The following is a 72,089-nucleotide window of genomic DNA, read 5'->3' as shown; positions in this document are numbered from 1 at the left end:
AAATAAATGGAAAAAAATCAAATAGGAGAATTGTGTCTCGAGTAATGAGGTTTGGAAATTCAGTCACAACGTAGGCATCAAACACCTGCTTATTAAGACTCAGCAGTGTTTGTCAGTTACCAGGAGACAGGAGCCACCTGGTCAGAAAGTGTCCAGAAGATGCTATAAGATGGGACCACTTCAAGTAATTGTAACAATAAGAGCAAACACTTATTGATGCTTACTGGATGCCAGGACTCTGCTGAGAGTTTTACTTGCCTATTTCTTTTAATTCTCATAACAATTCTAAGGTCTAGGTGTTTTTTTATCATCATCCCCATTTTACAGATGAGAAAACTAAGGCAGAGAAGTAAAGAAACACGCCCTGGTGCCCAGGGTAGTAAGTGGTGATAGAATTTGAATAGCCTGTTAGCAAGGGTACAACCTTAACCACTGTGCTCTGTTGCCTGTAAGCTAGTGCCCCAAATACTGTCTGAAAAAATACTGGGCCATTACAATACTGGCAGACGAGCCCTACATTCTATCATTACAGTTAAATTCACATAATGGGCACTGACTTTTTTTTGCCTCATTGCTTTCGCATGGCTGTTATAAGAAATGTATGTTAAAAGGCCTTGGAGACTGTAAACCATTCATTGCAAAATGAAAGATGTTAAAATGCTATTTTCTTTAGCTCACTGTCAGGGTTGGGACTCTTCGTTGGAGCCCTTGTAAGTCCCACATAAAGCCCCAGCCCACCGAGCACACAGGTGCTCCCCAATCACGCTGTTGTATCTCCCACTCAGTCTCCTTCTCGTCCCCAGAACTCCTCTTCATTCCTCCCTCCTCCCCACCCAACGTAAGCTCTCAACCCTCAGCATTTTCTGCCATGTTCCTCGTATGTATCACTTAAACCATCACCTCAATTTTATCATTGAACTCGAGAGGCCCCAACCAAGAGAGGCAAATGTCTGGGAACCTGCGCTTCCCCCAAATGGGAGAGACTTGTAGCCGATTATGTTTCCCAAAGAATGCAAACCCGGGCTAGAGCAACAGGCCCCAGTGAGACCATCCAGCATCAGGCCAGTTTCACCCACTCGCCTGAGGAACTCTCTTCCATTACCAGAGAGCAATGCTCAGCACAAGTCATGGCCCTTCCTGGACTCTTGGCAACGGTCAAAACCCTGATGCATCCCCACTCCCCAAAGGTAGCTATTAAGTGGTTTAGTGTGTCTCTTTCAAGATCTTCTTGTACAAATACACATATATGTACGTGTATATATATTATACTACACATAGAGATTTCCCCTAATAGCACTGAATGTATGGATTAATTTTAAGAAAATTTACATCTTGTAGTATTTTAAATCTTCCCATTTACATACAAACTCATACAAACTCTCAACTTGCACGATCAAGTCAAACATGAAACTCCCAAGAAAGAAAGACAGAATTAGAATAAGGCATTATATCTGCAACAACCGTGTCTTCGATGGTTTTGATAAGGAATTCTCGCCTGCCGTTTAAAATATTGTTATGAAATATTTCAAACACAAAAATCAGTTACGATAATAACAAGCTACAGAACAGGAGAAAATATTTGCCAATCATATATCTGATAAAGGGTTAACGTCCAGAATTTATAAGGAACTCGTACAACTCAACCACAACAACAACAAAAGTAACACATTTAAAAAGGGGGCAAAGGACTTGAAGAGACAGTTCTCCCAAGAAGATATACAAATGGCCAAAACGCATCTGAAAAGATGCTCAACATCATTAATTATCAGAGAAATGCAAATAAAAATCACAGTGAGGTATCACCTCACACTCGTTAGGATGGTCACTATCAAAAGAACAAAAGATAACAAGCGTTTGCCGAGATGTAAAGAAATTGGAACCCCTGCGCATTGTTGGTGGGAATGGAAAATGGCCATTATGGAAAGCAGTAAGGAGCTTCCACAAAAAATTAAAAATAAAATTACTGTACACCCAGCAATCCCACTCCTGGGTATATATCCAAAAGAATTCAAAGCAGGATCTCAAAGAGATATGTACACACGCATTGCAAATTATTCATTGCAGCGTTATTCACAACGACCAAGAGGTGGAAGTAACCCAAATATCCATTGACAGATGAATGGATGGAGAAAATGTGGTCTAGACAGATATATAGTCACATGTACATACATATATACATATTATATACATATAATGCAGCCTTAAAAAAGAAGGAAATTCTGACATATGCTACAACATGGATGAATCTTGAGGACATTATGCTAAGTGAAAGAAGACAGTCACAGAAGGACAAATACTGTTATGATTCCACTCATATGAAGAGTCGGAAGCAAATTCATATAAACAGAAAGCAGAGTGGTGGTTGCCAGGGGCTGGGAGGACGGGGAATAAAGAGTTGTTGTTTGATGTCTATAGAGTTTCTGTTTTGCAAGATGAAAAAGTTCTGGAGCTCTTCACACAACAATGAGAATATACTTAACACTACTGAACTGTATACTTAGAAATGGTTCAGATGGTAAATTCTTTATGTGGTTTTTTCCCACAGTAAAAAAAAAAAAAAATAACAAAAATCTGTGTACCCACCCTGGAACACTATCAAATCCTAAGATTTCACTATACCTCCTTCAGTTTTTTTCCAGGAACAAAAGGTGGCAGACGATGGGAGAGCCTTCTGTCTCCATGACCCTACTCTCCTGTTTCCCTCTTCAGAGGTATCTGCTTCCCTGAATTTGGTTTTTATCATTCCTATGCATGTTTCACATTATGACCGCATGTACATGTATCCATAAATAATACATAGCATTGCTTTGTCTATTGACTACTTTTATAGAAATGGTAACGCACTGTACCTATCCTTTGTGCAACATCACATTAGAAAATTTATACACACTGGTAAGTAAAGACCCAATTCATTATTAGAACTGCTATATTGCAATGTTTAAATATACCATGTTTATTTATCCACCATCCTTTTGATGAAGTTGAGTCATTTCAAATGCTTCACTATTATGACAACTCAACAACAACAAAAAACAAACAACCCAGTTGAAAAATGGACACAGGGTCTTCTGAATAGACATTTTTCCAAAGCAGGCATATAGATGGCCAACAGGCACGTGAAAAGATGTCCAACAACGCTAATTGTCAGGGAAATGTAAATCAAAACCACAGTGAGATATCACCTCACACCTGTTAGAATGACTGTTATCAAAAAGACAAGGAATAACAAATGCTGGAGAGGGTGTGGAGAAAAGGGAATCCTCGTGCACTGTTGGTGGGAATGTAAATTGGTGCAGCCACTGTGGAAAACACTATGGAGATTTCTCAAAAAATTAAAAACAGGGCTTCCCTGGTGGCGCAGTGGTTGAGAGTCCGCCTGCCGATGCAGGGGACATGGGTTCGTGCCCCGGTCCGGGAAGATCCCACATGCCATGGAGCGGCTGGGCCCGTGAGCCATGGCCGCTGAGCCTGTGCACCCGGAGCCTGTGCTCCGCAACGAGAGAGGCCACAACAGTGAGAGGCCTGCGTACCGCAAAAAAACAAAAACAAAACAAAAAATTAAAAACAGAACTACCATGTGATCCAGATATTCCACTTCTGAGTATTTATTCAACGAACACGAAAACACTGATTTGAAAAGATACATGCACCCCTATGTTCATTACTGCATTATTCACAATAGCCAAGTTATAGAAACAACCTAAGTGTCCACTGATGGACGAATGGATAAAGAAGATTTGATATATATATATATATATGTGTGTGTACACACACACACATATACAATACAGTGGAATACTACTCGGCCAAAAAAAAGAAATACTGCCATTTGTGATAATACAGATGGACCTTGACGGCATAATACTAAGTGAAATAAGTCAGATGGAGAAGATAAATACCTTATAATCTCTCATATGTGGATTCCACTCATATGTAGAATCTAAAAGAAAATGAACAAATGAAATAAAATAAAAATAAACCCCATAGATTTGGGGTTACCGGGGGGAAAGGAGTTATGGGGTGGGAAAATGGTTGAAGGGGACCGAGTGTATGGTGATGGATGGTAACTAGACTTGTCCTGTTATTACTCTGAAGTGTATATAGATGTTGAACTGTAATGCTGTACACCTAGGACTTATAAAAATATTTAAATAAAAAATAAAGAAAATATTTCACTACTGTGAACAATACTGGATCGAACCATCTCGTACATATCCTTGTCTATGTATATCTCAAGGCGAAACCCGTGCATTGGAGGGAATGAGTCTCTCCAATGTCACCACGATACTGGCAAATCGTTCTCCAGGGCATGTGTCCTGATTTCCATCCACAGCAGATGAAAGTGAGGGCCAAATGCTCCAAACAGCACCAACTGAGTTTGTCAGGCTTCCTCAATTCTGCCAATCTGCTGGGTGTGAAATAACATCTCATTATGATTCTATGTTTCCCAGATTATTAGACGAGTGTAGTGTCTTCTCATGAGTGTATTGACAATATGGATTTCCTCTCCATTAATGTTTTGCCTGTTTTTCTGTTTTGTTGTTTGTCTTCCGCTAATTGGTAGGCATTCTTTATAAATTCTGCATGCTAAGGCTTTGCTGGTTACATGCATTACAAATTCCTCACTCAGTCTATGGTTTTGTCTTTTAAATTTATTTTTTGCTTATTCGTTTAACAAAAGTTTTACTACATTTTAAATATAATCAAATACATCAACCCTTTATTTCACGTTTACACTTATTATGGTGTGTTTATGAAATCATTTCTTACCCCGGGGACATTGTTCTGTCTTCTTTGGGGAACAGAGTAATGATTCAGTAAATATGTGCTGAATAAATGAATTATTTCTAGTTTGTTGGTCTCCAGAAAATTGCACAAATTCAATTTTTATTTTGTATAAGCCCCATGCTCATATAAGCAATTTTTTATTGCAAAATTGGACTTAAATATAAAAGGGGGTGCTATCATTTATCCTAATTAGGCCAAGGTGAAGCATGCCTTTGGTAACACACCAGCGAGAATAACTATTATTCTTCACAAAAGATTCAGTTGAGAAACAGGATTTTTAAATATAGCAATATTTAGATTAGAAAGCAGAAAGTAAGCCTTGTTAGTGAGGGCTACAGCAGTAGAACAGAGCACCTAGAACAGCCTACAGCATCAAAAATTCTATTGAGCATCTGTTATGTAAGGAGAGTTGTAGAACTTCTTTCTTCAAAAACTCAATCATGGGGCTTCCCTGGTGGCACAGTGGTTAAGAATCCGCCTGCCAATGCAGGGGACACGGGTTCAAGCCCTGGCCCAGGAAGATCCCACGTGCCGCGGAGCAACTAAGCCTGTGCACCACAACTACTGAGCCTGTGCTCTAGAGCCCGCGAGCCACAGCTACTGAGCCCGCATGCTGCAACTCCTGAAGCCCGTGCGCCTAGAGCCCTTGCTCCGCAACGAGAAAAGCCACCGCAATGAGAAGCCCGCGCATCGCAACGAAGAGTAGCCCCCGCTCGCCGCAACTACAGAGAGCCCGTGCGCAGCAACGAAGACCCAACGCAGCCAAAAATAAAAAATATAAATAAATAAATTTAAAACAAATTTTAAAAAGTCACCTAAAATGTCAGATACCAGTTCTTTTTTTAAAAAAATTATTTATTTAATTAATTTATTTTTGGCTGTGTTGGGTCCCCGCTGCTGTGCGCGGGCTCTCTCAAGTTGAGGTGAGCGGGGGCTACTCTTCATTGTGGCGTGCGGGCCTCTCATTGCAGTGGCCTCTCGTTGCGGAGCACAGGATCCAGGCACGTGGGCTTCAGCAGTTGTGGCTCATGGGCCCAGCAGCTGTGGCTCGCGGACTCTAGAGCGCAGGCTCAGTAGTTGTGGCACATGGGCTTAGTTTCTCCGCAGCATATGGGATCTTCCCGGACCAGGGCTTGAACCCGTGTCCCCTGCACTGGCAGGCGGACTCTTAACCACTGTGCCACCAGGGAAGCCCAGATACCAGTTCTTAAATGAAAGCACATTTATTACTGAAGAGTAGCACATCATAAAATTCCCCTTAGGAGTGGTCTCCATGTCCCTCAGACACCTTTTCTCAGGCGGGTAAAAGAGTTGGAGAAGGGGAAGCAGCGTGACGGGTACACCATGCTTGACAGGGACCCACGTGTGCAAGCACGGGACTGCCCTGAGTTACACCTCACCAACTGGCGCTCCTCTGCCCCCAGACAGAGAAGACCGGCGGAGCCTAACCACCTACCACCCTCTACCTGCAATTTAGGGAAACTGCTTCTGCTGCCTTTCATTGCTGGCCCCTTACAAGGACGGCATGCTGCAGATGCTTGAGAAACTAGTGGAAAGGGGGAAGGAAGAAAATTATAATCACCACTCAGAGGTAACCATACGCATTACTCATGTGTAGACACACACACAATTTGTGCTCATATGCAATGTGAGAGGCTGTGTGGGTCAAGGTTACAAGCGTAGCTGCTGGAGCCTGACTCTAGGTGTGGAGCCCGGCCGCACACTCACAGGCTCTGCAACCTGAACAGATGCTCCGTCTCTGCTCCCATTCCCCCACCCGCCAAATTAGAATAAGAGTAATATGGATGGTATCTGCCCCACAGGCTTGTTATGGGCTTAAATGAGACGTTATGTATAAAGTGTGTAATAACATGGGATACACGGAAAGAAGATGCAGCTATGAGCTATCACGATGGCACAGTTCTCCATCTGACCTTTTAACTTAACATTTCATCATAACCCTGTTGCCAAATATTCTTTGAAAATACTATTTTTAGAATTATAGTGTTCTGTAGCCTACCTTTTTTTACTTAACACTTTATCCTGACTATATGTTTTAAACTATTATTCTTGATGTCTATATTTTAATACTCTATTTTCTAAATATACCACAATTTATCATTTTCCCCTGTTGCTGGATATTTAAGTTGTTTCCTATTTATCACTATTATAAATAACACTGTGATGATATACTTAAAACTTGGGCCACATCCCTGGTCCCTCTCTTAGGAGAGATTTCTAACATCGAATTTCTAGAATGAACATCATTTAATGCTCATGTTACCAAACTGCTATCCAGAAATAATAGGCCAGGTTTACCCTCATCAGTCCTGTGTGACAATGACCTGTAACTATGCCACTGATAGAATGTTAGTAGTATCTCTTTTTCTTCTTTGCTGTTTGAGAAGAGGAAGCTTTTTACTTCATTTCATTTTGATTTCGATAACTCGTGAGGTTAAACTTTTATGATTATATTGGTCGTGGGTATTTCTTCTTTTGGGAATCTTCTGTTCATGTCCCCATTTTTGTTTGTCTGATTTTTTTTAGTTGAGTTGTAAAGAGGTACTTTTCCATATTAATTGATAGATGCACTTTATATATTAGGAATTTAATTTTTCCATCACACTTTATTTTTTCCCAGTTTCCTTTACGGTTTATGTTTTACTCTACTCAACTATTCAGCATGGAGTTACTGAGTGCCTTCTATGTGCTGAGCACTGTGGTAGTTGCTGGGGATTCAGCAGGGAACAAAGCTGACTAAAATCTCTGTCCCTGTAGCGCCTACATTTTAGTGGGAGCTTCTAGTTGAGGGTGTCATTTCAGTGGACACAATCATCTGGTTCCTGGAATGACCTATAATTGAGAAGGACCTACAATTACTTAAACATAATTGGTCCATTAATGCCATGTTCCTTTCAGAAAAGCACTGTACCCACATGAATACGGAGGAAGAGAGACCCCAGAGCTCAGCCTAACAGAGAAAATTTGATAATATTTTCAAACAAGTATGACTAAAAAGACACCCTTAGACTTTCAGCTGGGACTCAAGCACACTCAGTGTTTATTTCTTTTTCTCCCTTCCACACAGGTGCCTCTTAAAATTTTACAGCCTGACTTTCCCAGTGGCGAAATGATTAAGAATCCGCCTGCCAATGCAGGGGACAGAGGTTCAAGCCCTGGTCCGGGAAGATCCCACATGCCACGGAGCAACTGAGCCCGCGAGCCACAACTACTGAAGCCCGCCTGCTTAGAGCCCGTGCTCCGCAACCAGAGAAACCACCACAATGAGAAGCCCACGCACCGCAAAGAAGAGTAGCCCCCACTCCCTGTAACTAGAGAAAGCCCGTGAGCAGTAACGAAGACCCAATGCAGCCAAAAATAAATAAATAAGTTTATAAAAAAAAATTTTTTTGCAACCACTTGTATACCTCACCATCTGGGGCTCGAGAAATGGGGGTGTCCAGGTGGGGTTGATGAGAAGAGGAAAGTTTGGGGTCTTAGCTCAGGCTACTATGCCAAAGTACCATAAACTGGGTGACTCATAGATAACAGAAATTTATTTCTCACAGTTCCGGAGGCTGGAAGTCCTACATCAGGGTACCAGCAGGGTCAGGCTTCGGCGAGAGCCTCTTCCGTGTTGCAGACTGCTGACCTCGTGTTCTGTCCTAATGTGGAGGAAAAAGATGGAGCTAGCTCTCCAGCCTCTTCTTAAAAGGGCACTAATCCCATGCCCAAATACCTCCCAAAGGCCCCACCTCCAAACACCATCACACTGGCGAACAGATTTCAACATGTGAATTTTGAGGGGATACGAACATTCAGTCCATAACAGGTCCCATAAGTAGAGAAGACTGCGCCGGGAATGACTTTATGGAATGACGGATGCAACAGCCAATTTCACAAGAGATTCCTTTCCCTCAGCGGGGAAAGGAATGGGACCTGCAATAGGAGCAAAACTACCTCTTCAGCAAACTGTGTGCACATGTGACTCAAGGACCAGATGCGTGGCCACCCTCCAAAGCTTCAGCACTTGGAAACAACGCCAGGGAAGGGGACAGAGGGAATCCTGAATTGACAGAGATTGCATTTGGGGCAGCAGCAGAACAGGAAATCAAAAGAGAAGTTGAACGGAGTGATCGAAAGATAAGGTTCTATTTCTTATACATCTGAAAGATATCACTGTGTTTTTAAAAGGAATCATAAGAAGAAAGAGAAAGAGGGAGAGAGAGAGGTCATCATTTAAACACTTAAATTAGAATTTCCCACAATCCTGGGAATTCCCTGGCAGTCTAGCGGTTAGGACTCTGCCCTTCCACTGCAGGGGGGATGGGTTCGATCCCTGATAGGGGAACTAAGATCCTGCAGTCCACATGGCCAAAAAAAAAAAAAAAGAATTTCCCACAGTCCTTAAGAAGAAACTGAAAATGCAATTGAAAAATTCCATTAAATTAGTATAAGTTTAAGCTAACTTTTTTTTTTTTTTTTTGCGGTACGCGGGCCTCTCACTGCTGTGGCCTCTCCCGTTGCGGAGCACAGGCTCCGGACGCGCAGGCTCAGCGGCCAAGGCTCACGGGCCCAGCCGCTCCGCGGCATGTGGGATCCTCCCAGACCGGGGCACGAACCAGTGTCCCCTGCCTCGGCAGGCGGACTCTCAACCACTGCGCCACCAGGGAAGCCCTAAGCTAACTTTTAAAGGTGCAGTTTGGAAAACCTTATCTGTTCCAGGAATTCCAAGGTGGAGGTCATCAATTCCTTCTTCACCTGTTCGCCACTCATAAGCACCACATGCATAAATAACTCCACAGAACCAGATTAAACATAACTGACTCCAAAAGTTGCCCAGCACAGACCGGCAAGAACCTCCTGACAACAGGATCTCTAGATAGTCCTACTCAGAAGATTCCTCCTTCATCCCCTCTCCTTGAACGGCACAGGCTCAACTCTGCAGCTCCACTTAGCTCTTTCCCTTCCCCCCTTTATCAGAAGCTGGCCTCCATCACTCAGCTTTCTCCTCAGTGAAGCAGAGCTGGCTCTTGCTAGGAGGAAGCAAGTAGAAGGGTCGGAGAACCCAGATCCAAAAGAAATTTTAAAAAATATGTTCAACGTCAGTAATCACTAGGGAAATGCAAATCAAAACCATAATGAGGTTAACACTTCACACGCATCAGGATGGCTATTACAGACAAGAAGGAAGGAAGGAAGGAAGGAAGGAAGGAAGGAAGGAAGGAAGGAAGGGAGGGAGGGAGGGAGGGAGGGAGGGGGGGGGAGGGAGGGAGGGAGGGAGGGAGGGGGAGGGAGGGAGGGAGGGAGGGGGAGGGAGGGAGGGAGGGAGGGGGAGGGAGGGAGGGAGGGAGGGGGAGGGAGGGAGGGAGGGAGGGGGAAGGAAGGAAAGAAGAGAGAAAGAGAAGGGAGGGAGGGAGGGCAGAAGTAAAGAAGGAAGAAGGGAAGAGGGAAAGAAAATAGCAAGTGTTGGCAGGATGTGGAGAAATAGAAACCTTTGCGCACTGTTGGTGGGAATGTGAAACGGTGCAGCTGCTGTGGAAAGTGGTATGAAAAATTAAAAACAGAATTACCATATGATTCATCAGTTGTATTTCTGGAAATGTACCCAAAAGAACTGAGAGTAAGGTCTCAAAGAGATATTTACACATCCATATTCACTGCAGCATTATTCACAATAACCAAAATGTGGAAGCCACCCAAGTGTCCATCAACTGATAAAGGGGTAAAGAAAATGTGGTGCATACACACAATGGAATATGATTCAGCCTTAAAAAGGGATGCAATTCTGACACATGCAACAATGTGGACGAACTTTGAAGACATGCTAAGTGAAACAAGATAGGACAACTACTGTACAATTTCACTACATGAGGTCCCGAGAGTCATCAAGCTCATAGAGAAAGAAAGTAGAACGGTGGTTGCCAGGTCGGGGGGATGGGGTGGATGTGGAAAGGAGGAAGTAATGTTTAACGGACGCAGAGTTTCAGGTTGGGATGATGAAAACGTTTTGGAGATGGATGGTGGCGATGGCTGCAGAGCAGTGTGAATGTACTTAATGCCACTGAACTGTGCGCTTAAAAAAAAAAAAAGGTTAAAATGATGAGAAAAGAACCAGGAGGAAGGGGACAGGAAGGGGTGCGGGAAGGAGAAGAAGGTGGAGGAGGGTCCCTCACAGGTAAATTGAACGGAAACAGGGAACACACAGGACTGGATTTAGCACGTGGAGAGCTGGGGTGAATTTCCCATTCTGTGGGCGGAGAAGACAAGGGGAGCGATCCCAAAGGAGCTCAAGAGATCTGGCTTCGCAAAAGTAAACTGAAAGCCAGGAAGTTCTAAGGGTGTGGCACTAATGCTAAGGCCCCCACTCCCCACCTTTGGGGAGACGGGTCATTCCAGATCTCAAAGGCCTCAGTGCAGAAGTCAGGGAACGCGGAGGGGGTGACCCTGCAGAGGCCATTTCAAACTTAAAGGCATATCTTAACTGCCATAGGGCTCTTCTGATGTCCCAAACCAGGCATTCTCAACGCTGGCCCTATCCTCGCCAAGGGGGCAAAAATTGTCTCTCTGAGGTGAAAAAATCTTATTTTTTCTATGCACCTAGCACAGAAGTGCACAGGGCAAATTCACACATACGCGGTGTATCTACGGTACCAAAATTTTATGGGGGTTGGTGATTAGGGGGGGAAATATCCAAAGGAGAGGGAGAGGGGCAATAACACAACCACGCAAAGGCTGAGACCACTGCCCTAAAGCTGGGGGGCTCCGGGATGTGGCTCCATCCTCCAGGCCCGCACAGCCCTCTGGGCTTCTCGCACAGCTCGAGCGCGTGTGGTCCGGCAGGAGAGCACGCGCGACCTCACCCCTTCCAGCCTCCGCGGCCGGGCACCCAGTCGGCCGGGTCGTCGTCACGCTCACTGTCACTGCGCGCCGCCGCCCGGGACAACCGTTCCAGCGCGCACAAGGAAGGGGAGGGTCCCCTACGGGCCCCCGGAGCCGGGGGCGGGGCCGGCTCTCACGTCGGGGGCGGGGCCCGCGCGACGCGCGCCGGCCCCGAGGAGCTCCGCGGCTCCGCCCGAGCTTCCGCCCGAGCTTCCGCCCGCAGCCCGGCTCCTCCCGCCGCCTCCTCGGCGCGCTCCTCCGAGGTGCCAGCGCGGCTACGCCCAGGGCGGCAAGAAAGCCGCCGCGGCCGCGGAAATCTGTACACACCGCAGCGCGGTCTCAGCAGCCGGGTCTCTGTGGCGCAATCGGTTAGCGCGTTCGGCTGTTAACCGAAAGGTTGGTGGTTCGAGCCCACCCAGGGACGAGGAAGCTTGTTTTCCTGTACGGGGATTCATTTTAAAACTACAACTCCGAGATTTTTAATCAAATAGGAGTACGACACTGATACGTTTCTAAGATAGAGGAAGACAACGTCCTCCTAATAGTATTCGGTACCCAACGCAGTGAATCCAGGAGCGACACTGCTGCAGAACTGGGAGCCGGTGGATTGCTAATTCTAGTCCTACCGAATATCCGGGGGAAGTGTGCATATATGCTTCAGGAGACCTGCCCAACATTGTTCATCAACAGCAGACATTGTAATGGCAAAAACAAACAAACAAACAACACTCAATTGCCCATTGACAGGTGAATGAATAAATACCATTGGTTTCTCTCAGAAAGTCTGATACCACCAAAAAGCAAATGTAGTTATTCAATGCAGATGCAAACATGCAAGAGGAGACATCTCAGAGTCAAAAGTATGTGGAGGCACCGTTATACCAAGAAACTATTTGCTGAATTAAGCTGTGTTACAGCTTTGGGATCAAGGACTTGAATCTACACAAAGCCTTAACGTTTTCTTTAGATTGCTGGCAGATTTTTTTTCTGAAATTAAACTCAAGCAGAAATTGTTTGTATGGGTTCCTGTTAAAACGTCTCAAATGACGTATTTTCAACTCGTCTCACAGAAGACACAAATATTTTTCAAGCAGATGATTTGCATATGACTTTCTTTTTTTCTGATTTTATTGAGAAATAATTGACATGTATATCACTGTATACATACGAGTTTCTATAAAGATAGAGAACTACATGATAATATGATAGCATGAAGATGTAATTCATTTCTGGCAAGATTGAGGTCATGTGGTAGGTGCTTTTTCTCTGGGTTGTTCTTATCAGGGATAGAATTTTGAGACCTAGAAGAAGGAATAGTTGACTGTCTCACTAGGGTGTCTCCTAGGGAATGCCTTGGCAAATGCTGGCTGACAATTATTTATCAAATTATGGTTGATAATAAAATATCCTCTACTGTCTCGTTAGGACCCCTCAGGAAGGAGACACAATATTGCACTTATGGTGGAATTCCAGGCAGAATGACAGGTAGCCACCCCCAAAAAATGTTCTTAGGTAGGGGCCTTTCTGATGCTTCTCAAAATTCCAAACTTGCCACCTACACTTAAGGGTAGCTTACAGTGACACAGAGAACTATATTCAATATCCTATGATAAACCATGATGGAAAAGAATATTTTAAAAAAGTATAAAAAGAAGAATGTATATATGTATAACTGAATCACTTTGCTGTACAGCAGTAATCAAGACAACATTGTAAATCAACTATACTTCAATTTAAAAAAAGGATAGCTTACAGTGGAAGTAAGAAACGGGGAGGGGGTGGCAGTGGAATTATGTCATAAGATCATTTATACACTGTTGAAATTGAGTCTCACATTTCAAGATGAAGAAGGCGTAATATTTGCTATTACTGAAGTGATGGGGACTTAGCATGTCCTTCCACCTTGAAGCTGAGTATATTTACACTAGGTTATAAGCTCCTTGAGGGAAGAGACCATTTTCTGTTATTAATGATCAATTTAGGGTCCAAAGGATTTCCTTCAGGACACAGTTCAAATTCTTGAACTTAGCGCACAAGGGCTTTCATGATCCGCAGCTGTGTCTCCTGCCGTTTCCGCATGAGACCTTTTAGAGGTTATAAGCACTTACCAGGAGTTCCTTGAATGGCCCAGGCTGACTTACACCCCCTTCCTGGCCAAACACCTGTCCCTACACCCCGATGTGCCCCTCCCCCCCATTCTGCTTACCTGGGTAACATCTGCTGAGGAGTTACCCCTTCAGGAAGCCTCCCCTGACACTGCCTCCATCTGATTTAGAGGTCCATCCTCCACGCATGCATCACAGTACCCTGAAACCAGGGAGTTACTTGTCTCCTGCACAGGAATGTGACCTCTTCAGAGTAGAAACCATGTCTCCGTTCATCTAGCACAGGCCTGTCCCATGGCACACGCTCAGGACCAGAGCAATCCCTGCCTTCTCGGGGTATGTGGTTAACAGAGACGGACAGTCAGATAAAAATGCATATGATGAAGGGTCAGCATGAGAAACACAGAAGAATGTTCCCAGGCCTTGAAAGAGGAAGTCAACTTAGACGGGCTGGATGGTGTCTTCATGAGGATCTGAAATGACCCTGAAAGATCTGGACAGGCCAGAGGCAGAGGAGGGGTATCTAAGGCTGGGGAAATTTCAGGACAAGATGAGGGCATGATGGGGGTGATGGACAAAGTGTACTTAAATAGGGAGCAGTGAAAACGAACTTAGCTTGTGGAAGGGCCCTGAAGACCAAGAGAAGAGGCTGTCTGAGAACAGTATGGAGGTTCCTTAGAAAACTAAACACAGGGCTTCCCCGGTGGTGCAGTGGTTGAGAATCTGCCTGCCAATGCAGGGGACACGGGTTCGAGCCCTGGCCTGGGAGGATCCCACATGCCGCGTAGCAGCTGGGGCCGTGAGCCACAACTACTGAGCCTGCACGTCTGGAACCTGTGCTCTGCAACAAGAGAGGCCGCAATAGTGAGAGGCCCGCGCACCGCGCTGAAGAGTGGCCCCTGCTTGCCGCAACTAGAGAAAGCCCTCGCACAGAAACAAAGACCCAACACAGCCATAAATAAATTAATTAGTTAATTAAAAAAAAAAAAGAGTTATCGTTTCAAAAAAAACTAAAAACAGAACTACCATATGACCCTGCAATCCCACTCCTGGGTGTGTACCCAGAAAAAAACATAGTCCAAAAAAAAAAAAAAAACATAGTCCAAAAGGATACATGCACCCCAATGTTCATTGCAGCATGGTTTGCAATAGCCAAGACATGGAAGCAACCTAAGTGTCCATCGACAGAGGAATGAGTAAAGAAGATGTGGCCCATATATACAGTGGAATATTAGTCATAAAGAAGAATGAAATAATGCCATTTGCAGTAACATGGATGGACCTAGAGATTGTCATACTGAGTGAAGTAAGAGGAAGAGAAATATCGTATAATATAGCTTATTTGCAGAATCTAAAAGAAATGATACAAATGAATGTATTTACAAAACAGAAATGAACTCACAGACTTCGAGAATGAACTTACGGTTACCGGGGGGGAAGGTGGAGGGAAGGGATAGTTACGGAGTTTGGGATTGACATGTACACACTGCTGTATTTAAAAAGGATAACCAACAAGGACCTACGGTATAGCACAGGGGGCTCTGCTCAATGTTATGTGGCAGCCTGGATGGGAGGGGAGTCTGGGGGAGAATGGATACATGTATGTGTATAGCTGAGTCGCTTTGCTGTGCACCTGAAACTATCACAACATTGTTAATCGGCTATACCCCAGTATAAAATAAAAAGTTAAAAAAAAAGAGAGAGAGAGAAGAGGCTGCACTTTACCCTGTAGAGTAAGAGAGTCACTATTAAAGGTTTCTGTTTCAGGACAGAATGAAATCTATTTTAGGTTGTTGGGTTGGCAACAATGTCAACAAGAAATAAGAGATCAGAGGACAGTTTAGACGCAATTATATTTCAAAGGAGAGGCAGTGACACTCTGGGCTAAGGTAGGTAAAGGAAAGAAGGCATGGATTGATTCAAGGGAAGCCTGGTCAAGATTTAGGGACTGAAACAGGAGGAAGTTTGAGGGTGAAGCCCACATTTAGAGCCTGGGAGACCCAGAAAATGGTGATACCATTGCTTGATGTGGGACTTCGGAGGGGTCTTAAAGAAACCTTGAAATTAGAAAACTTATACATTGTCCATACTCTTAGCTTTCCTAACTTGTGGCCTGTTCTCCACCGTGGAGTTTATCTAGAACCTAGTCTCGGAAACAATCTTCATTTTAAGTTAAACTTCATTTATTTAAGATAAACTTCCCAAGAGACTACTTACGGGTCCACAGAGCCCTATGAAAATCTGAATGGGAAGCTAAGGACCCTCTCCCCAGAATGTACACATTCACAGAGAAAATCTTATTGACAATGTCCAAGAGTCACAGAGGCTCTGGAGCAGAGTTCTTGGCCCCCAGATTTTGAAGGCCAGGCTTTGTATTTTATTTATTGGATTTGTATTCTAATTACTGATAAAGGTCATAAAGCATGTCAAATCCAAAGTGTTTAGGTATGGAAAAATTACTAAACTCAAGATTTTAAGGTAACACAAAGAACCAGAAGAGTCTAATAGTATTGACAAGTCACAAAGAGAAGCCAGTAGCCAGTTTTTCTTTTTTTTTCTGATCAATTAATTACATATGTAAAATTAGTAATAAAGGACTTGAGACAAAAGAAAACTGCCTTGAGGTTTTAACATTTAATGCTTTATTATTACAGTCTGGACCGACTGGAGGTACTGGCTATGAAGGGCTTTAATATAGTGATCCTTCCAGGGTCCCTTCTATAGGGATTTACACCATCACCAGATACCAATTTGTATTTCTTTCCTTGGGAGTTACTTTAATGACATACAGCAAACTATCATATTTTAGTCACCCCCTCATAGGAATTGAGCCTTTTTTTTTTTTTTTAGTAAAAACAAACCAAAAATTATTGTCTGTCAAAGATGACTCATACTAGTTATTCCTAAACAAGAAAATCAAATACACACTTTAAAATAAGGAGATCTTCAACCACCTTAGTAATAAACTGCAAAGTTGATCATAGATTATTATATGCATGTGTGGGCATAATGATAGTTTATTTATACGTAATTATCCAATATATTCACTGGTACAAGAACATAGGCTGGCTTGATAATTGGAATTCTAGTGAGGTGGATGGACCTAGAGTCTGTCATACAGTGTGAAGTAAGTCGGAAAGAGAAAAACAAATACCGTATGCTAACACATATATATGGCATCTAAGAAAACAAAAAAAAAGGTCATGAAGAACCTAGGGGTTAGATGGGAATAAAGACACAGACCTACTAGAGAATGGACTTGAGGATATGGGGAGGGGGAAGGGTAAGCTGGGACAAAGTGAGAAGGTGGCATGGACATATATACACTACCAAGTGTAAGATAGGTAGCTAGTGGGAAGCAGCCGCGTAGCACAGGGAGATCAGTTCGGTGCTTTGTGACCACCTAGAGGGGTGGGATAGGGAGGGTGGGTGGGAGGGAGACGCAAGAGGGAAGAGATATGGGAACATATGTATATGTATAACTGATTCACTTTGTTATAAAGCAGAAACTAACACACCATTGTAAAGCAATTATACTCCAATAAAGATGTTAAAAAAAAAGGAATTCACTATAATACTACTACAGAGGTGAAAATCTGCAATGGATAAGAACTAAATATAGAACTGAAGTTTTAAATATAGAATTTCCCTATTAGTTATCAAGCACAGGGATGCTTTACAGTAACCACAAGGTCCATATCACTGGGACTCCAGTTTACAACTCAAACATCTCGACATCCTGCTGAACAGGCCCCGTTTACGTTGCCTTGGGGCTGGGGGAGTTTTAAGTATCAGGTGAGTTGTAGACACACTTGAACTTCTCAGCATATTTAGATCATCTCTGCCTCCAAAGGCGGTGGGAAGGTTATAATAATGAGAAAGCTGGCAAGAAGGGTGCTTGATCAAGCTATTAAGTGCCTGCAATAACTAAACAGAAAATGCATTTTCATTTTGAGATTTGAAGTATTTCATAGGAGCTCCTTTTCTCCTGATGACCTCTTGCTTCTGTGGTTACATTTAATCTCCTGATTAAACTTCTCCGGTACCAGATTTATTGTCGCTTTGGCACTTTGCTGTCTTGCAGAAGTTAATAAGCGCCTTTTGTGGGTCTGCTTCACTCAGAAGCATCCTGTAGTGCCTGTCAGCCGCCTTTGCCTCTTCTGTGGCTTCCTGAGGGAGCACGGGTGGGGAGAAAGGGGTGAGGGTCTGGAGGTGAAAAGCAAAGGAGGGCCAGAAAGACAGTCACAGAGAAGCTCACTGAACAGGCCTGTTTCAGAGCCACCAACTGTATGGGGCTCTTTACCTGCGGCAGGAGCGCCCACAGGAGGAGATGCCTCTGGAAACGGCTCAGAAGAAGTCATTAGTTTAAGGTCACTCCTTTGGGATGCTCCCTCTAACCTGCCAGCTCGATTCCACCCTTCCTCCCCTGCCATAACACATATGGACACGGATCACCGTCTTTGGCCCCAGATTCTGAGTTTGGAAGAACTAGTCCATTTTGTGTTGTTTGCATTTGCGGTACCCAGGAAAACACTAAGATAACCAAACTTACTGCAGTAATCATTTCACAATATATGTAACTCAAACCATTATGCTGTACACCTTAAATTTCTACAGTGCTGTATGTCAATTATATCTCAGTAAAACTGGAAGAAACAAAACTCTAATAAACTGTATCTTCTGCTTTTCATACACTTTTTCTGACTTGCAGAGTGGATTAGTGTAATAATGTTAACTGGAAGAAAAATTGGCTAAAATTTGATAGACTTTCCTCCTAGCCTTTTTTCCCCCCTAGGAAATTGATATTTACACTGTTTAATTGCCTTCTATAATTGATCACTAAGTTTCTTCCCACATAACTTCAATACACTATAGGAACTCAATATTTGTTAACATAATATGAAAGATATAATATGAATGGTGTATTTTGAATGGTTAAAGAACAGTGAGGTGATTCAATAAATGGTATTCGAACAAATATACTGTTGGGGGAAAAGAAACCTCATGGTACCACATCAAGATACACTGCAAAAGAATGAAAGATTCATGGAAGGAAGGAAGGGAGGGAGGGAGGAAGGAAAGGAAGGAAGGAAGAAAGGAAGGAAGGAAGGGAGGGAGGAAAGAAAAGGGGGAGAGAGAGAGAGGGATGTAGGGAGGGAGGGAGGGAGGAAAGAAAAGAAGGAAAGGAAAGAAAAGAAAGAAAAAGGAAGGAAGGAAGAAAGGAAGGAAGGGAGGGAGGAAAGAAAAGAAAGGGGGAGAGAGAGAGGGATGGAGGGAGGGAGGAAAGAAAAGAAGGAAAGGAAAGAAAAGAAAGAAAAAGGAAGGAAGGAAGGAAGGAAGAAAGAAAGAAAGGAGACAGAGAGAGAGAGGGAGTGAGGGAGGGAAAGGAAGGAAGGAAGAAAAGGAAGAAAAGAAACCTAGTTCCATTAGAAGAAATATGTCAATATTTATATATTTGGGGGGTAGACGTAATCTTGACAAAACTTAATACCAAAGGGAAAAGACTATAAAATAATGTAAAACTTTTGTCAAACCATTAAAAATGATAATCAACTAGAAATCAAAACTGCCACGTGCCGGGGAAAAGTTTAATACCTTAAACGTAAAGCGCAGGTATAAAGCATTAGGACCCCAATTCAGTCACCGCAGGACCGAAGCTCCCACAGAGCTCCTTGTTCAGGCATCTTGCTCCCTGTGGCCCCCTTCAAAAAACTCCCTTCTTTCCTTACCTTTCAAACTGCCCAAGAGGCAATCCCAAGAGGAAGGCTGTAATTGGAACTCAGGATCCTCCCAAACTCCTCTCCCCAAGAGATCCCATCACAACCTGCACTCTTGTTTAGCTCTGTCAGCCTATGAACTCCGATCCTCCCAGGACTTTAAATTCTAGATCTAATCTCTCCCAATCTCTCACTCCAACCAACACCTTAGCCATCCCCCCCAGCGCCTTCTGGAGTGCATGGTCTGTCACTGACAGGACTCTCCTGTCCCCAACTTCTGTAAACAGTCTCTCCCTTCCTTTGTGCTGGGTGAAACCTGAATAGCCCTGTCAAGTGGTGGCTGTTTTATCTTCCTGGTTCCCTGCTGTTATTTCAGCCACGGTTCCCCCATCTTCCTTATAACCCTCCAGTGCCTTTAAAGCACAAACCATTAGACTGAACCCCCTGTACTGTTCCTTTTGCTGTCATCCGCCCTTTTCATGGTCTCCTGCCTTTCCCTGAGGGTTTTAGCTCCTGGCTTACTGTATATTTCTTTCTGCCAGGACTCCTGCTGCCACTTAGATGTCTTTGCCGCCCACAGAGACTATCCACACACCGTCCTGGCTTCTTGGCTCCTGTATCTCCTCACTTTTCATGGACTTCTCACCCAACCTTGGCCTTGCACTTCCCTTGTCATTCTTCAGACCCTGTCATCACCAACAACTGTACTGTGTCTGAAAGCTCAGTTTCAAGCACACCACTGTCTAGCCAGCTTACTTCCTCCATGAGTCCCATTCTGGCATTCTTTGAACCCACCTCCAATCCACTGAGATCTGCTACCACTTTTTAGTTTTTATTTTTTAAATTTAATTTTGATTTTATATTGCAGTATAGTTGATTTACAATGTTGTGTTTCAGGTATAGAGCAAAGTGGTTCAGTTATACGTATACATATATCCATTCTTTTCCAGATTCTTTTCCCATATAGTGCCACCACTTTGTTTTTGTTTTTGTTTTGCGGTACGCGGGCCTCTCACTGTTGTGGTCTCTCCCGTTGCGGAGCACAGGCTCCGGACGCGCAGGCTCAGCGACCATGGCTCACGGGCCCAGCCGCTCCACGGCATGTGGGATCTTCCCGGACCGGGGCACGAAACCGTGTCCCCTGCATTGGCCGGCGGACTCCCAACCACTGCCACCAGGGAAGCCCGAGTGCCACCACTTTTTAAATGACCATCACCTGTCCCGTGTCCCTACCTCCCTCCTTATCCACCACTATCATCATGTTCCTTTCCTAAAACCTGAACTTTTCTCTTCTCTGTCCACTTTGTCTGACAATACCTCCAACTTTAGCTGAGTCCAACTGCCCACCTACTCTCTGTCCTGCACCTGAGCAGCACACGTGATTGCAGAGAAATAAACAACCATCTTAGCTGGTCTCAGTAGAGTTCATGACCATAAACCTCTGGAGGGCTCTCAGCACTGCCTAGCAAGCCCACCGCATGTCCCTATTCAATTAGCTCTGGAGACTCAAGCCTCTCTTCCTTGATCTTCAATCCCTCCTCCCCTCACGCCCTCAGCTGACTTTACTATATCCCCCGAGAAAAGAATCACAGGACCTTTCTTATCCTCTAATCATCAAATCTCCTAACGACTGTACCTATATACTTTGTTTTTCCTAGTATTAAAATGGATAAACTCTTAGCTCTTAAGGTCACACCCTCCTCCTATTTTGGATCTCATCCCAGAGAAATGTGCTCCTGCAACTGTCCCTTTTCTCATGTACAACATCCGTTGTCTCTCTCCCTGGAACACTCAGCCTCATATAGAAACATATTATGACATCTCCCATCTTAAAAACATTAACAAAAACCTTGACCTCACATTCCACCACCAGGTGTCAAGTGAATGTTTCAAAAGAATGTAGACACACTTGAACCTCTCAGCATAGTTTAGATCATCTCAAAAGAATGTACCTGTATCTGCCCTTTCTCACCATCCTTTTCGCTTGAACCCATTCACACTTATTCTCACAGCTCCATTGAACTGTCCTGGCTAAGTTACCAAGGATGTACGTCCCTGTTACCAAAGCCAATGTCAAGTCTCAGTCCTATGTCTCTACTTCCCAGCAGCACCTGACAAACCAGCAGCAGATCTGATAGATCTTCCCCTGATTTTCAGGACACCACTCATCTGGTTTTCCTCCTAACTGCCCCTTTTGTTCCCCGGAGCTGTTTTAACTCCTACATCATGGCATTAAACAGGATCCACGCATTTATAATTCTTAGAAGAGTATCTCCAGCGGCGCCTCTCCTGAGGCCCAACACTGCAGATGCACTTTCCTATTAAATTATCTCTACTTGGAAGTCCAATAGAGATCTTATGCCTAACGCATCCCAAACTGGATAAGTTCTTTCCTTAAGTTCTCCCTCCCAAGTCTGTCCCATCTCAGTAAATAGCGCAACCCATTTGTTCAGGCAACAAAATCTGAGGTTTATCTTTGCCTCCTCTTTCTAGCCCACCTTCAACCATCAACACGACCTGCTGGCTCTGCCTTGGAAAGGCAAGTGACCCAGCTGTTTACCACCTCCACAGCGGGTCACCCTGTCTTAACTGAGACTGTTATAGACTAGCACTTCTATTTCTGACCAACTGCATTCTCCACACTTCAGTGATCCTTTAAAAACTAGACCATGGGCTTCCCTGATGGCGCAGTGGTTGAGAGTCCGCCTGCCGATGCAGGGGACACGGGTTCGTGCCCCGGTCCGGGAGGATCCCACATGCCGCGGAGCGGCTAGGCTCGTGAGCCATGGCCGCTGAGCCTGCGCGTCCGGAGCCTGTGCTCCGCAACGGGAGAGGCCACAACGGTGAGAGGCCCGCGTACCGCAAAAAACAAAATAAAAACTAGACCGTGTTATTCCCTTGCCTGAAACCTTCCAGTGGCTTCCCGTTTTTCTCAAGCACAGACAAGGTCTTTACTATGCTCCACAAAGCCATACGTGATCTGGCTTCTGCCAACCTCTCTGACCTCGTTATAATTCTCCTTCCCTTGCCTCACTCTACTCAAGTGCACTGGCCTCTTCCCTGTTCTCGATCCTGCCAAGCACCCTCGCTCCTCAGGACTTCTGCTCTTCCTGGAATGCCCTTCGTCCAGTCACGTGGCTAAGTCCCTAACTTCACTGAAGTACCTGCTCAAATGTCATGTCACTCCAAGCAACCTTCCAAGTCCACTCAGTCTAAATTAGTCCTCCCATCACTCACCCACTTTTCTCCATAGCATTTAGTGCCACCTGACATTAGTCAATTGTCATTATTTGAGGAGTCTATATTTGTGAATTTGCCTACTTGCCAAAATTTATTTGTAACCCTAAAAATCAATACTTGCAGTGCTCTTGTGGTCATTTATGGACATGTACACAGCAATGACAAATCTGAAGCCCTTGCAGTACATTTGGTCCATGCCAAGTGTCAAGGCTCTTGACATTGGTACAGATCATTTGGCGTGGACCAAATATGCTCATGGACATTTTGGATTGGACCAAAATTTCCAGGACCACTGGCGTGGACCAAACGTCTTATGGACGTTTTCTGTCCTTTTCGTTGGTTACTTCACTTGTTTAAAATGGCCCCCAAGTGCTGTCTAGTATTTCAAAGTGCAAGGAAGGTGTGACATGCCTCATGGAAAAAAACATGTGTGGGATGAGCTCCATTCAGGCAGGAGTTACAGCGCTGGTGACCTTTGTGTTCAATATTAATAAATCAACAATATATACTACATAAGGTATCTTTAAACAGAAACACACAAAAAACAACATTTGTTGATCAGGTGACAAAAATGTTGTGACCAGAGGCTCACAGGAACCTAACTGTATTCCCCCAGGAGCAGTGGCCCAGTATTTGCTAATTCAGTGTTTGTGGTGACTTGATACAACAGAAGTACCGCAAATAACAGGAGTCAACCGTATGTATCCCCTATTACCACCCAGCATTATATATTTACCTCCTTGCTTAGGAGGCAAATTACTAAAAGGCAAGAATTTCCTTTTATTTATTTTTATTGCCTTATATCTGAGGTTTACAACAGTGCTTGGCACTCAGCAGAAATCTAGAAATAGTTGAATGAATAATAACAAGTAAAGGATGGATAAGCAATTCCTCAAAGAAACTCAACTGGCCAATAAAGTTACAGAAAATATTCAACCTCACTAATAATCATGGAAATGTAACCAAAACCAGTCAAGGTTTTTTCCTCCTTCAACGCTACTACCTGGTGTTGGTGAGGGTTCGGCAAAGCCATGCAAACAAAAAAGTGCATGTTCTTTGACCCAGAAATTCCACTCCCAGAAAATAAAACTTGGATCTGTGAAAATTTTTATCAATAAGGATACTTAACAATAACAAAACAATACAAATCACCTCAAAATATAAACTGGTGAAACAACGGTAATACACACAATGTAACATTATATAGCTATCCAAAAGTTGTCAAAAACTAAGATGGAAAGATGCTCATTAAACATTAACACACATCATTAACAAACAGGTACAGAATCTCATATTTATTTCTTAAAGTCTAAATGCATAAAAATATGAAAATGTTTGCAGTAGTTATTACCACTAAGTGTTAAGATGAATGCTCTGAAATTTTCTTGGTGTTTTCCTGTATTTTCCCAGTTTTTCCTTACAATAAACATGACTTTTTACTTCTGCAATCAGAAAAAAAGGGAGGGGGAGGTTTGGGAGTCATTTTGACAAATCATTTTTGCAGTACTGAGTCCCTAACAAAGTATTCTCCCCCAAGACTGCCACCTTCAAACCTTAGTTAACTCTGCTACTAACTCAAATCACTACAGCAGTGGTACTGTTTGGGCACCCAAACTTTAAATGAAGCTAGAGGTAAAACAGATATTAAGTTCAAGCACTGTAGTAACCACTCTATACTCGATCCCAGCTCTACAACTTACTAGTTCCGTGCTGTTTCCTTATCTGTTAAAAGTGATAAGAGTACCTTGCTCATAGGAATGTTGAGGTTTAAATGAATTAATGTTTCATTCATAGTAGAATCCAACATAGGCAAGCCTTACATGCACTGGCTATTTCTCCCAAAATATAACTGCTAGATGGTGTCCCACTTTGGTTACAGAAATAAATGTCTTGGGGGAGAAAGATGATACTGATAATGTAAACTCTTAGCACATCAACACAAAAATAGGTTACTTTTTCCTGTTACAGATCAGTTTTTTGATCACCTAACATTATATGAAGTTCTAGTAACAAGTTTCCTGCCATCTTTTGTAAAGAGAGAAAGAGGAAACAAGTTGTATGAGGGGAGCTTACATTCTACACCACTCTACTGGTAGAAGAGACAGGCTGAGACTCTTACGTAAGACCACAAAACCACTAGCAAAACAGTCATGTGTTCATGTACCATATACAATGACTTAAGTTTGTATCAACTGGTGTTTTGCCTGAACCAACATAACTAAAATTTAAAATGTAGAAATTTAATGTACCCAACTGTACAGACTGCCAGAAACTACAAACTACTACTTTTCATTTTTAACATTTTGAAATCCTCATTCTCCTACAAACACAAAATGAAGCCAACAAGGAGAACAAATTCTTCATCATTTAAACTTGTGGAACAGATCGTATGCTTTGTGGGCATAACCAAAGGTAAAACCTTCAGTAGCTTACATTTTGTTCATGACAAGGCCAGTGTGTAAACACTATCTAGAAACATAGTAAATTTTCCCAAGAGTAATAATAAATATTAAACTAAAAACAGTTACCAAGCATTCAACAATTCTCAAACAGATAGTCATCAAAATGAGGGAAGTCTAACGTGTCACTTGCTAAAGAATTTAACGCTGAAGTAGAAAAAAATTCATCAAAAATATCAGTCTTCATGGAATTTTCCGAGTTCAATGTTGTAACATAGGCATTATTTGTGAGTGAGTCTGGCTGAACTTTGCATTGATTTTTCTTAGTGGGGCTGCAGTAATTATGGTCCTGTCTCAGATGAATGTTTTGGGGAATACTGTTTAATTCATTAGGTACTGGTGCTGGGATATGATTATCTCCCATTTCTAAGTACCTAAAGTCAGCCTCCTCATTTTCTGAGAGCTCTGTTGAAACAACCGTTGTAGGGGACAGTAATTCTGCTAAAATTTCTTCATGAGTTTGACTACTGTATGAGGAAACGCCAGGAACTGCAGGGCATCCAGATTTACCATCGGCAATATCAATTTGATGTTGTAGTTCTTTTAGCAAGTCTTCAATTGATTCACAGTCATTTGGAGATCCACAATGGGACATAGGTTCTAAATTTTCACTTGGAAGTGTTCCATTTTGGGGGGAAGACATAAGAGCAGCTAATTTCTTCTTTTTTGCCTTAAGTTTTTTAAGAAGTTTTAGACGAAGTTTATGAATCTGACCCTCAACTGAGTCTCCACGGTTTGCTAAAGAAACACCATTTTCATTTCCATGAGAATTGTGGTTGAGGTGAGCTCCACATGAGGCATTTTCACATTTCTTCAAAACTTCCAAATCACCATTACCATCAGCAGGGAGAGTAGAAGCTGTGCTAACTGGTGATGGATGGCTTGGTGCAGGGTTGCTAACTGGAGGAGGCTTACCTGCACAGCTGTGAGCTTCCCTGGATGCCCAGTTACCCTTTTGTTTTGTACCTTTAGTTTTAAAGCCACCAAAATTACTTGCCCCCTTAACTGAAGGCTGCAAATCAGTCACAGTGTTTCTACTATGAGCTGAAACATAAAACGGCATAAAAGAAACACCCTTGCTTAATAAGCCTTTAACCCAACTTCCCACAAATGGTTTTTTCTGATTTTCCTTCAGAAATGGATTCTGTGACAGCTTAGCTGTTACGGTTTGAGAAGACGCTGCAGTTTCTTTTTCCTTCAAATCAGACACCTGAGATGTAACATGTTGTTCTGGTTGTAATTTCTCAGGTTTTGGTAAAAGAGATTGTTTCGATGGAGCATCCTTCTCTAGGGCAACTGGACCCTCAGTTTCTACTGAGTTTACTCTCTGTGTAAGGTCAGTAGCACGAATATCATTCACAGGCTGAGTAACGACAGTATCTTCTGTATTCAGCTGTACTGATGGCACATTTGTATTTACAAGCTGAGATGAAAAGCTTAAATCCACAAACTGGTCTTGGGTAAGCTTGTCCTTGCATGGAGCCGATACTAAAGAAGCCATTAGTGACGCCTGCGATTGCAAAGTATGTGTTTTGACAACCCCTGCGTTCTCTGCCACAGGTTTATTTTCTAATAAAAAACCTTCAGAGTTAACCTGTATTTCTTCACATGTCAAAGGTGAAATATTCTTGTCGACCAAACCTTTCAGACCTGAAAATAAATGATGTTCAAAAGTTACGGCTTCATCCTGTGAAAGAGTATTAGGAGCAACTGACACTTTTGTGGGGTGAGTTCCTGAGGACATTTCAGCTGAGGCAGCATCACCTACAGAACACAGTGCTGGCGAGACTTGATTCTCATCTCCGAAAGCGTGCTGATCATAAGTCTTTTTAAGTGGGCAGCAGGCAGGTGCTTTATCTGTCATTTGGGATGTTTTTCTTTCCCAGATAACAATATGTACCTCTGAAGCAGGAACTTGAAATTTCTCATGCCTTTCAGAACATGGGCCTTTTAAGTCATCACATTCCAGCCAACTTCCTGGGGGATGGGGAAGGAAAGTGAAAGATGTTAGACATTCAAAAAAACCACCATCCTGGGTTAACTTTCTTCTGGCCTTTTTAACCACTGTATCACTGGATATCCACCAAAGGAGAATGCTTGAAAACATGGCCTTATCCTTATGTCACCATTTTTCTCTGCCATGTTAAAAGTCCTTACTCGGATAACAAAAGTTATACACTAACATCCAGAAATGTGAAAAACTCAGGTAGTGTTTACTCTTTTCTAAAATGCCCACAAAAATCAAGACAGAAGTATCTTTAACTTCTGGAACTTAGAATACAGTACAGTATCACCTAATATATCTAACAATATTAGAAAATAGATTAAGTTTTTCATAATATAATGAATTTTCAAGATAAATGAAGCTTGTTAACTCAAATGCCAACACTTAATTCAATTCTTATTTCATTTCTTTTTGGGGTTAGAAAAAGAAGCTTTAGGTCTTTAGGTGTCTGCTCTTATTTTATTTCTGAGCTCCTGTTTTCTCATTTGTCAAGTAGGAATGAGATGATGGTGAAGGGAAAGAGGTTAATGTCCCTTTACACACCAAAAAAACCCCAAACAAAGCCATCTGTTAAGTTTATGTGCATACACCCTTATAAACTATCTGAACCCACCACTTTTTATCCTATATCCATTAAACTTTGAGAATATTTTCTTTGCCTAGGTCAGTGGTTCTCCACCACACATACACATTAGAATCATCTGACTAATATTTGGGCTGAATTCTCAGAGACTGATTCACTGGTCTAGGAGAGAGCCAGGATGTTTTTTATAAGCTAACCATACAATTTTTATATGCTGTCAAAGTTGGAAACCATCTAACCTCTTCTACCTGAAGCAGACTTTTCATTCTCTAGAATGCAATAAAAAAGTAAAATAAATTTTTTCTAAGTTTTTTTATGTTATTGAGAACCACTTCCCCCCGCCAATTCTGAAGAAGGGTAAAACTTTAAGGTAGTAACTATATTTCTAACCTGAGTTTCAATTTGCAAAGTGCAAATTGATGACACGTTATTGTGTCATCTAACCAAACCATCCCCAGGAAGAATATATCAAATATGAAAAATTTCCTAACAATTGTAAATGGAAAAATAGAACAAAATCAAAGTGACCCCTTCTCAATGAACTGATATAACACTTTAAGGAGACTGAGTTATCTTGTCTAAGACAAAGTGAACATCGTGAGGGGAAACAAACTCAATAATAAACCACATTAAATATACAGAAGGGAAAAAGCAAAATTCATGAGCTGTACTAGTTAACCTTGTATTGAAAAGTTTAATTATTTAAATAAAGGTTTTACCTTGACTGTAGCTGTTAGCAAACTATGGATTTCAGATATTCTATTTCACAGTGAGAGAAGGTTACATAGTCTGCAATGTCTAATAGTCTTAGAAATAGATGTTTACTTTTATTTATATTACTAACAATTGCAAACTCAGCAAAACTTATTTTATTTTTGTTCTCAACTAAAAAACCTCCAGAACAACGTACTTTCTTTTTAAAAGAAATACAAGGTTATAGATCTAAAAACTCAAAATTGCCACCATTTTTTATACTGAACATATATTCCTCATGTAATAAAAAATGAAAGCAAAGGCATTAAGTGAAAAATAGCAAACTGTAAACCAACAGTAGTATATCACCTCAATCTCTGTCTAAAAAAAAAAAACGCATATGCATGTGTATACCCATAAATATGCTAATATAAACAAGCAAAGTTAAAAGTTAGGAGTGATTCTAAAGCAGAGTGACAGAATAGAGGAGGGGGCAGAACTGTAACAGGCAAGGACAGGAAGAGAGAAAAAAGAACCAAGGCAAAGCCTGTCTTAAAAGAACAAACTACAGTTTAGTGTCCATGCCTATTATCATGAAAGGAAAACGTTTAAACACTTACCATCAGCATCTAAAATCCATGTTATAAAATGATTATTTGCTTGGTACTGAATTACAGAAGTTATTTGATAAAGACAGCCTTCAGAATGAAATGAATAGTGCTGCAAGTCATTATGCGGTAAGCCTTCCACAAAGTGCAACATGAATATGAGAGATACTCTGTGGGAGAGAAAGGTAAGAGAAGTCAAACAAATGTAATACCATGTGTCTGGTTATACAAAAGATGGTCTAAAGCGAGTAAGTCACACATAACATTTTCAAGGCCAACTGCACTGATTTTTTTTGAGAACCTCCAGATGTGTGCCTTAATTAGAAATGGAGAACTCACTCTAAGAAGAATGTAACAGTAAACCCTTCTCAGAATGGTATCACTGACAGTTGGAAGCCATCATGCAATAAGGCTCTAACACAGACCATTAAACAAAAATTGCTCTGTGAGCCAGGATGCTGCTTTGGCTTAAAGAAGATCTCTCGGAAACTACTTCACAGAATCAAAAGAAAAAAATCCAGACCTTTGAGAATTCTCTTCGGCATCAAGTGCCCAAATTAATTGCCTTTGTTAGATGGGACAGGTGATATGTGAAACAAAATAACAAACGTAAGATATTCAAACAAACATTTTAAAAACCGCAACATGCTAATACTTTGGCCTATTTCTCTCAGTTTTCTCAGGAAGTAGAGAGACCCATCAAACTAAAATTTCTACTTACAAAAAGTTTATTTGTGAGGAAGTAGAGAAGAAAATACAACATGATGGTTGATTTACTATAAACTTCAAGACATCCATAATTTCAAAGATACATTTTATTATTACAGTAACATAACAAACCAGAAAATAGAACCCAAAATAGGCCTCAAATAATTAAATTTAACAAAGCTCTCAGGATTTACAAAAAATGTTGAATACCTCTTCCCAATATTTAAACAGCTGTCAAAACTTACTTAGCTTACCAAAATTTATTCAGCTGAAATAAACTTGAATCAATGTCCAAAATGCAGATTATTCAAACTGATGAGAGATAATTTGTAAATTATCCCTTGTCAATCTTTCTGTTAGAGAATGATCAAATCTTTAAAACTTAAGTACCGATAAATAAAAAGTCCTGCAAAACCGTCCATAACACTAAACTCTCATTGTTTTTTGCCACACATTGATCTGAGATGCCACTGATTATATAAAATGTACCATTATGAAAGAAGACTGCCAATTAAACTATACCATGCCATCGACTTTTAGATGTATTCCCATTTCAAACATGTTAAGAGGTGAAACTGTGTCTGTGAATCAGTGATCCACAGAAAAACCAGAGATTTACTCTCACAGCTGGATACGCAGGCTTTGGGTCTCTTCAAGTACTAATATTTAGTTCTTTTGGCCTCAAATGTTACCTTTTCAATATATTTGCTGAGGCTAGTTACTAAAACATTCTCTTGTTGATCCCTAGACTACCCAATCTTACTAGTTTCTATGTGAGTTTACACGTGGAAAATGTTAAATAAGCAGCATTTATTTCTTAATGGCATAATTTTAAAACAGTACAACTTAGAAACGTTGGCTTCTTGGAGTCAACAAAATAAAGCAGATGCCTCCTCCTTTTCTAGTTTATTCTCCTTTCTACGTCTCCTAAACCCTAGAAGTCACGGTATTTTCCTACCCATAATTCCAGCTTGTCTCATTTCCAGCCTCTCAGGTGAGGGTTGAAGTTTACCTCTAGCTTGGCAATAACAGATTTTGTTCTCACACTTCTTCCTACCCACAGTACCTTGAGTGTCAAAGACAGTGCTCAGAGCTGAAGAGAGCAAGTCAGGTTCTGACTCAACCATAAAAAACTGGATGGGACAGGTTAACAGAACTGGAACCAAGAGTCACAAGAGATTTCAAGCTACGATCCATTTGTACTCACCTCCCTAACATGAGATTCAACTCCTCCTGTTATAAGGATCTACCCTCAGGAAGAGAAGAAAAAATAGGAAAGAGAGAAAGCAAGCACAAGAGAACTGTGCTAACTGCCCTGCTATACAAGTCAGCAGGGCACACTGAGTCAGCTCCACAAAAAGTAGCCAGTCTTGTGCTAACGGTCTGGAGTACAAGTTTTTGATTTTCAGCCCAACAAATGTAATATAATCATTCATATTTTAGAAAAAGCATATTTAACAATGTGCACATATGTACTTCTGAACTGTAATAATGTAGGCTTTAGGCAGAAAAAAATCTGCAAATGTAATTTTTAAACCTCATTACATTTTAGCTCTATTATACCACTGTTTGAATTTGCAATATGACAAAAAATGAAAAATATGAGTAAAATTAGGTGTAATTCAAAGAATTAGAATTCGTTCATGTTAATTGTAAAAAAGAAAATACATCTTTAGAAAAAATTCAACTGTTCGGGAATTCCCTGGCTGTCCACTGGTTAAGACTCCATGCTTCCACTGCAGGGGGTGTGGGTTCAATCCCTAGTTGGGGAACAAGGATCTCACATGCTGCGTGGCCAAAAAAAAAACCTCAACTGTTCAACAAAGGTTTACAAACTGTGTTTTCTGAAGGTGGTTCAAGGATCTCACAAATAATGAAACATTTCCTGCCAAACAATGAAGACTTAAATTAAGAAACATAATTTTAACTATTTTTTATATCAGTATTCCATCCAAAATTTGTAGGGGAGAGTGTACTTTATCTGTTTTAAAAAAGTCTGAAAATCATTGTATTAGACAGTTTAACAAAGCTCTCTCTATAAGCACAGAGCAGAAATGTCTTATTTCAGTTCTCCCTACTCCCCTATCCTTTAGAAATAGTTATTTAAAAAACTGATCATTGTTAAAACTTTAAGTAAGCTTTTCAAATGACAATCCAGGATAGTGTATGACCAGATTCCTAAAGGAGATCGTGGCAGTAATGAGAGGTTCATTTCAAGAGTCTGTGAAGTAAAATTAAATCACATTCTAAGTCTATGTCACCATGCTCTGGATATAATTCCTAAATAATTTACTCACATTTACTTAAAGAAAAGTAGCAGATTTGGACCCACCAGATTTATCAATGGACTCTTTTTCCAATGGGAACATATAGAGATGGGGATTACCTGAGACAAGGTGCTCAGGGAACACTATTAATTTTTAGAATGCTATAAGATTGAGTTATGCACGATATCATGATGGACCTAATTACTTTTAAGTTATCCCTAAAAGCTATATTAAATTTGCTTCTAAATTCCATTAGATACCAACAATCAAGTTACACAAATTTCAAAGTAAAAAAATTACCAGGGACTTTATAAAGACATTGTCATTTAAAATTTAAGTGAAATTTTACATACTAGTTCAATTTACTTTTGAATACAGTAAATGTCCAAATTATAAATTCTGCTTACAAATTGGCCCATTCAATAGAACTCTAAACACATTTCCCATTGAAACACTGGCTGGATACATTTCCACATCAGAGTATGAATCTTTAATGTAAGTAAAGCAACATATTTGTATAATTAAAAATTATATGTTGCAATACAACAAATTAATAGATCAAACAAAAAATAGTAGTGAGTTTATCTTCAATGTTAGGGCTTGAGAAAAAGCACTATAAACTGTTATAATTATATACACCAAGAAGCCTCAAGTGATCCAGTGATCCAGGGCAGGATGACAGACTTCCAATCCGGCTGCCCTTCTACCTCATCACTAAGGAAAGCACTTCAAAAAAAAAGGATTCCCTGGGAATTCCCTGGCGGTCCAGTGGTTAGGACTCTGTGCTTTCACTGCCGAGGGTGCGGATTCAATCCCTAGCTGGGGAACTAAGATCTCACAAGCCATGCAGCACAGTCAAAAAAATAAAAGGGTGGGGGGGGATTCCCTTAAGACTTAAATCTCAAAGCTTGGACCCCAGACAGCCTATGGACTTTTGGTTAAAGATATCTCCACTGTCTCCTCACTCAAATGCTATCAAATGATAGTAAAGGACAAAAAAAGGTAATAAACCAAAAGGACAAAAAAAGGGAAAGGAGACATGAGCAAACTAGAAGACAATAAATACTTAGAAGACAAAAAGCAAACAGAAAAATGGTAACTTAGCAGAATGAATGAAGTGATGAATGTAGTGACTGCTACAGAGTGGGGATACTGATGAGAAGAGCTTATATGCCCCAAAGAACCCCTAAAGACTCAATATTGATAGGCAACCGATGTTGAAGAAGGTAGGGGTAAGGCCCTGGGCTGAATACTGAGATAGTGACCACAAGTGTGTATAAAGAAGACTCCGGGGACTTCCCTGGTGGCATAGTGGTTAAGAATACGCCTGCCAATGCAGGGGAACCGGGTTCGAGCCCTCGTCCGGGAAGATCCCACATGCCGCGGAGCAACTAAGCCCGTGCGCCACAACTACTGAGCCTGCGCTCTAAAGCCCAAGAGCCACAACTACTGAAGCCCACACGCCACAACTACTGAAGCCCGCCCGCCTAGAGCCCGTGCTCCGCAACAAGAGAAGCCACCGCAACGAGAAGCCCATGCACCGCAAAGAAGAGTAGCCCCCGCTTGCCGCAACTGGAGAAAGCCCACGCACAGCAACAAAGACCCAACGCAGCCAAATATAAATAAATAAATTTATTAAAAAAAAAAAGAAGACTCCCATGCAGCAGACCCAGGGAGAAACCAGTATAGATTAGAACCCTGGAGCAGAAGGATAAAAGGTAGCCAGAAGAGAGGTTTCCAGAAAAAAAGGGGGAGGAGAACTTAAAAAACTGAAGCATTTGAGTGTTTAGAAAATTTATTAACGGGCATTTGAAGAATTTGGAAAAAAAATCACAATGTATATATAACAAAGCAAGTGAAAACACAGGCAATTAATAATTCCAGGAAAACTAAAGAGTTATAAAAGAAATGAAACATAACCACGTATCCTGCTTGGCTGGAGAGGGAGTATATGCATATTCATAATAAACAATAAGTACTGAAGCACTGATTTAACCAAAAATGTAATCATATTGGAAGGACAGGGAGAGGTTAAATAGAGACGGGGCCCAGGTGTTGGTGTAAGAGCCCTTAGTCCTCAACTACTATAAAAGAAGACTTATATAGAGGTGGAATAAGTACACTGTTTTGAAATCTCAAAGTAAATACTACCTTAAAGGTTTAAAAAGCAGATGCCTGGGGCTTCCCTGTGGCGCAGTGGTTAAGAATCCGCCTGCCAATGCAGGGGACATGGGTTCGAGCCCTGGTCCGGGAAGATCCCACATGCCGTGGAGCAACTAAGCCTGTGTGCCACAACTACTGAGCCTGCACTCTAGAGCCCGCAAGCCACAACTACTGAGCCTACGAGCCACAACGACTGAAGCCCAGGTGCCTAGAGCCCGTGCTCTGCAACAAGAGAAGCCAACGTAATGAGGAGCCCACGCGCCGCCACAAAGAGTAGCCCCCGCTCGCCACAACTAGAGAAAACCCGTGTGCAGCAGCAAAGACCCAATGCAGCTAAAAAATTAAACAAATGAATAAATAAAATTTAAAAAAAAAAAAAAGCAGATGCCTGGAGATGGGGTAGGAGTGGCACTGCTCTTTTTTCCTTTTAAGTCTTGGCACTATTAGATTAACTGAGAATTTATTACTTGGATGATAATAAACCTTTAGGAAAGATTCTGAGAGGTTTCTTGGCACATCCAAGGGCATCAGAAAAAGGTTAAGAAAAGGTTAATGTCACTGGTTCTTTATTACATCAAATTAAACCTCAAAACATTTTCTTTATGTAGAGATAAGGGCAACTGAAAGCAAAGGTTAAAGAGGAGGTACGTGTGTGAGTGTATTAACAAAAGAGAGACAAACTGCCTGAAATGGAATTTACCTGTGAGTTTTTAAAGATATGGGGCTTCTGATAACACTGGAAAAGATAATTCTGATCAGTCCTCCCACTGAGGAAAACATAGAAGAGCTGGCAAAAATAAAAATGATCCATCTGCTCGAGGGCAGCAGAGAGCTCACAACAGGATGAGGAATTAGCAGGCCGAGGACTGCAGAAGAGGGAAATTCAGACAGATGAGCCTATGGCTCATCTTTGAATCATCTTAGTTCTTGAAATTAGATTAAGGACATTCCAGAATTCTAATGACTCCAGGCACTTGGCAGAGGTGAGAAAAATGCAAGTTTAATACCCTTAAAGAGAGAAAAAAGGCAAAAGAAGGTAAGACAGTAGGACAGTGGGGTCAGACAATCACCCTAAGTCAGCTCTGCAGTGGTATGTCGCCTGAACAGCTTGCTTATTGGCCAGAGTTCCTGATAGAGAGAAGCATTTTGGCAATTCACAAACATACATTAACTCAAACTTCTGAAAGTGGGTTGTAGTCATCACTTTCAATTCTACACATTAAAAAAAAAAAAAGTAAATCCACCTTCATTTTGTTCTAAAAATAGTAGTGCAATTTAAACTCACTTTTCTAATACCATTTTTCTTATCTGTGACTTATTGTTGCAATTGTTACATGGACCAAAATGGGCAGCATTAACTGGGTGCCACTCAGGGATGACGTTTGTAAAGGTGACCAGATTCTTCATACACCTATAAAAAAAGAAGACAAAACTTTGATTAAGTTAAATTCATTTATGTTAACTCAATCAACATTTAAAATAAAAAGGTACTTTCCTTTATTTGTTTATTCATACTTTCCTATTCCCTCAAATCAATATATCCATGTTCCTCCCGAATCCTACTCTAGTAAAGCTCTTGTAAGACTCTCCACGTTAATTACCTATAGTTTTCCAGCTATGAGATGAAGAAAGCGTTAAGGCAGAGTTTCTCGAGAGCAATGCCACTGCTATTTTGCACTGGGTTGTTCTTTGCTGTGCGGAACACTACTGTGCATTGCTGGATACGTGGCCTCTTCCCTGGCCTCTACCCACTAGATGCCAGTAACAGCCTCCAGCTGTAGCAACTAGTTATCTCCAGACATTGCCAAATGTCCCATGGGGCAAAAATAGCCCCCCCCCAGAAAAATATTTTTCTCAAAAAATAGTTGAGAACCACTGTTCTAAGGCTTTCAAATTTATTAAGAGCTCATCTCTTACTCAAAAAATTCACAATCTGGCTCTCCATTATTGACAACCTAAAACAAAAAGGGGCACTTACAAATATATACAATCAGGAATAGAGACAACTTAATTATCTTGATCCTTAAAATATAAGAATATCAGCTGCGAAGGAATATTGTTTTCACAGTTTACACAAGTTCTAAATTTGCACTTTAGCCTGAATACTTAATAGCAATAGGCATCTAAAAAGATGATCTTTACAGACGCACACTGTGCCTCAACTAGATCCGCTTTAGTAACATCTTTAAAAGAGCAATTATTCTAAAAAGATGATCTTTACAGATGCACACTGTGCCTCAACTAGATCCGCTTCAGTAATATCTTTAAAAGAGCAATTATTTATTATCTAGGAGACACCACCTTCTTCTCTAAACAGTAACAAATACTGGTAAGTTATAAGTGAGATAAGCACGGGCCGTTAAAAATAGATCAGGGAAGCTAACATTTTAAAAGCAAAGCCACATAGAGGTATCAACAAATACACTGACTATATTTCTGCTAACTTCTTAGTTCTCAAAGATAAACGTGAAGTAAAGGTTCCTATTTTTTAGTTAATAAAAGGGAGTTTGTCTCAGCAAGTAAGTGTTAATGCTCCACAGGACACCTAACATTTCTGAGCACTTACTGTGTACAAGTCACTGTGCTAAGCACTCACGTACCAAACAAATCGAAGTGGCAGGTACTATTCTCATCCCCATTTTACAGATGAGGAAAGTGAAATACAGCAGATGATAAATGACAGACTTGAGACAGGAATTCAGGGAGTCCAACTCCAAAGACCATGTTTTTAACTGCCTCCAGAACATATCTTCTAAATTAAGTAAGAGCTGTTCAACTGCCACTAAAAGCAGCAGCACAAAAATGAATGAGTTTGCTGGGTATTCTTCCACCAGATTAAGTGAAAATACTTTTAGTAAAACGCCACTTCATTTTAGCTTTTCCTCTATAACTGCTTTTACTTTTAGAACAAAGAACTTAAAAAAAAAAGGCAAACCCAAAGTGGTTGGTGGCTTCTGTGCCTTGAGCTCTGTTTTTTCTATACAGCTCCAAAATGCACTTATCCACCTTGTATGCAAAGCCAACAGATCAAAATAACGACTAAGTCACCGGTCCCCTATTATGTTCATGTTATTTCCCTAACTAACTGGTCTGAATTTAGCCAGAATAAAGATTACTTCTGTTGAGTTCCTGGCACACAGGATATGTTCAATGAAAAGCTGTCAAACAACTGAGATGCGGATTTTGGAAAAGCTATAATGAAGCTGATTTTAATCATCAGACTTGTATATGTTATGTTATTTAAAATCCAGGTGGTGATTAGGCAGTATACCACAGTGAGCAGGAAAGTCTTAGAGAACAGAAAACCTAAGCCTGAATTTTGCCACTTACTAGCGTGTCACCTTGGGCATCAATTTAACCCCTTTAAAGCTTCAGTTTTCACATTGTCAAATGAGGAGAAAGTCAGGTAATTTATAGAAATTAATGACAGAAGACCTAGAAGCAGGTATTTGTTCTCATACTCACTTACACAAAATTATTTAAGTCTTAGGTATGAGTGAAATGCTAACTCTTACTCTGTTCTAGTACTTTCAAGCTAACTGGTGAAAATACAAATGTTTCCTGGTTCTGTAGCTTGGATTCCCTAGAGTGTTCTCTCAGTCCCAACTCTCCTCAACTGATCCCTAAATACCTAAAAATAATCTTGATTAAGATAATGGATATCTAAAGCAATACTTTCCTCTTATAGTTTTATTTAATAACTTTGAGAGACTCCAAATTTTCTAGTTTACTAATAGTTGACTTTCAGAAAAGAGGAAAGGCCAGCCAGCCAGAGACTTTCTCATATGTGGACAAAGTGAGGGTATCATGCCTGATGAACTTTCTCTCCCTGACTCCTCTTCTAAAACCTAACTTCTCTCCTTATTTATGTGGCAGGTGTATGGAGGCAAGATAAATTTGCAGCTTCTTCCTTCTCCATGTTTCCTCCCAAGTACCAATCTCAGGGTCATGTATAACAACCATGATCCCTCTAATCCTCACCTAGAGGCATCAGGGAAGTAGAAAGTACGGCTGAGACAGCTCACGTGTGGAAGGATTCTGGTGATGGCTGGTCTTTCATGGGACTAAGGAAAGGAATAGGAAAGCATAAGTTACCTCTGAGGACTGCTATCAGACTCTGGGAGCCTAAAATCAAGTTGCCATGATGTTAAAAACAAGCACACAAAAGCCCTAGTCCCTAATATTGGAGTAAACAAAACACACATCGTTTTTCAAAGAATTCTAAGAGGTATTCTTACTCAGTGGGGAATCCAGAGGGGAGGGGAGTCCAGGGGAACACGCTACGTTCCCATTTGTCCCCACTTCCCACTAAAGAACTTCTTAAGAAAATGCCTTCTAGTAATCTATCAAACCATTTTTTTTTTGTACTCTTCTAGTATGAAGAAGCAAGCAAATTGCAATTTCTGAGGCTCAAAATTTTCCTTTAAACCTTAATGGTGGAGAAACTTCAATATATGGTGGGAAATTTTATCAAGGGTAGAGAGAGCAGTGCTACAAGTGGAAGCAAGTTTTCTTCCAACTTTATTACTTGGAGCCATTTTCAATAGAATGAATCCATTTTAAAAAACAGAAAAACTAACCTGTTTTGATATTTGTGTCCACATTGTGAACATTCAAAATTCCAAGAAAAAGAATATGTGAAGAGCTTCTCAACGTGGGGTTCTGTTTTTAAGAGCAGGGGAAGTGCAAACACAGGGCTTTCCATATCACCTTGAAGAAGAAAAAAAAAATTATTGCTCATAATTAACTGAAAAAAGATAAACCAAAATTACAAACTGTTGTCTTTTCTCACTACATTCACAGTGTGAATATATGTGAATATGTATGTATGACAGAGTAAGTTATTCACAGTTGGGCAAGGGAAGTTTTCAAAGCATTTTCTAAAAATGTCCATCATAAAGGTTTAATTAACACTCAGTATCTTTCATTTGTCTTGGTGGACACTTATGAAAACTTCTTAAGACAAAAGATAGAAAAGGCTCATACTGTCTCCTCAGATCTTTTTAGGTTTTCTCAGGGAAAACATATCCTCAGAACTATAACAGCCCTAGAGTATTATAAAAACAAAGCAACAATAGGTACAGGTTTGTTTGGTACAGATACTAAAAGTAATATGACTGGTGAAACACTGTACGACAGTAATTTCAGAGCTGGACAAAACCATTAAAAAGCCATCTCCATTCTGACTCTCTTGTTCTACATGTGGTGAGGGCATGACAAACCAGGCTTAGAGGACCAGATTCAAATCTCCAGACACCTTACCTACTACTCTTCTTAATCTTTTAACAATTAAAATTAAACTTCAACAACTTTAAGGCTAAAGAAGATCTGAATTTTGTTGTCATTAAAACAAAAACCCAACTGTGGATTCTGTTTTCCAATTTAGAGACCAGCAAGCAAGTTAGTAGGAGGATTTATATTCTCCTCTTACATCCATCCTCCAATTGGTTTCTCTCCTTCCTATCCTCCGGGAAGCTTAGATGCTGCCTTACTGATTTGGCCTGAGAAAGAACCTGAGTTCTTCTATCCTCTCCCTCCCCTGGGACAGTCTCACTTCCGTGGTTCAGTTCTCCCCCTGGGCTGGAACTACAGTTGCCTGGAACACAGCCAGGGGAGTCACCTTGGCATGACCAAAAGGCAGAACAGTGGGTTTTATTGCCTAAGCACATGCTATAAATATCGGTGGTCACAAAGGCTATTTTAATAGTCACCTTTGTGGTGCAGTCCCACAGTTATTTTTGTACAAAAAACATAAAATATTTTTTATAAACAGAAATAAATACAAATCAATCTCCTAAAAATGAACAGATGCAACATCATATGCATAAACAGTGCAGAGTACAGCATGAGTTTGTAATCAGTTATCAGCCTTTAAATGCTTACTCTATTGTAACTAAATATTAAGTGAAAAAGTAAGTAATTTGTATTTCATGAGGACATAGAATCTTTAGGTCTAAAAATACATGAAGTTTTCAATGAATCAAAGTATCATGAAAGAGCTCAAAACACAGTTAAATAAGTTACATGATTACAGATCATTTTAGATAATTTACATAGCTCCTAAATTGATCTTAATTATTTTTCCTTTGATTATAAATTTTATGGGTATAAAGCATCCTATTAGAGAACATATAATGCCAATACCTAATTCTAATTTTTAGAACCTCCAGCCTAAATTAGTTAAGTGGTTTATTGATTGATTGATTGATGGCTGCGTTGGATCTTCATTGCTGCACTCGGGCTTTCTCTAGTTGCGGTGAGCGGGGGCTACTCATCATTGCGGTGCGTGGGTCTCTCATTGTGGTGACTTCTCTTGTTGTGAAGCACAGGCTCTAGGCTTGCGGGCTTCAGTAGTTGTTGCACGCGGGCTCAGTAGTTGTGGCTCGCGGGCTCTAGAGCACAGGCTCAGCGGTTGTGGCGCACGGCCTTAGTTGCTCCGCGGCATGTGGGATCTTCCCGGACCAGGGCTCGAACCCATGTTCCCTGCATTGGCAGGCGGCTTCTTAACCACTGCGCCACCAGGGAAGCCCTAGTTAAGTGGTTTCTTTGCCTCTAGTACCTTATCCCCAACTCCTACCCAACTACAGATCTTCCTCATCTTATGATAGGGTTAGGTCCCAATAAACCTTTATACTGTAAGCTGAAAATATCATTAAGTCCAAAATGCATTTAATACACCTAACCTACTGAATATCACAGCTTAACCCAGCCTAACTTCAACGTGCTCAGAAAACTTTAACATTAGAATACAGTTGGGCAAAATCATTGAATACAAAGCCCATTTTAAAATAAAGTATTGAATATCTCATATAATTTTATTGAATACTATAATGGAAGTGAAAAACAGAAGGGTGGTCTGGGTCCAGCATGGTTGTAAGTGTATCAGTTGTTTACCCCATGATTGCATGGCTGGCTGGGAGCTACAGCCACTGCCCAGCATCACGAGTGAGTATCGCACCACTTACCACTAGCCCAGGAAAAGATCAAAATTCAAAGTGCAGTTTCTACTGAATGCATTGATCTCTTTAACATCATTGTAAACTCAAAAAATCAAAAGTCAGACCATTGAAAGATGGGGACCTAGTACCTAGTTTGCATATTGCCCTAAAGTACCCTCGTTTATTACCAGGATGCAAACCTTTCAGTGACTCCTTGCTGTCTAGCTATTCAAGTTTCATCTTCTGTTAATTTCTCATTAATGTTTTCTGGCCATTTTTCTATCAGTTTTTGTCTTTTTTTTTTTTTTTAACTGATGTACAGGAGTTCTTTGTAAGATATCCTGGGTATTATTTCTTTGTTCTACCTTTGCCCAGAGGTTTTAAACTTTAATGTAATCACAGTCACCAATCTCTTCTTTTATGTCTCTTATTTAGGAAATTCTTCCCCACTGAGCAGTAAAATATTCACCTGTATTTTCTTCCAAAGTTTTACAACTCTGCTTTTCATGTTCAGGCTTTTAAATATGCTGAAGTTTCTTTCTAATTACGGTGTGAAGTAGGGATCTAATTTTCCCCCTGTATCAGGAAACTACTGTCCCAAGCACCGTTTCCTGGATGGCCTTTTCTTTCCCCACCTACCTGCATCAGTACCTCCATCATGGTTATGAAGTAACCAAACGGGGAGAGTTCTGATCTGGACTTTCTATTCTGTTCTAGTGGTCTGTCTATCCTTACACTGGTACACTACACTCAAAGGCTAAATTACTCTTTACACTTACATAAATAAGTAGAAACCATAACAATAACAGCTTTTTCCTTTTTAAAAAAAAGAAAGAAATATACACATTAGAGGGAAAGAAAACACCAAATTGAAGATAGTAGTTACCTTTGTGGGGAGGTAAGGAAGAATTGGGGAAGAGTACAAAAAGGGCTTCAGTTGTATTTGTAATGTTATATTTCTTAAACTGTGGGGAGGGAGAGCAGAGAGGACAGTTTACGGGGGAGGGAGAGCAGAGAGGACAGTTTACAATGCGTTTTTTAAAAACAATAATCAAAATGAGGAAGTGGCTAGCTGATCTTAAAAATTTAACAAACATTCCGGGTCAATACAGATTCTACTTCTCTTTCTTTAGTACTTTAAAATACATGTTAATATTCAGAATGAGGACACATACATTGTAAGACTCTAAAGTGCTCCCTGAAACACAGATTTCATTAGTAAGATCTTAGCCTCTAATGTAGCACCTCTCACTGCTGACTGAGTAGTACAAACACAAATGAGAGCATTCTACTGTATTGGAAGAGCTGTATGCTTGCCCAATTGCTATGAGTGCACAAAATTTACAAATCCCAGACCCAAGGTAGCAATAGAGCAAGACGCCACCTTGTAAATACAATTAGCAGGGATAAGAAGAGTGATGATGCAGACTGGGGAAGAAACCACTCTTTAATTCAATTGGGAACTGGAGTAGGGAACCTGAATAAAACATCTCAGGTCACTCTAGGAGGGAAATGATACCTGCAAAATGCAACACGGGAGCCCCTCAGTCTACACTCTGGCAATCTTATGAAAAAGGCTCCTTTGAAATGAGTATCCACCCAACAGATCAGTGATTGGCGGTAAGGAAAGGGGCTGACCATAAAGGAGCCAGGGGAACATTTTCATGGTGATAGAACTGTTCTATATTTTGATTGTGGAAATGGTAACACAACTGTATACATTTGAAAAGGATTTTACTATATGTAAATCATACTTTGATAAAAAGAATATTCGTCCCATCTGAGATCCCACCTGATGATGAATTAGAATAGCCCTTTAGTCCTAGAGGAGGCAATGCCAAAGATCTGGCATATGGAAAATCAGTTTATAAGAACAGAGTAAACTTAAATACGTAGGAGTCCATGAAAAACAAAATAGTAAAACTAGGGGACAGAACTGTGGGACAAAGAAATAAGGGGATACAACCATGCAAAAAAGACACTGCTTCCAGATACACTATCTGGGTCTGATGAAATAAAGGCCAGTTGTTGAGAGAAAAACTTGAAGGCATTGATATTGTACATAATTTAACAGGAGTATTATACTAATAGGAGTATCATATATTCAGCTACTACAACACAATATTAATCGAAGAGTTAATACAAGGATAAAGAGAGGGACTTCCCTGGTGGCGCACTGGTTGGGAATACGCCTACCAATGCAGGGTTCGAGCCCTGGTCCGGGAAGATCCCACATGCCACGGAGCAACTAAGCCCGTGCGCCACAACTACTGAGCTCGTGAGCCACAACTACTGAAGCCCGCGCGCCTAGAGCCCGTGCTCTGCAACAAGAGAAGCCACCGCAATGAGAAGCCCATGCACCACAACTACTGAGCCCACGTGCCACAACTACTGAAGCCCGCGCACCTAGAGCCCATGCTCCGCAACAAGTGAAGCCACTCAATGAGAAGCCCGTGCAAGGCAATGAAGAGTAGCCCCCACTCGCTGCAACTAGAGAAAGCCCACGTGCAGCAACAAAGACCCAACAGTCAAAAATAAAATAAATAAATAAAATTTTTAAAAAATAGACTTAAAAAAAAAAAGGATAAAGAGAAATATGGTAATTCCCTGGCGGTCCAGTGGTTAGGACTCAGCTCTTTCATTGCTGGGGCCCTGGGTTCTATCCCTGGTCAGGGAACTAAGATCCCACGAGCCGTGTGGCAGGAAAAAAAAAAAAAAAAGATAAAGAGAAATAAAACATAAAGAGAAATAAAACAAAAGGCACCCCCTCAAAAAAAAAAAAATCACTACCAGCTTCTTTCTGCAATACAAAAAAAAATTTATAAAGACCTGGAGACTCTAGCGCCCCTGTTCCACTCTGCTCCCAGAGGCCAAAAGACAATTCATAGAGGACAAAGCAGGTCTCATTCTTATGCCCTTTTTAAAAGTAAGAAAACTTTCCCAAAAGGTCATCAGTATACATCTCCTCATATTCCATTGGCTAAAATTGTACCATATGTCCATTCCTAAACCAATCACTAGCAGGGGAAATAGAATTATTATGGTTGGTGTAGACCAGAGATTCTCAACCCCATCCGTCCATAAGAATCACATGGAGGCTTCTAAAAATTACTGATACTTGAACTCCATCCTGAGATTCTTATGTAATGGGCTCCCAGCACTAGTTATTTACTTATAAACTTCCTAGGTGCTTTTTTAATACACAGTCAGTCAAGGCTGAAAACGCTGGAGTAGTCTACTGGGGGACAGTATTGGGAAAGCAACGGATGGTGTATCCCGTGAGTATTCAGCTGGTTCTGAGAACTGCATCCACGCTGAAGGGGTGGAACACGTGCCTGCATATTTATATAGAACACCTCCATCCACGAATGAGTTAACCAGTGATGAAATGATCAGATTCCAAGAATCTGATCATCCCAAGTAATAAAACAGTATTATATCTCCTTTTGATGTAAGTATGTCTTTATGGTAGATGAGTAATACAATTCAATTCCATAAATTACTTACCTAATGTACACCTAAGCTGAGGCTGAAGCCTAATAAAAATATCGTCTCTGACTTCATTCAGACAGGTCTCTATCTTTGCAAATATTTCAGAAGGAAGTTTTTTACAATCTCCATCTGATAATAAAATACAGAACATTATCAATTTCTCATCAACCTATTTCTTTCTACAGACAATTAAGACATTACCAAAATGAACGTTTACCAGAGTCAACAAATTTTGCAGAGACAAAAATGGAAAATACAAAATTCCTTAATTCTTCTTCCTCTCTCTGTGGTATACCATATATTCCCTCAATATGTGTTAACAGCACAATATCATTAGTACTGACTGCCTGGCTCAACATCATTCTGCCTGAGTAAAATCTCAGTGCAAGTCTTTGAGGCCTGGCTAAAGAGCCACACTTTCAGATATTCTGCCCATCTCTGAAACAGCTGAAGCTCTCTCTTTTCATGAAATTATTACTTGTGCTAGAGACAAAATCTAACCATTTAATCCTCTCTGTTTAACTTTTACTGGACTTAACTAGATCACAGGAGCAGACAAATTTATAAGGAGTCTTAATACAGTCATGATTATTTCCCAAACTAACATTTGGTATGTTTTCCTCCTCCTATGTCTTTTGAAGAGCCTTCAATGACATCATCACATTTCATACAATTCTACATTCTGCTTTTTTTTTTACACAAATCTGCTTCATTAAAAACTTTGCAGGCTAGTAATTACACTCTGACAGAACCATAGTTTTATTAGCCATTCCCTATTGTTGGACATTAAGTTGTTTCTTTTTTTACTATTATAAATACTATCATGTTAAACATCTTTGGGCACACACCTGTCCATGTTTTTCATCATTTCTTTAGGGTAAAAGTCCTCAAGATGCAATTACTCTGGCAGAAAACTACCTAAGATTAATAAGAAAATTATTTTGAATCAAAACCGCCATATGCATCTGACTGTAGTTACTTTTAAGCTACAAACAGATCTTTTCACTCAAATCTCTTACGAATAAATAATTCATACAGCCTGATCACACTCTGCTTATATGTTTCACTATGAAAACATCCGGAGTCTTCTGTAATATGAAGTAAGCATTAACCAGAATTTTTGTTATTTGACCACACTGAAGAAGAGAGAAAACTTATAATCCAAAGTAATGTAGCTTGAACAAATGTTAATTACAACTATATTGTAAAAACTACAATTATCTTGTAAAAAATTAATATAATATTAAAATTAAAAGTTAATATTAATTTAATATTCAAGTCAAAATTTGAATGAGGTATGTTCTTTTACAACAAACAACTGTCACCAACTCAGTACTGGGGTTTCTATAATTATACAAAACAGGAATAAAGAGAAAAGGCAGAAGCAAATATGCTTCTGAGAAACTGAATTTTAGAAGTTGCAAAAAACTTCAATCTCAAAGAAACTCAAATTGAAACAAAATATTTTTTATCTAAAAAAATTACAACTTTTTAAACGTTTCTACGCAAAGGTGATTACAGTGTTCTGGGATGTTTATTTCTACATATGAAAATGGAATTATTATGTTGGTATAACCCTTCCGGAAAGCCATTTAGAAAGACTCTTTTTTTTTTTAAAGGATCCCCAAGGGGATCCCCTTCTTTTTTTAAATATAAATTTATTTATTTTATTTATTTACTTTTGGCTGTGTTGGGTCTTTGTTGCTGCCCATGGGCTTTCTCTAGTTGCAGTGAGTGGGGGCTACCCTTTATATAAATATTTTAACATCCCTTCTAGGGTATAATCAGCCATGGATTCAAAGGATACAGGGATATCTGCCATGGTATTTACACATAACAGCAAAAAAAAATGATAAGTAGCCTGAATGGTTAACAATGGAGAAACAATGTGTAAGAGTATACTAATAAAGTAAAATGTTGCACAACCGAAGTCAAACTGCATAAAGGTTAGGATTCTCCACCTACCAGATACCAAAACCCCAAAAGCCATAATAATTAAAGAGTATGGCATTGGTACAGAGACAGAAAAATAGTCAACAATGGGGAAACAATGTATAAGATCTATATAAAAGATTGCATGATCAAAGTCAAGTTGAATAAAGATGAGGACAGCAAGACCTAAAATGCCCTAATAATTAAAAGTGTGGTATTGGTGCAGGGACAGATAAAGTGACCAAGAAAACAAAGCAGAGTTAAGGAACAGCTGCACACATACACAGAATGTTATATGACAAAGGGGGCATGGCAGATCAATTGAGGAAAAAGGTGGAGCTAGAAAAACTGGCTATGCAATGGAAAAAAATGAAACGTTACCACATACCAGACACAATTACCTCCAGTTGAACTAAGAATTTCAATGTAAAAAGCAAAGCTCTGTGACTTCTCAGTGAAAACAGAGGTAAATGACTTTCTGATCTTGGAGAAAGGAAACATTTCTTTTTAAAACCACAGACATTACTAGCTATAAAAGGAAAGATTAACAATTTCTGTCATCAAAAGATATCTTTAAAAAAGTAGAAACATGAAATACAAAGTGGGAGATTCAGTAACCTGTCTGAATAAATATAGCAACAAGGACATATAAAAACTCACACAAATCAATAAGAACATGACAATACAACAAACAGGGATAAGACACAAACAGGCTTCACAGAGGGAACAGAGGGTCAATCTACATACAAAGAGCTATTCAACCTCTTTAAAATCTGGGAAAAGCAAATCAAGACCACAAACCATTTTATATCATTCAAATTGCAAAAATCACCACGTGTGAAAAAAACCAAGGGAGGAAATATGGATTAGGAAAATCTCTTCTACATTGCTAATGGGAGTAGACTGGTACAACCACTTTGGAAAACCATTAGCCATTATCTAGTAAATCTGAACTCAGAGTCTATCCTACGGTATATCCAAGAAAAACTCTTGTGCCCCAGGAGACTTGCCTAAGAAGAGTCACAGCAGCAGTATTTACAATTGCAAAAAACAACCGAATGACAGATGAATAAATACACATATGTACTTACAGACTGATATACTTACGAACTGGAAATATCATATAGCAACAAAAATCAATGAAACACAAATACAACCAGTACAACCAGCATAGATAAATCTTTATAAAAAAAAAAAAAAGTCCCAGAAGAAATACTGTACACTATGTCTTTTTTTATGAAGTTCAAAACATTAAATTAGGCAATATATTGCTTAGCCATATATATGTAGGAAAAGCTATTAAAAAACAAGAAACGATATAACACATATTGATATAACACATTTCAGGATAATGATTAACTTTGGGGGAGGTAGATGATGGGATGTGGAGGAACACATAGGTAGATGCAAGTCACTGGAAATATTTTAATTTATCTTGGGTTCATAGGTATCCTATTTTATAGAAAATAAAAATACAGCCCTCACTGTGAAAAGAGATTTTGGGGGAGTTGTGGGATTATGGATGGTTTGTATTTACTTCTTTATTCTGCTTTACGGCAACTCAAAAACTTAAAGTTGTACTTTGATGTACTCTATGTTGACCACCATTACCCTGACAGCTAAGATACAGCCATAGCCTCTTTATTCTTTACTCTTAGTTTTTGAAAAAGACTGCCTTTTGGGCAGTCATGATAACACAACTGGTGTTCACTCAAGCTTCATGACAGACTCGGTCCCTATGCTCCTTGCTCCGAGGTTCTACGTAAAACAAAAGCTACTGATGGTATCTTTTTGCGTGCTACAACGGTCAACATTAACCTCTTTAAAAATTAAAGAGAAATAAAATGTTATTACTAACCTTTAACTCCATCCAACTGACTGGTGTGCAGAAACTCATTGGCTTGATTATACCTGGTAAACAACTGACCGAACACAGACTCCTCTTTAGAGCATAGGTCAGTCACAGTGTTTTTCAGCCCTTCCAAGTGCACCAATGCTGACAGGATACAGTCTAACCAACAGAGAGCATATGCATTTTTCCACTGGACACATGAAGTCTGGCAAAATGAGGTATGCTTGCTCTCCAACGGCATTTCCAGTTCAGATGCGCATCCTTCATTTTGAGGGGCAGTCCCTCCAGTTCTAGAAACATCAACCACAGTAGAATCTTCTTCAGCAGCCATGTCAACAATATCAGCTTCCAAAATCTCATTCTGCTCCAAGGAATCAGTTGTCCTAATTGGATTCTGTTGACCACCGTGTAGTAAACGAGGTAAGTCTGATGAGGTTTCATCATACTCTTCTTCATTATGTTTACTGTTCAAAACTTGTTCACCATCAATACCATTATGATGTTTAGTCTTTTTGGCATTTGCTAAAAGAGGTGACTCTTTAGAGTTGGTTTCCACGATCTTTCTTTTTTGAGGCTTATTTGGAGTGTGACAATCTTCCAAATCAGGAGTAATTAAGTTATTAAGTGATTTAGAGCCCAAGGGATAGATGCACTAGAAAGAAAAAATAACAAAAACTAAAAATTCAAATAAGCTCAAGCTTTAACTTCACAGATTCTACATCATGAAAAATATGTACAAAATTTTAGCATTACTTTGACCTGAGAGGGTATACAATATTATCAATCTAAATTTGAAGGAACCAGGGATAAACAGCTATTTAATCAAAAATTTCGTCCCCAAAGAGTAATTTTTCCTAGTTAATCTGAACAATCAAGGGTTTAATCTGAGTTACTCTAGAGTAAGCTAGCAAGGAAAACATACAAAATTTTGCTTTAATAAAGAATCTAATGTTGAGTGAATTAAAAATTCCAACATTTTATGAGTGTACTATTCTTTTTAAGACAGGTACACTGCATGGCATTAAAAACTAGAAAAGTATTTTCAAACCAAAAAAGTTGCAGAGTAATCTGTATTGCTTCTCAGTTTTGAAACTGAGTATTAATCTGAGAGCACATCAGCATATCAATTTTACACCCATATTGGGTCTAAGAATCAAACTGGCTGAATTTTAATAACTTCACCATGCATGAACACAATTTCAGGCAAATATCAAGAGTAAACAAATCACTAAAATAATCAATGAATTTTCCCTAAGTGTGAAAACTAGTAAAATATTTTATAAGACAAATGCAAGAAGTCTACATACCGTGTGCCCTCGTTTAAAATATGCTTTCTTCTACACAAGTATGGGAGATTGCTCCCTTGGTGGCCTCTAGCGAACTAAAGAACTATATACCTCCAGATACTCATGCCCTTGTACAGTCAGCCCCCTGCCACACAGCCTCAGGCTTGGCCACGTGACTAGCTTTAACGGGACATTAGCAACCAGGATGCCCATGCTTCAATAAGCACTGGCTTGTTGGGCTTGCCCTCTTGGAGTCCTCTTTCTGCACAATCTTTCTTAGTCCCAGCCATCACACTGTAAGGGTCCCAATTAACCTCACCAAGAGACGCTCATGGAAAAGAAGTGAGATCCTGGCTGACTACCTGAGTTGAGTTCCCAGCTGGCAGCTAGCATCCACAGTCTGCCATGTGTACATTTTAGTTGTCCCAGCCAACAGTATGTGAAGTGTAAGAACTGCCTTGTCAACCCACAGAATCATAAGTGAAGCCATTAAGTTATTTTAGTGACTAAGTTTTGAGATGGTTCACTTCACAGCAACAACTAACTGAAATGCTCTCATTTAAAGTATAGCATTTTCTATACAAGCGAACACTATATGCATAATATTGTACTTACTTCGAAATTCTTTAGTTTAATAGGACAAGTTCTTGATTTTTCTGTTACCAACTAGCTGTGCGATCACCATCAGTTAACAACTTGACCCTCAACTTTATACCCTGAGATTACTTCCTTAGTCCTACCACATGTCAGAAGACAGAGCACACTTTAAAAATCAATAGCAGTAATTTTGTATTCAGAGTCATCCAAAAAAATTGAAAACAAAACCTCAAAGAGATATTTGCACACCCATATTCACTGCAGCATTATTCACAATAGCCAAGAGGTAGAAGCAAACCAAATGTCCATGGACAAACAAATGGATAAAGAAAACGTGGTATATACATACAATAGAATATTATTCAGCCTTAAAATGGGAAATCCTGTCATATGCGACAATATGGATAAACCTTGAGGACATTATGCTAAGTAAAATCACAAAAGACAAAAACTGTATGATTCCACTTATATAAGGTACCTAGAGTAGTCAAATTCATAGAGACAAAGTAGAATGGTAGTTGCCTGGGCTACAAAGAGAAGTTGTTATTCAACGGGTACAGAATTTCAGTTTCGCAAGATGAAAAGGTTCTAGAGATATGTTGTATAACAATGTGAATATAGCGAACACTCCTGAACGGTACACTTAAAAATGGTTAAGATGGCTTCCCTGGTGGCGCAGTGGTTGAGAGTCCGCCTGCCGATGCAGGGGACATGGGTTCGTGCCCTGGTCTGGGAAGATCCCACATGCCGCGGAGCGGCTGGGCCCGTGAGCCATGGCTGCTGAGCCTGCGCATCCGGAGCCTGTGCTCCACAACAGGAGAGGCCACAACAGTGAGAGGCCCGCGTACCGCAAAAAAAAAAAAAAAAAAAAGGTTAAGATGGTAAATTTTATGTTTTTTTTAACAATTAAAAAAATTTTTACTTTTTAAAGGCAAAAAATTTAAAAAAAACCTTTACCATTCTCAAGCAGAGTCAAAATCTTGGTGTGCACATCCCACCAGCACCCCTACTTAATTAAAAACAACAACAACAAAAATCACTCTTAGCCAGTGGGTAATATACAAACAGTTTGCTGACTCCTGGTGTAAACCAATGTACTTCATAAAGTACACTGGGCTCTTACTGATGATTAAAACATTTTCTAAAAACTAGATCAATAATTCCTCTAAAGTTCTTTTTTTACATTTGCAAAGTATATACTTGAAAGTCTTGGTTATTTTTTTTTCCTCATTGCTTAAAAAAGAATGCTTCAAAAACTAAAAATGCAAAAAACACATCTAACCATAATAGTTAAAACCACTGTTCTGAGAACAGACTTCGCTATTCTGGTAGTCCTTGGTTAAAGAACTCTACTGAAATATCACGTATTGTTCAGAAGAGGGAAAAAAGTAATTTTCTTCTAGAATCTGTAAGTTTTATTTTTCTCTCTTTCCAGTGCTCACAATTCTACAACTTTATTCTGAGCTGGTTAATTAGTAAACTCTGTAGAGTCTGGTGTTACCGATGAGCTGAGCTGTCAAGTCTCCTAAAGTCAAGCCCTCCCCTTGTGCAATAGAGCCTGTCATTTGCTCCACGGATATCCCTCCAGCAATTCTGTGACACTTTCTGTTTTTCCCTCTCTACTGGATATAACCAGCGTACAAACATGCTGCTATTCTTCCCAACTTAAAAACAAACAGAAGTAAAACTTTTCCCTCCAGGTACTACCTCACGTCTATATTTCTCAATACTTCCTCTCCCATTTTCCATCATTCACTCCAATCAGGCTTTTACCACTACTACTTTACCAAAACCACTCTAATCAAGGCCTGCAAGGGCCCCCATGACACTCCAGTCAATGGTGAGTTGAGTCCTCAGCCACCTTGAGTTCTCACTGGAATTGACAGTAAATCATTCCTTCCTTCATTAAACATTTTTCACTTGACATCCAGGACAATATACTTTCCTTCCTGAGATTACGCCTACCTCACTCCCCATGTCTCTCACTTCTTTGCTGGTTCCACTTCACCTTCCAAACTTTTTAATGCTGGAGTGTTCCAGGGCTCAGTTTTGCAACTCTTTATCCACACTCTTGGTAAACTCACCCAGCCTCATGGTTCAATTACTTACTGAACCATGTAAGTTCATGTAAGTTTGCTGATGACTCCCAAATGTATATATCCAATCTTAGACTCTCCACCTAACACCAGACACATAGATCCAACTGTTTACTCCATATACCCAGTTATTAGATAGATGCCTCAAGCCTGATTGCTCCTGATCTCCTCATCTTTCCCCCAGATCTTCCTCTTCCCAAAGTCTTTCTCAGTTCAGTAACCGGCAGCTCCATTCTTCCAATTATTCAAGCCAAGTATCTGGGGATCATCCTTGATTCCTCCCTTTCCTACCATGTACCCCACTCTTTCAGCATATCCTTTTAACTATCAAAATACATATAGAATCCAACCATGCCTCATCAACCTGGCCACTACTTGTTCTCCCTGGAATACTACAACTGCCTTCCAACCATTTCCCTGCTTCAGATCTTGCCCATCACATTTTTTTCAACATGAAAATCAGATCATGTCACTCCTCTGTCAAAATCCCTACGATGGTTCTTTATTTCATAGTAAAAGCCAGCAAACGGCCTACAAGGCTTTACTGGATCCATCCCATCTTCCCTTATTCTGCTTCACTCACTCCGATCCAGCTCTGCTGGTTTCTCTGCAGTAGCACAAACATGGACAGGCAGCCTCCGCTCTCTCAAGACCTTGTATCTGCTAGTCTCCCCACCTGGAAGGCTCACTCCTCAGGTATCCACAGGACTTGTTCCTTTTCATCTCTTTCAGATCTTTGCTCAAATGTCACTTTCTCAATTAAGTTTCCTCCTATACTTTATTTAAAATTGCAAATTACCCACTCTCTGATACTCCAGTCCCTGTGGCTTTATTTTTCTCTACATCACTTTTCATTACCTCACACAAAAAAGTATGCTTTCCTTTTTTATTTTCTTTCCCAATCTAGAATATAGCCTTGTTGAGAGCAAGAAATTTTTGTTTTATTCACTGTATCCTACCATCTGGAACAGTGCCAACATGGTGACACACAAATAAATATTTATTGCATAAATGCAAAAAAATAATTTATTTCTATTTGTAAGAATACCTGAAATTTTCTTTAAGTGCTACCCAACAAAAGTATCTACCACCAACAGTATAATATAGTCTAGTATTTTCCAAAACTGGCTGATCATCAGACAGTTTATAAAAGTTATAAAACTACAGAATTCTGGGCCAACTCTATTGAATAAGCATCTAGGTGAGACCCAGAAATTTTTTAAAAGCTTTCCAAGTGATTCTGATGAACTGCTAGTTTACCTGGAATAATACATATCTGACATGAGAAGACTGTATTCCAATCACTGCTCTGCTGCTTTATGAAGATGTTGTGTTCCTAAACCCTCTGCATCTGTTTTCTTATTCATAACATGGGAATACCTACCTTGCAAAGTTTTGAGAATTAAGTATGTATATGACAGTTTCATAAGTTGTCAAGTACAGTAAAATATAGAGTATTATGGAATTTAACGAGCTCCTGTGTAAAAAGTTGTGCCAGTGGGTACAAATTACTATAATTCTAAGATATTTAGAGCCTTAAGTACATAATATTTAGAGATTAATAACCTTTTCAATAAGTCCCAAAGTTAATAAATAACACATGAGAATAACAACAGCTAAAAGGACCTCCACAAGGTTTAAAAAAAAATCTTGAAACATATTCTCTCTTCTCACAAGTCTAATGACGATAAAAACAAACATCTTCATGTAATAACTCAGGAAATCAAGTGGCAAAATAAAATATTTAAAATTATATACCAGACAGATCTAGAGACTAACTACATGTTAAAAACATACAATCTAAAAACTACAAAATGAGTACAAATTTAAACACTGAAGAGAAAAGCAAAAGGCGAAAACTTCAATACCATCTAAGATTAATACTTTACCTGCAGGTCCTCACACAAAAAGACAGATTCTTGAAAACTAATTCGGTAAGTCTTTAAGGCTTTTAACTTTCCCTTCGTCCTACAAGCAGGGCAATACCCATCTGACGGTACTTTAGATGAATCATAATTCTAAAAGAGAAAAAAAGTAAATTAAAATATAGACATTCCTAGATTGTATAAAATTACAAAAAGTTAAATGGAAAAGTAACCAGAAAAAAAAAGTACACTTTTTACCTAGAAGTGTCCTGGCAAGATATCTTAAAGACAGCAAATAAAAGAAATGCATATAGGCTTTAATACAGCTATTGTTCCAAAAAGAATATATTCTAGTTTTAAATATTAAATTAAGTGTTAAAAATAGCATCAGTTTTATCTGCAAGGAAAAAAGTAATGTCAACTGTCACTGAAAATATGTTCAACATTTTCAAATAGTAAACTATACGGTCTATGTTTTATTTCTACTTTTACATATCAATAAAACATAGAGAGGTAAACAGAGAACAATCTTTCGCCATTACTGTAAGATTTCCGTGGAAGATACAATTTTTTTTAAATTAACTGGTAAAATTAAAACCAAATTTAAGTCTTAAAAATAGGAGAGAAAAAAACCAACTTTGCACTGAGGCAAAAAATAAGTTCACTAACTTTTCCCAAATACCCCACCATATGGAGTGAAGATATCCCTATATCAGTCCCTGGTCCAATCACTGGCAAACCATTTCCAATCTTCGGGGAATCCATCATTCCGAGTCATTGGCTAATTTATGTCACTTGAAACATGTCAATATCACTAAGGATTTTTCAATGAACCCTGGAAAAAAAAAAGTTAATAGACAATTTTTATAAGATGTATGCATATTAAGTATATTTTGAGAACTATATATCTCATGTTAAACATATTCTGAAATTGTAATCTTGAAGTGAAAACAAAATACCTAAATTTATTTAAAGATCTAGCAAATTTGTGGAGAGAGGGCAAAAACTGGCAATAGGACCAGTCTTCACAGTAGACTCATTTGTAAGCAAATTTATCAAAACTTGTAATAGAGATAGCTATTACTTAAATATATTAACAAGAGCTTGAAAACCTAAGTTTTTAGTCTACGCACAACTTGAAACAAATATGTAAGCATTATACCAAGAAAACGTTTAAATAAAACACAGATCCATTGTGCCATTACTTAACAAGGACAAAAGAACCCCATACATTCCTATTGCTTTCAACTGCCAAGAATACATCACCAACTGAGAACAGTGCCACTTTTTAAATAAAAGCTGCGAACAAAATACTATTTTACATTAAAGTAAATAATCTGTAACGGAACAAAAATATAAACACTGTCAATCGTACAATGTTTTGAGTGTAGACCCATGGAGTAGAATCACATTTAGTAAAGTTGAAATTATGAAACTGGAGCTCAGTGTAAGGGAAAAGCAATTGTTAACAGTGGTTCAGATATGGATTTAAAATACAAGGAAAACAAGATAAAGGAGAAATTTAAGCAGAGTGAATCACCACTTCACAGGGATGTTGTAAAACACTTTCAAGCAAAAGTCTTTCCCAAATCTAAGAATCCATGATTCTATGACAACCACTTTCTAGGAAACTGGGGCTCACAGATTCACTTTAAAAACTAGTTAGGCTATTGTTTCCTGCTGTATAAACTTTACACACCTTTCAAGCCAAGGAATAATTTCAAAAATAAAAATGCTTTTTAGAAAAGTATCAGTGGAGGATAGCCTCATCCACCAGAGGGCAGACAGCAGAAGCAAGAAGAACTACAATTCTGCAGACTGTGGAAGGAAAGCCACAGAAAGACAGACAAAACGAAAAGGGAGAGGACTTTGTACCAGATGAGGGAACAAGACAAAACCCCAGAAAAACAACTAAATGAAGTGGAGAGAGGCAACCTTCCAGAAAAAGAATTCGAATAATGATAGCAAAGATGATCCAGGACCTTGGAAAAAGAATGGAGGCAAAGATTGAGAAGGTGCAAGAAATGTTTAGCAAAGACCTAGAAGAATTAAAGAACAAACACCTAGAAGAAAAAAGAACCAACAAACAGAGATGAACAATACAATAACTGAAATGAAAAATACACTAGGAAGGAATCAATAACAGAATAACTGAGGCAGAAGAATGGATAAGTGACCTGGGAGACAGAACGGTGAAATTCACTGCTGCGGAACAGAATAAAGAAAAAACAATGAAAAGAAATGAAGACAGCCTAAGAGACCTCTGGGACAACATTAAACACAACAACATTTGCATTATAAGGGTCCCAGAAGGAGATGAGAGAGAGAGAAAAAGGACCCAAGAAGAGATTATACTCAAAAACTTCCCTAACATGGTAAAGGAAATAGCCACCCAAGTCCAGGAAGCGCAGAGAGTCCCAGGCAGGTTAAACCCAAGGAGAAACACGCCGAGACACATCATAATCAAATGCGCAAAAATTAAAGACACAAAAAAATTATCGAAACCAACAAGGGAAAAAACGACAAATAACATACAAGGGAACTCCCATAAGGTTAACAGCTGATTTCTCAGCAGAAATTCTACAAGCCAGAAGGAAGTGGCACGATATATTTAAAGTGATGAAAGGGAACAAACTACAACCAAGATTACTCTACCCAGCAAGGATCTCATTCAGATTCGACAGAGAAATCAAAAGCTTTACAGACAAGCAAAAGCTAAGAGAATTCAGCACCACCAAACCAACTCTACAACAAATGCTAAAGGAACTTCTCTAAGTAGGAAAGGCAAGAGAAGAAAAGCACCTACAAAAACAAACACATAAAAATTAAGAAAATGGTAATAGGAACATATATATTGATAATTACCTTAAACGTGAATGGATTAAATGCTCCAACCAAATGACACAGGCTTGCTGAATGGATACAAAAACAAGACCCATTTATATGCTGTCTACAAGAGACCCACTTCAGACCGAGGGACACATATAGACTGAATGTGAGGGCATGGAGAAAGTTATTCCATGCAAATGGAAATCGAAAGAAAGCTGGAGTAGCAATACTCGTATCAGATAAAATAGACTTTGAAATAAAGAATGTTACAAGAGACAAGGAAGGACACTACATAATGATCAAGGGATCAATCCAAAAAGAAGATATAACAATTACAAATGTTTATGCACCCAACATAGGAGCACCTCAACACATAAGGCAACTGCTAACAGCTATAAAAGAGGAAATCGACAGTAACACAATAATAGTGGGGGCCTTTAACACCTCACACTAATGGACAGATCATCCAGACAGAAAATTAATAAGAAAACACAAGCTTTAAATGACACAGTAGACCAGATAGATTTAATTGATATTTATAGGATATTCCATCCAAAAGCAGCAGATTACACTTTCTTCTCAATTGCACATGGAACATTCTCCAGGACAGATCACATCTTGGGTCACAAATCAAGCCTCAGTAAATTTAACAAAACTGAAATCGTATCAAGCATCTTTTCCGACCACAACGCTATGAGATTAGAAATCAATTACAGGGAAAAAAATCGTAAAAAACACAAACACATAGAGGCTAAAAAATACATTACTAAATAACCAAGGGATCACTGAAGAAATCAAAGAGGAGATCAAAAAATACCTAGAGACAAATTACAATGAAACACGATATTCCAAAACCTATGGGATGCAGCAAAAGCAGTTCTAAGAGGGAAGTTTATAGCAATACAAGCCTAACTCAAGAAACAGAAAAATCTCCAATAAACAATCTAAACTTACACTTAAAGGAACTAGAGAAAGAAGAACAAACAAAACCCAAAGTTAGTAGAAGGAAAGAAATCATAAAGATCAGAGCAGAAATAAACAAAATAGAAACAAAGAAAACAACAGGAAAGATCAATAAAACTAAAAGCTGGTTCTTTGAGAGGATAAAAGAATTGATAAACATTCAGCCAGACTCATCAAGAAAAAGAGGGAATGGACTCAAATCAATAAAATCAGAAATGAAAAAGGAGAAGTTACAACAGACACCCCAGAAATACAAAGCATCATAAGAGACTACTACAAGCAACTGTATGCCAATAAAATGGACAACCTGGAAGAAATGGACGATATCTTAGAAAGGTATAACCTTCCAAGACTGAACCAGGAAGAAACAGAAAATATGAACAGACCAATCACAAGTAACGAAATTGAAACTGTGATTAACAATCTTGGAACAAACAAAAGTCCAGGACCATATGGCTTCACAGGTGAATTCTATCAAACATTTAGAGAAGAGCTAACACCCATCCTTCTCAAACTCTTCCAAAAAACTGCAGAGGAAGGAACACTCCAAACTCATTCTATGAGGCCACCACCACCCTGATACCAAAACCAGACAAAGATTCTACAAAAAAAGAAAATTACAGACCAACATCACTGATGAATATAGATGCAAAAACCCTCAACAAAATACTAGCAAACAGAATCCAACAACACATTAAAAGGATCATACTCCACGATCAACTGGGATTTATCCCAGGGATGCAAGGATTCTTCAATATATGCAAATCAATCAATGTGATACACCATATTAACAAATTGAAGAATAAAAACCATATGTTTATCTCAATAGATGCAGCAAATCTTTTGACGAAATTCAACACCCATTTATGATAAAAACTCTCCAGAAAGTTGGCAGAGAGGGAACCTACCTCAACATAGTAAAAGCCATATATGACAAACCCACAGCAAACATCATTCTCAATGGTGAAAAACTGAAAGCACTTCCTCTAAAATCAGGAACAAGACAAGGATGTCCATTCTCGCCACTATTATTCAACACTGTTTTGAAAGTCCTAGCCATGGCAATCACAGAAGAAAAAGAAATAAAAGGAGTACAAATTGGAAAAGAAGAAGTAAAACTGTCGCTGCTTGCAGATGACATGATACTATACGTAGAGAACTCTAAAGATGCCACCAGAAAACTACTAGAGCTAATCAATGAATTTGGTAAAGTTGCAGGATACAAAAATTAATGCACAGAAACCTCTTGCATTCCTATACACTAACAACAAAAGATCAGAAAGAGAAATTAAGGAAACAATCTCATTCACCACTGCAACAAAAAGAATATAGCATCTAGGAATAAACCTATCTAAGGAGATAAAAAGACCTGTACTCAGAAAACTATAAGACACTCATGAAAGAAATCAAAGATGACACAAACAGATGGAGAGACATATCATGTTCTTGGCTTGGAAGAAGCAACATTGTAAAAATGACTATACTACCCAAAGCAATCTACAGATTCAATGCAATCCCTATCAAATTACCAGTGGCATTTTTTACAGAACTAGAACAAAAAAATCTTAAAGTCTGTATGGAAACACAATAGACCCCGAATAGCCAAAGCAGTCTTGAGGGAAAAAAACGGAGCTGGAGGAATCAGACTCCCTGACTTCAGACTATACTATAAAGCTACAGTAATCAAGACAGTATGGTACTGGCACAAAAACAGAAATATAGATCAATGGAACAGGATAGAAAGCCCAGAGATAAACCCATGCACCTATGGTCAATTAATCTATAACAAAGGAGGCAAGGATTTACAATGGAGAAAAGACAGCCTCTTCAATAAGTGGTGCTGGGAAAACTGGACAGCTACATGTCAAAGAATGAAATTAGAACACTCCCTAACACCATACACAAAAATAAACTCAAAATGGATTACAGACCTAAATGTAAGACCAGACAGTATAAAACTCTTAGAGGAAAACATAGGCAGAACACTATGACATAAATCACAGCAAGATCCTTTTTGACCCACCTCCTAGAGAAATGGAAATAAAAACAAAAATAAACAAATGGGACCTAATGAAACTTAAAAGCTTTTGCACAGCAAAGGAAACCATAAACAAGATGAAAAGACAACCCTCAGAATGGGAGAAAATATTTGCATATATTTTGAAGCAACTGACACAGGATTAATCTCCAAAATTTACAAGCAGCTCATGCAGCTCAATATCAAAAAAACAAACAACCCAATCCAAAAATGGGCCGAAGACCTAAATAGACATTTCTCCAAAGAAGATATACAGATTGCCAACAAACACATGAAAGAATACTCAACATCAGTAATCATTAGAGAAGTATAAATCAAAACTACAATGAGGCATCACCTCACACTGGTCAGAATGGCCATCATCAAAAAATCTACAAACAGTAAATGCTGGAGAGGGTGTGGAGAAAACGGAACACTCTTGCACTGCTGGTGGGAATGTGAATTGGTACAGCCACTATGGAGAACAGTATGGAGGTTCCTTAAAAAACTACAAATAGAATTACCATGTGACCCAGCCATCCCACTACTGGGCATATACCCAGAGAAAACCATAATTCAAAAAGACACATGCACCCCAATGTTCACTGCAGCACTATTTACAATAGCCAGGTCATGGAAGCAACCTAAATGCCCATTGACAGATGAATGGATAAAGAAGATGTGGTACATATATACAATGGAATATTACTCAGCCATCAAAAGAAACGAAATTGGGTCATTTGTAGAGACATGGATGGACCTAGAGACTGTCATACATGGTGAAGTCAGAAAGAGAAAAACAAATATAGTATATTAACGCATATATGTCGAACCTAGAAAAATGGTACAGATGAATGGGTTTGCAGGGTATAAATAGAGACACAGATGTAGAGAACAAACGTACGGACACCAAGGCGGGAAAGTGGTGGGGGGTGGAGGTGGTGGGTTGAACTGGGAGATTGGGATTGACATGTATATACTAAAACGTATAAAATAGATAACAAGAACCTGCTGTATATAAAATAAATAAAATAAAATTCAAATATTCAAAAAAAAAGTATCAGTGGATGTCAATATGCTATTCCTAAAGAAATATCCAAAAGCAGGTTTCTCAACCACAGGATTATCGACATTTTGGACCAGATAATTCTTTTGTTGTGAGGGCTGCCCTGGGTGTTAAGAGGATGTTTAGCAGCACCAATGACCGCTATGTGCTAGATGCCAACAGCACCCACCCCTCAGCTGTGACCATGTCTCTAGACATTGCCAAATGTCCCTCCCTCCTCTCTCCTCCCAGGGGGAGGGGGGGAAATCACCCCATTGAGAACCACTGCCAAAAGGGTAAAAACAAGTGTGGTGATAACTTTTTCTTTTTAAGCTCCTCACAGACAATACTAATTTGTTAACTTTCGCTGATTCTATTTATAATCTACTTACTAAAGGGAACTATATAGTAAAGTATCAAACTTCTGGTTCCAGAGTGGATAAAAGCATGAGCTTTAGGTACAGAAATTTATTTGTGAAGTTAGTTTCTTCTAAGAATTAAATGTGATAATACATGTAAAATGCTTAGCACTTGACACATAGTAAATTGCAACCACTATTTGGTGCTATTTTATACTTTATGCAGAAAATATGCAGCATAGCTTGGATCATTATGCAGTATTCTCAAAAGAGAAGTTGGTAAGCTATGTATCTTGAACAAGTTTTTTTTGATGAAAATTTCCATCCACCTGAGGGATTAAGAAAACTTCTCCAGCTGGTTCTCTCTCTCTCTCTCTCTCTCTCTCTCCCCCGCTACCCCTCTCTCTCTCTCTCTCTCTCTCCCTCTCTCTCTCTCCCCCGCTACCCCTCTCTCTCTCTCTCTCTCTCTCTCTCCCTCTCTCCCTCTCTCTCCCTCTCTCTCATAAGTAAAACATGAGGAGCCTTCAAATCTGCTCTCCTGATCCTATCACCCAACATTTCAATGGGAAAAACAGGCAGGTTGGTGGTTGAAATCCTTAACATGCAGAACATCCAAAAGAAAATTCACTTAAAAAAATATCAAAGGTAGGCTACTCAGGTCTTCCAAATACAATTTACTTGGTCCTATGTACAAAACCCTGGGCTGATTCCTACAACTTAACTTGTTTCTAAATGACCGCCTTCATTGTCCTCCCTTCAAAATTACCTGTTTCTGCTCCTCTTGTTTGTATCTCACCTAGATTTTGGCATCTCCATCCGTACAAACACACAAACTAGAAAATCTGAGTGGTTCTCGGGACTTCCCTGGTGGTCCAATGGTTAAGACTCCGTCCTCCCAATGCAGGGGGCACGGGTTCCATCCATGTTCGGGGAACTGGGGAACTAAGATACCGCATGTCACACGACGCACACAAAAAAGAAAATGAAAAATTTGAGTGGTTCTCTACTCTTTCACTTCCCTCTTCTTTACTTAGTGAAAGTCATCAAATCCTACGGACAGTTCTTTGGAAGCATCTCAAATCCCCACCTCTCTTTCTATCCCATTCCCACTCTATCATGCCAAAGTGATGCTTCTATAACACAAGTCTGAGTCTGACACTACTCAACTTAAAATCCTCTACTGACTCCAGTGTGATTATAGGAAAGTCCAAACAGCTCAGTATGACCTAAAGCTCACTGCACTATGAGACCACTGGTTTTCCAGCCTTACCCTCCTCTACTTCACTTCAACTTCCGCATCTTTTTCATGATGCCCTCCCTTTTCATTACTTCTGTGATCTACTGGTGCTCCAAAAGCCCGAATGTCAATTACTAACCCAGTAGGGACCCAGGTACAGCACAACCAAAGTGTGAAGTTGGCTCTGGGGATAGCGAAAGAAGCAATTAAGCTTAATTCACAGCCCCATGTGCAAAATGGGGAAACCCAGAGAACCAGCTGTTCGAAGAAGGCCTTATACCCGTTTGAGCTTTCCCTCCAAGACCAAGTGGGCTCAGCACGCGAACTGTCAAAGGTAAGGCCACAACAGACTTGAAACCGAGGAATGGGGTCGGCTTTCGGTGCCCAGCCCTGTCTGGTACCCAGCCCAGCCGTCCAGAACCACAGACTAAGACACGTCACTTGCAAAACCCAACCTTGGAAACCTAGGATGAGCAGGGTTTCGTTAATTCTCCCCATCTCCACGCTCCTTGGGAAAGCGGGGGCGGGGGAGACTCTGGTTTCTCTTCTGCATTTACCTCTCTGAGTTCAAACGAATGAATCTGTGACTCCACTCCAATACCTTAACCACCAAGCCTTCCCACCTGAACCTACTCCCATCCTGTCCCCCTCCCAGCCTAGCCCCTCCTTTCAGCGAGCAACTATCCCATAGATCACCCCAGCTCTGTCCCCCTTCCCTATTTCAGGAGCTGAAGGAAAACTACTCCGTCTTCTCCCTTACCTGCCGCGGGTTCTCCCCTTCTTCGCGCCGGATCGCTCCAAACTCCTGTTCCAGCTTGAGCGCCACACCAGAGTGCAACGTTTAGCCCACGTTCTCCTCAACCTGCTCCTCCCCCACCGGCCCCTCCGCTAGAAAAGCAGCTTCCGGTTTGAGTCCGCGGCCAAAGAGTTCCCCTTCCTGCCCCGCGCCGGGCCTGAAAGGACGTAAGCGTGGTGGGGAAGGCGAGGACGGGAGCACTTCCGTCAGGCCTCCGCAGAGAGGCGTGGCTGTTCTCCCGGCTGCCGCAGTCGCAGTTTGAGCTGCGGCGACGACTAGGGGCGGGGCTGGTGGCTGCAGAGCCCGCCATATGTGAGTGGCGGGTTTGGGGTGGCGACATTTCTGGAAGCTGCTGGAAAGCGCTCGAGTGGCGGAGGTGACGCCGGCGGCCAGGGGGTGGGGCGTGATTAAAACTAGTGCGCGGTCGGCAGCGGAGGGATTACGCTGAGGAAAGAAACCGGAACGCGTCTCGTTGCGCTCTGGCCGCGCGAGCCCGGGTCGGAAGGCGACGCGCCCCTGAGTGACTTGGGTGGGTGGGCGGGCGGCGGAGGAGGGAAGGGCACCCCAGCCGGCGGAGGGTGCGATGGAGGCTCTTGGCCGGCGCCTCCTTGCAGCGCCGAGGTCACCGCGACGGCGGGCCGCGCGAGGCCCCCATAGTCCGCTCTCCTAAAGCTTCGGTGAGAGCCGAGCTGCCACAGAGCGTGTTCACAAAGGGTCACCATACACGGAGCTGCCCCTCCCTGTCTCCCTAAACCCCATCTGCGAGGCCAGGGGCTTTTCCACCAGGATTCTGGGTGTATCTCCTCCTTTCCTCCCTCCCAGATCTTCTAACGGTAAGGGGAGTAGGCGAAGCACAGGGACCCATTCTTACTAGGCAGTGGCCGACGTGTCCCTGCTGCGCTCATTTCAGCTGCCCTGCCTTGTTTTAACTTCAGAGGAGGGGGGAGTTCTTATGGAGTTTCTAAGTTTAAGGCTCTGCTTTCGTAGGAAGGTCATGTGGTTTAAGGGACATCGTGACCGCGCGTGCTATTTCTGAGTCTGCGTTCTGAATCTTGGGGGCAGCATATTCCAGATGTCCTTTGCTCGATTGAGTTGTTTCCTGGATTAACAATGTGTAGTTTTTGACCATTTCTTTACAGAATAATCACCATGGGCATTTTGGACTGTGGCTTTTTTTTTAAGTGGTCTCAAACAAATTATATTCTGGAATAATGCTGATAATTTTGATAGGGTGATATAGAGGAAGGAAGTCCCGTGTACCAAGAAACTCTTCAGTGAGAAGGAATTTTAGTTTTCGGTTCTTCTGAATGCAAATGGCCAAGAATCCAACAGAGTTTGTTGTTTTGTTTTTCTCCAGAAAACTGAAAAATAGGCTGGTTGGTTTTTGTTTACCTTTTTTGTGGTTGTACTAGATGCCTAACGTGCCGGTGTATTGGTTGTCAGATCTAGCTAATTAGATTTTCTTTTATTTTAATGAATTATGAAAATGCGAGGATGTAGTAAGTGTTTCTTCCTGAAATAGTAGCGGTAATTCAGAAGGTTTTTCTTTTTCGCCCTTGGTATTTCCATTTTTAGAATGGAATACACTTTTTTGTAATGAACACTTGCTGAATGTTAACGTCATACATTGAACAAATAATTGATTCAGTTAAAATGTCGCTAAAATTTTAAGATTGAAAGTCAACATGCCCAATCATATCAGTCATTGTTGTCTGCAAAGTTGATTTATAGTCTTTTAGTGCAAATTTGATTTTTTGCCAGGAGAAATTCTGTAATAGTAACAGAAACAAAATGGAGGTGGGGCTTGAGTTGTGGAAAGAAAAGAATGGATTTTAGTGTGTGCTGTGTTTTGATTCCAGACTTTTTCCTCTTGTAAAAAGTAGAAAAAGGCATAAATGAGTTAATACGATTAAGGGGAGGTTGACTAGAAAACTCCCCTTTCGTTTACATTAGAGTAATGGTCCGAAGGTGAGAAAATTTGTGTACATTCCTGCTTATTTCTCACCAATATATTTGGAATGCCTCTTTCTATGAACATTGGTCCCCAAGAATGCAGTTACCATCCAGTAGGATTCAAGCTCATTGCCTCCATACCTTTGTAGCAATGTATAAAACTCCTGTCAGGAGGAGTTTTATTTACCTATTTTCATTTAAATAACATGATTTAATCAAATGGAGTTTTTTATTAAATTAATAATTAATAAGCAGCCCCAATAGGAATACAGTGTTGTACAATTAGGATTTTTTTTTTCCTCTTCTCACATTGTCAGCTTTTGCCCCCCTCTGCTAGATTGGATTCCTTAATAACAAAACAAGTCTGCCCAAACATGGGATATAAGAGCTGCCTGCTATAACTGCTTGTTCCGGGCTCATCAAAAAGATGAGCGTCGAAGTGACTAACCATATTTTCTAGCAGCACCGTTGTGAGTAGTCTGTAGTCTCATATCTAATTCCAACATTCAGAAGGCTTTGAGAACCAGAAACGTTTTAAGCTTGGAGACAAAATTCATTTGGTAGCAAAATGCAACCTGAACTAATGAAAAGTTATATATATTATGTACTTATACCATATGTTTTGCTGAAGAAATATTATGTTTGATTACGGGGTGCTATTCTTGGCCACTGGTATATGAGGTGTTACATAATGGGTTGTGTGCCTTGTGACATTTTTTAATTCCCGAAATTTCTTATTTCTAAAACACATTCAGCCCCTGGGTTTTGGTTAAGGAATGTGAACCTATATTAATAATTTTGGCAGTACACTTGTGCTAGGCATTCGCATATTTATTTATTTATTTTTCATTTTTGGTTTTTTTTTGGCCATGTTTCTTAGTTTATTTTTTTTTAACATCTTTTTTGGAGTATAATTGCTTTACATTGTTGTGTTAGTTTCTGCTGTATAACAAAGTGAATCAGCTATATGTATACATATATCCCCATATTCCCTCCCTCTTGCGTCTCCCTCCCACCCTCTAGGTGGTCACAAAGCACCGAGCTGATCTCCCTGTGCTATGCGGCTGCTTCCCACCAGCTATCTATTTTACATTTGGTAGTGTATATATATGTCCATGCCACTCTCTCACTTCATCCTAGCTTACCCTTCCCCCTCCCCATGTCCTCAAGTCCATTCTCTACATCTGCGTCTTCTTTCCTGCTCCTAGGTTCTTCAGAACCCTTTCGTTTTTTTTTTTTAGATTCCATATATATGTGTTAGCATATGGTATTTGTTTTTCTCTTTCTGACTTACTTCACTCTGTATGACAGACTCTAGGTATATCCACCTCACTACAAAGAACTCCATTTCATTTCTTTTTAATGGCTGAGTAATATTCCATTGTATATACGTGCCACATCTTCTTTATCCATTCATCTGTTGATGGACACTTCGGTTGCTTCCATGTCCTGGCTATCATAAATAATGCTGCAATGAACATTGTGGTACATGACTCTTTTTGAATTACGGTCTTCTCAGGTTATATGCCCAGTAGTGGGATTGCTGGGTCATACGGTAATTCTATTTCTGGTTTTTTAAGGAACCTCCATACTCTTCTCCATAGTGGCTGTATTAATTTACAGTCCCACCAACAGTGCAAGAGGGTTCCCTTTTCTCCACACCCTCTCCAGCATTTACTGTTTGTAGATTTTTTGATGATGGCCATTCTGACCAGTGTGAGGTGATGCCTCATTGTAGTTTTGATTTGCATTTCTTTAATGGTTAGTGATATTGAGCATTCTTTCATGTGTTTGTTGGCAATCTGTGTATCTTCTTTGGAGAAATGTCTATTTAGGTCTTCTGCCCATTTTTGGATTGGGTTGTTTGATTTTTTGATATTGAGCTGCATGAGCTGCTTGTAAATTTTGGAGATTAATCCTATGTCAGTTGCTTCAAAATATATGCAAATATTTTCTCCCATTCTGAGGGTCGTCTTTTCATCTTGTTTATGGTATCCTTTGCTGTGCAAAAGCTTAAGTTTCATTAGGTCCCATTTGTTTATTTTTGTTTTTATTTCCATTTCTCTAGGAGGTGGGTCAAAAAGGATCTTGCTGTGATTTATGTCATAGTGTTCTGCCTATGTTTTCCTCTAAGAGTTTTATACTGTCTGGTCTTACATTCAGGTCTGTAATCCATTTTGAGTTTATTTTTGTGTATGGTGTTAGGGAGTGTTCTAATTTCATTCTTTGACATGTAGCTGTCCAGTTTTCCCAGCACCACTTATTGAAGAGGCTGTCTTTTCTCCATTGTAAATCCTTGCCTCCTTTGTTATAGATTAATTGACCATAGGTGCATGGGTTTATCTCTGGGCTTTCTATCCTGTTCCATTGATCTATATTTCTGTTTTTGTGCCAGTACCATACTGTCTTGATTACTGTAGCTTTATAGTATAGTCTGAAGTCAGGGAGTCTGATTCCTCCAGCTCCGTTTTTTTCCCTCAAGACTGCTTTGGCTATTCGGGGTCTATTGTGTTTCCATACAGACTTTAAGATTTTTTTGTTCTAGTTCTGTAAAAAATGCCACTGGTAATTTGATAGGGATTGCATTGAATCTGTAGATTGCTTTGGGTAGTATAGTCATTTTTACAATGTTGATTCTTCCAATCCAAGAACATGATATGTCTCTCCATCTGTTTGTGTCATCTTTGATTTCTTTCATGAGTGTCTTATAGTTTTCTGAGTACAGGTCTTTTTATCTCCTTAGATAGGTTTATTCCTAGATGCTATATTCTTTTTGTTGCAGTGGTGAATGAGATTGTTTCCTTAATTTCTCTTTCTGATCTTTTGTTGTTAGTGTATAGGAATGCAAGAGGTTTCTGTGCATTAATTTTTGTATCCTGCAACTTTACCAAATTCATTGATTAGCTCTAGTAGTTTTCTGGTGGCATCTTTAGGATTCTCTATGTATGCTATCATGTCATCTGCAAACAGTGACTGTTTTACTTCTTGTTTTCTGATTTGGATTCCTTTTATTTCTTTTTTGTCCCTCATTGCTGTGGCTGAAATTTCGAAAACTATGGCATATTTAAAAAGAAAAAAAGTTAAGACATTTTAGTTCTTGCCCTCAGTGATTTCAGTAGAGTTAGAAGGGTAGATCTTTCATACTGTGGTATGTGCAGTGATAGAGATATGCACAACCTATTTGTAAGTATAGCCATATAGTGACCATACAAGAAATTAGTAGTCTAAGGGTTTGATGTTATTTTGTACTTTAAGACTCTAAAATTTAGACAGATGACAGCCCATTATATAGCCTAAATTTAACTTGGCCCTGGTTTACCCACACAAAATGAGAAGACAGAAAGATAAAGAAGAGTCTTAGAGCAGGTGCTGAAATTTCTGATTTCTAATGCTGACTCTTCTTTGTGACCTTACACAAGTCACTTAATTTGCAAGGCCTTGGTTTAGATATTTATACAGTGAGAAGTTTGGGATAGATGGATCTTTTAAGGAAGGTCCCTTACAGTTAAAACAGTCTACCTGCAGGTATTTACCCTTAGAACTATGTCTACTTTTTATAAATGTTTTTCACTAAGAACGTGATCCTGTTTCATCACAAACTACTTTCTTGCTGATCTAAATTTTGTGTTTTCTTTTTGGTTAGGTAATACATTCACAAGGTTCAAAATTCGAAACGAAAAAAAAAAGAATATGCAGTGAAAAGTCTTTCTTCCACACATGTCCCTCAGCCACCTGTTTCCTTGCCTAGGAAACAACCAGTGCTAACAGTTTCTTGTGTATTTCCCCACCCCCACCCCAAATGTATGCTTATACAAGCAAATAAGTACTATATATATTTTCTCTTCTATCTTTTTACATAAATGGTACATACTACGTATAGTTTATGTACCTTTTTTTCACTTATTTTCACTTATCTTAGAAGTTGTGTATATCATTGTATACAGTGTTTCCTCATTCTTTTTTTATGGCTGCATAATATTCCATCGTATGATGTATCATTTCATCAGTCCTCTCTTTTTGGACGTTTAGGGTTTTGTCTGATCTTATTAAAAGCGTTATGCAGGGTTTCCCTGGTGGCACAGTGGTTGAGAGTCCGCCTGTCAATGCAGGGGACACGGGTTCATACCCCGGTCCGGGAAGATCCCACATGCCGCGGAGTGGCTAGGTCCGTGAGCCATGGCCACTGAGCCTGCGCGTCTGGAGCCTGTGCTCTGCAACGGGAGAGGCCTGTGTACCGCAAAAAAAAAAAAAAAAAAGCGTTATGCAGTGAATAACTTTGTACATCATTTCCTACGTATGTGAATATATCTGTGCCCTAGACAGTGACACAGCTCTATTGGAATAGTGACATAGCTCATGAAATATGTTATTTAGTAACCAGTATCATAAATAAATTGATAAATCAGGGTTTCTAAAGTGTACTTCTAGAGTTCCATCAACTTTGACTTATGTGCTCCCTATGGCAGTATAATATGATGGTATAGTAGACTCAGCATTCTATTTGCTTCTGAAGTAAACGTGAGAGAAATCACATCACCTGCATGGCTGTTTCTTCGTTTGAGCTTCTTGAGCCCTAGATAAAGGATTATGTGTAGGGATCTTGTCCTAAACAAACAAAAAAATATATAAAATTTTAAACACTAAAATCATGCGTTAGAGTAAAATTTTCAGTGAGAGGCATATAAGAGCTGAGACCAATTGGTGTAACAGCAGATTTGTGCTTTCCAGCTCATGCTCACTCCAGGGCATATGCTCCTTGAGTGCTATTTAAGTTGATATTTTTCTTTTAAATTTTTTGCCAAGCACATATAGTCAAATTTGTATAATATGCAACATCTATGTATTCCCTCTTTACCAATAAGAAAACTCTAAAAGTAGTAAACAATTTACCCATATTTGCATAACAAAGTGGCAGACCTAGGACTAGAACCTACATTCTCTAATTTCTAATCCAGAACTTTTTCCAGTATGTCACATTCTATTCTAATTTAACATGTAGCACCAGCAGATCTGAGCATGCCCAGTGATTAGGGAGCACTTTAGGGAACTTTACTCTACCTAGGCTCCAGAGCAATGTAGAGTTCCGAAAGCAGCAGTGCATTTTTATGATGACAAAATAATATTCTATACGTAATTGTTGAAGTAATCATACAACACGTTGATTAGCAATCAGGAGGGCTCCAAATCAAAAAATGAAAGCCGATATAGAGGAAACACTCTTTCCTAATTGGGAAAGAGTTGTCACTTTGAGATGAATTTATCTGTCATAAGGACTGAAAGGGAATCAGGATTATTTGGAAGGAATCTTACATTCCCCAGAGTTAATGCTGTCATTTAATTTAGCCAGGAAAATCTGAACCATCAGAAAAGAAGTGGTGATAGAAACAATAGCAAAAGAATTGAAAAAATAGAAGATTGGGGAATGTGCTATAATAACTATCCCCCTGAAATTGGCATTGTGGCACATGACCCACACACACCTTTAGTCCCTTAACTGCTGACTATTCTCCTCTTTGCACAACTGACTCTTACCCTTCAAGTTTCAGCTTAAATTTCGCTTGTTAAGCTGTCCACCTATCTGAGCAGCCTTTTACCCTCCACCCCTACTCTAATTCCTTATCACTTGCTGTTTGTTTTCTTCATAGCATGCATATATATGTGTGTGTGTGTATATATATGCTTGCTATTGTCTCTCTTTGTACTAGGTGTGAATTTTGTGAGGGCAAGAGCTAATCTGTTTTGATCACTGTTACATATACATTGCCTGGTACATAGTACATATTTGTTGATTCATGAATGATCTTGGTGGTCCACAATTCCCAATTCACATGGCTGACCAAACCCACTCTTAAAGTGGAATGTTTTCAATAGTATATTTCCCCTTGTTCTTGTATTTGTTCGTTCAGGGTTGATTTAGGAAATGTATATGTAATTTATGTGCTCATCTTCTTAATGAGAAAAATGTTAGCTTACTCATCAACAAGCTTTTTTTAAATGTGCAAGGCACTGTGCTAAATGCTGGGCGAATACCAAGGTGAATAATGCATAGTCCTTATCCCTAAAGAGAAGCAGAAACATTGTTAAACCAATAGCTTTCATACAAGGCAAAATGAAATAAATGCTAAATGGAGTTGTACAAGCAATGTTGTATAGCAGCAATGAAGAAAAAATGATGAATTTTAATTACAGGAAGGGCCTCACAGAGTTGAATTTTGATTTTGGTCTTGTAGATAGAAAAGTAGAACTGAAGTCCCTATACGTGGAGAATAGAGATAATAAATGTTTAGTTTCACTTTTTTAAAAGTTCTTAAAATAGTAATATTGACCACAAAGTCTTATAAAACGTTGTCATAAAGCAATCTTTAAAAATTTCAGTTATAAATAAAATTACTCTGGCCTTAACATTACAATTCTAAAATTGAGGCCAATCATAAAATTAATTTGACTGTTTTGACTAGGTTGGTGCTTTCCAACTAGTTGCTCCATCATCCCTTCAATGTAACAGTTGGATCCTGACTGACTGCTGATGGCAGTTAGTAATTATTTAGTAAACTAAATAATTGACACGAAACCATAACGATTAAACAAATTTTTTTTGAGTGCTTTTTAAGCCA

General features: G+C 39.8%; 1 protein-coding gene and 1 non-coding gene across 3 annotated transcripts; one reads left to right on the top strand and one right to left on the bottom strand.

The window, feature by feature from the left end:
* Positions 1-12,020: 12,020 nt before the first annotated feature.
* On the top strand, positions 12,021-12,094 carry TRNAN-GUU (transfer RNA asparagine (anticodon GUU)). Its single transcript has one exon. It is a non-coding gene; the product is annotated as a tRNA-Asn (tRNA).
* An 11,417-nt stretch (positions 12,095-23,511) lies between these two features.
* On the bottom strand, positions 23,512-63,565 carry USPL1 (ubiquitin specific peptidase like 1). Of its 2 annotated transcripts, none has more exons than XM_060129213.1 (9): positions 63,487-63,565; positions 54,946-55,111; positions 54,301-54,429; positions 48,439-49,084; positions 44,664-44,777; positions 38,799-38,928; positions 35,504-35,629; positions 29,093-29,250; positions 23,512-27,168 (listed from the first exon to the last, which is right to left on the bottom strand). In XM_060129213.1, exons 2-9 carry the CDS (start codon positions 55,042-55,044, stop codon positions 25,268-25,270), a joined length of 3,303 nt encoding a protein of 1,100 aa, XP_059985196.1. In that variant the 5' UTR covers positions 55,045-55,111; positions 63,487-63,565; the 3' UTR covers positions 23,512-25,267. The 2 variants fall into 2 exon arrangements, with proteins under 2 accessions (XP_059985196.1, XP_059985197.1); XM_060129214.1 differs by lacking the exon at positions 63,487-63,565 and adding an exon at positions 62,256-62,359.
* Positions 63,566-72,089: the final 8,524 nt, after the last annotated feature.

The sequence above is a fragment of the Lagenorhynchus albirostris genome, chromosome 18, assembly GCF_949774975.1.
Source record: "Lagenorhynchus albirostris chromosome 18, mLagAlb1.1, whole genome shotgun sequence".
NCBI lineage: Eukaryota > Metazoa > Chordata > Mammalia > Artiodactyla > Delphinidae > Lagenorhynchus > Lagenorhynchus albirostris.
The sequence above is the reverse complement of the archived record's forward strand: the minus strand, read 5'-3'. Positions and strand labels throughout refer to the sequence as shown.

Coding starts and splice junctions, on each gene's coding strand:
- USPL1 (XM_060129213.1), bottom strand. CDS start 55,044: ATGATGGATTCCCCGAAGATTGGAAATGGTTTGCCAGTGATTGGACCA. Junction 54,430..54,945: donor TGGTGGGGTATTTGGGAAAA/GTTAGTGAACTT, acceptor TTTCTCTTTTAG/AATTATGATTCATCTAAAGT. Junction 35,630..38,798: donor GGACACAAATATCAAAACAG/GTTAGTTTTTCT, acceptor CTTTTTTTATAG/GTGTATGAAGAATCTGGTCA.